The sequence below is a fragment of the Colias philodice genome, chromosome 7, assembly GCF_061535455.1.
Source record: "Colias philodice isolate Cphi_HAF_F1 chromosome 7, ilColPhil1 Martin Lab GWU primary, whole genome shotgun sequence".
Taxonomy (NCBI): domain Eukaryota; kingdom Metazoa; phylum Arthropoda; class Insecta; order Lepidoptera; family Pieridae; genus Colias; species Colias philodice.
The window spans coordinates 2,221,931-2,294,019 of record NC_143092.1 but is presented as its reverse complement, the minus strand read 5'-3'; the positions used below and the strand labels follow the sequence as shown (position 1 = coordinate 2,294,019).

At 32.7% G+C, this 72,089-nt stretch overlaps 4 protein-coding genes across 4 annotated transcripts in view; 3 read left to right on the top strand and 1 right to left on the bottom strand.

The window, feature by feature from the left end:
* Positions 1-1,038, top strand: part of LOC149486925 (odorant receptor 4-like) — a 5,433-nt gene extending 4,395 nt beyond the window's left edge. The window contains exons 6-8 of the mRNA XM_089697059.1: positions 1-5; positions 403-469; positions 905-1,038. The exon at positions 1-5 is cut by the window's left edge and continues 84 nt beyond it. Of these exons, the coding sequence (XP_089553185.1) occupies positions 1-5; positions 403-469; positions 905-964 (132 nt within the window). The 3' untranslated portion in view covers positions 965-1,038. The remainder of the gene's footprint in view (positions 6-402; positions 470-904) is intronic.
* Positions 1,039-12,915: 11,877 nt separating this feature from the next.
* LOC149486924 (uncharacterized) lies at positions 12,916-16,398 on the top strand. Its single transcript, XM_089697081.1, has 4 exons — positions 12,916-13,180; positions 13,300-13,407; positions 13,755-14,897; positions 15,132-16,398. Exons 1-4 carry the CDS (start codon positions 12,916-12,918, stop codon positions 16,022-16,024), a joined length of 2,409 nt encoding a protein of 802 aa, XP_089553207.1. The 3' UTR covers positions 16,025-16,398.
* A 5,231-nt stretch (positions 16,399-21,629) lies between these two features.
* LOC149486923 (uncharacterized) lies at positions 21,630-24,962 on the top strand. The gene is made up of 5 exons (XM_089697080.1): positions 21,630-21,696; positions 21,838-22,096; positions 22,212-22,319; positions 22,664-23,823; positions 24,055-24,962. The coding sequence occupies exons 2-5, from the start codon at positions 21,838-21,840 to the stop codon at positions 24,937-24,939; spliced, it is 2,412 nt and encodes an 803-aa protein (XP_089553206.1). The 5' UTR covers positions 21,630-21,696; the 3' UTR covers positions 24,940-24,962.
* A 6,076-nt stretch (positions 24,963-31,038) lies between these two features.
* LOC149486922 (uncharacterized) lies at positions 31,039-45,957 on the bottom strand. The gene is made up of 2 exons (XM_089697028.1): positions 45,861-45,957; positions 31,039-32,744 (listed from the first exon to the last, which is right to left on the bottom strand). Exon 2 carries the CDS (start codon positions 32,739-32,741, stop codon positions 31,401-31,403), a length of 1,341 nt encoding a protein of 446 aa, XP_089553154.1. The 5' UTR covers positions 32,742-32,744; positions 45,861-45,957; the 3' UTR covers positions 31,039-31,400.
* Between the last annotated feature and the right edge of the window lie 26,132 nt (positions 45,958-72,089).

The following is a 72,089-nucleotide window of genomic DNA, read 5'->3' as shown; positions in this document are numbered from 1 at the left end:
AAAAGGTAAGTTTTATAAAACATAATATAATATTTTATCACATTAGCATATTATGTAGAGTAAGTAGTAACGTAATATTATTCCTGAAATTATTTAAAAGTTAATTATTTTAAAACTATTGTTATAGTACACACTACACAGCTCTTCCTGCATTTTAACAAAATTAAAGAGTAATTTTATATATATACTTAATCGACAATTAATTAAAATGGATGCTGAAATTCAACACAGCTCTTGTTAATATATTTATTGGTATTTCGACTTTTAAATAAAATTTCATTGTAATATTATATTATAAACAACATAAATTCAATTATAACTAATGGAAAGCTCATAAAATAAACGTTTTAACATATTTTTCCATGAAATATAGGAATAATATTTCTTCTATATTACTTTCAGAGCTCAAAAACCGTGTTGTTTGACATCACTTAAGCATGCTCCTATAACCCTTCATACTTTCTCTAAGGTACGTTATATTTCAAGCAATGTATTATCTATATATTAATCGTCACAAACTTCAGATATACAGCATTCAATTTTTTTTTCTATATAATATAAGTGTGTGATAGTCTGTGGGACACTAATGTTGAGAATCTGATTACCACAGTATAATTTATTTCTTTAGATTTTTTTTTCATTATTACCTATACGTTAAACAGTGAAATAGACAATCAAATGAATGTTCAAATTGTTACTGGAATTTGGAAATATGAATAAACATGAGTGGTTTAGCATAAAACGTTTCTTATTGAGTAAGATTTCATACTGAGTGATTATAATTTTTTTCGTGTTTTATCCACGTTGTTTCATAAATAACGAAATGTTCTCATTTATAAAGCGTTTTATTCTTAATAATTAGTAATTAAACTGAAAATACTTATAAATTACGTTTAATTTTCAGGTAGTAAGTACAACGTGGTCGTATTTTTCGTTAATTACCAGCGTTTATGGCAAGGATTAAGTTACTTTCATACATAATGTACGTAAATTATGAAGCTTTATGGAATGTAGTAAATCTAAAAATAAAAGTATGAGAAATATGTATAATATCTTATTTCTAATATATTGAAATTTTATTCAATACGAAAAAACCCTCATAATATAAAAATATTAAAATTTTTGAAGCATATTATGAATTGTTTTGTTAAGAAATTAATGTAAACAGAAATCCTGATATTTAATAGTCAAACATTTTGATAACTCTACAAAATTTTATTAAACATATGCTAACTTTATTTAAAAAAATAGGCTCGAACTGAAATAATGTTACATTAAAGAGACGCGTTTCGCTCACATAATTATGTAAATGTATGATAATAAATACATTATGGAATCATGAAAATCACATTCAAATGAGGTCTTTTCAATGTTAGAAAAAAATACGGCATATTCAATGCCCAATCAAAAATAATGTATGTTTAATGAACATTTTGGGGTTCATTGAATTAATAATGTAGTTACGGTTTTCCTGTTGTAGGTATAAGGAGAGTTCTTTAACTCTTTTAAATTTTATGATTATTGTTTGAGAATTAACTGAAAATTTGCCTTAAGTTTGGTATTTATTCTTCCACGGATTAAACTGTTTTTACGCACTTTATCGAAGATGCGAAGAGAGAATTCATATTTTTGTGGTATCAATCAATTGTTGCTTCAATTACATTTAACTCAGATGGCGCAGGATAGAGTCAAATGGAGGCTCTTATTGTCGGAGGCCAAGACTCACTTAGGGTCCCTGCGCCACTCTAGTAAGTAAGTAAGTAAGTAAGCATTATTTAATGTGACTTCTTAACCGAATTATAGCCTCTACAGCTAATCTTGATTGACGAAAGACAAATTAATATGCACAAGAATGCGTGTAAAAACAATACCTTATTCCACACAGTCTAATACTACATAATTAAACCACAAATGGACAAGAATGTAACCGGAGTAAACGTGCAATTGTATATAAAATTTCAACAACCTTAACGTAATACTACCACTCCAATCTCAAACCATATTAATTAACTCTCAGCACCGAATCACGTCACATTCGCAGAAAATATAAACTAATAGTATGTTTCTCTCCAAACGTTAAACCATACTAAATATTCAAAACACGAGTACATTCACGATTTCAACTCTATCGTTTTGCACTTCCGTGAATTGAATTCAGCCAATCGAGACTTGCATCTCCTCTCACCAACTTTAAAACATGATTATGAATTTTTACTTCCAAAACCGTGTGATGTTTTCAATGGAGATTTTAGTGTATTGGATGGTTGGTGTAAATATTAATACGGAATGTATTTGTGACGTCAATACCCACGTTGTTTATGGTTTTGTTTGCGTTTTCTGAATTAGACAAATGTAGTTGAGCTTCGCTATATTTGTGTTTTATTCGTAGCTGAAATGGAACGCCCTTTCTAGGTGTAATAAATGTTATACGTTCAATTTATTGTGTTGGATAAAGTACTACGACAAAAAAAGTCCTACTCAGTCTATCTTTTAATAATAATGTTTCACTGCTTCGTTTATTTTAAATTTTAATCCATTTAATGTTAACCAAATTTATTGAAATAACATTACTTAATCGATATTCTTCATAGAAATTACCCAGCAGCACAGAGTCGTCTACGATAGATTTATCTACAAGAGCTTCTTAAGTCAACTGACAGTCAAATGTCAAAAAAAAACATTCACAAACAACCATTTCAGTGCAATTTTGTTCACATTTTAACTTCAAAAAATTCTCCACAACATACATCAAACTAAACTTTTGAACTACGAACTTGTGACTCAATAAAGTACAACATTTTCAATACTGATTACATAATAATGAAATTTGTTTCCAGAAACAGCATACCGTGGTCGGACCACAATTTAATTATCCCCAAATATATACAAAATACTTGTACATAAATAGGTACCGTACTCTGTGCCCTCAACGTAATAGGTATAAAGCTCTTATAAAAGATGTCTGCGTGAACCAAGTAACGCATTGATCTCACAAATTGATGTAGGTTTGCACAGAGCACTCAAATTGTATAGAGACTGTGAATATAATAAAATTGAATTATTTTCAAACGACTGACTGCTGAAAGGTATTTACTGAAATTTAATAAAAGCACATAATTACTCAATATAAGTTACTGATCTGTTAAAAAACGTTTTTGTCATCATAATTCATAAAGAAACATTAAATATTATTGTTTTAAGTTTGTTACACCTCAAAAAGCATTGAACGAGTTGGTATTTTTTTATCTAGACTTATTCGTAATGATACAGTTCGTTATAATTCTGTATAGCATAATTACGGAGAGATAGTTCAAATTTATTTATGGTTTAATTAATTTTATTATAAGCTCTCCTCTTATGATAGAATAGCTAATTTATTAGTACGTTGAGCTAACCGAACGGAATAGAGATTCATGATATCATACATTATTTGATCACATATAGGTATCATTATTTTCTTAAGCACATGAACTACAATTGGCTATAATAATTGTAAAAATATTATTGTAAAAAAAAAGAAAATTACCTGTTGTTCACTGCTCTGTACACGAAACATTATTCAAATATAGGACCAATAAACAGACGCCACTTCCACGTAGCGTTGGCAAAATCGAATGAGCTGTAATGATAAATGGTTACCTGGTTACGATCTCTCATTTGTGAGCCTCGTTGGTACACATCATGAGCTACTTCAACAACTACATATATAATATTACTAGCTGTCCCGGCAAACGTTGTTCTGCCTTAACACTTATAACTTAGGGGTATGAAAAATAGATGTTGACCGATTCTCAGATCTACCCAATAGGGACGTAAAATTTCATGAGAATCACTCCAGCCGTTTCGGAGGAGTACGGTAACTAACATTGTGACACGAGAATTATATATATATAATTCTCGTGTCATATATATATATATATATATATATATATATATATATATATATATATATATATATATATATATATATATATATATATATATATATAAGAGATGTTACGGATGGTACAAATGATCCGGCTCTATTGTATAGTTATGCTATATTTTGTTTATAATCCACCCTCTATTATAACTATGGAGTAGTTTTGTTTTGGTATGGATTTGATGATAAGTGTTTAAAATTATGTATATTGTGTCCTCAGATATAATACATATATCTAAAGTTTTCAAGATTTTTATATTGAAATAATACAGTTGTTGCTTTCAATTAAACTTAGTGGTTGTTGATATTTTTTCATGTATAGTAAGTATTTCTACTCAAAAATTTAAAAAGTGAAGTCCATACACTACATAAAACAGTTCTTTGTATCAACTCAAAAAAATATCTAGTAAACTTTTTCATACATTATTTAATAAATACATACTAGTTGTCACCAGTGACTTTCCGTATCTGCTCGTGAAAGCCATGTTAAAATCCATCCAGACGGAACACGGATAGACCAACGAAATTTTTAATAGTTGTTTTTGACAGCTCGCTATTAAACCTACACCCTTCCTACACCGTTTAAAATTGTCGTGCGAAAAAGCTGCTATATCGAAAATATCACACATTCATTTATTTATACCAAGATTTATACTGATTCTTGTATTCTTCTTTGTTTTAGACGAGTATAATACATTAATTAAATTAGAATTAAAGACTTTGAACGCGATTTATTCATTACAGGAGACGGGAGACGCGGCCACGCACGTAAAGTGTTCGAAACGGGTTAAATAATATAATGAAATTAAATCACGTTTAAAATCCGTTAAAGTTTTGAATTTCTATGAATTCTGTTAAATTTAATTTTAACAATCGTACAAAGAAAGTGTACCATAGAATTGCATATGTTATGTCATGTCTCCCTAGAGAATAAATTTAATAAAGTGACATATTCTTTAGTTCAATACTCTCTTCAGCATTCCAAGCTGGTTTAAGGCACATATCTAGGCGATGCACGTAAGACCTCCCATCTTGTGTGGAAGATAGATCGCCTTATTATTCTAGTAATTAAATATTCCACTGTATGCACGCTTTACTATGAATTCCATTACATAGATCTTAAAAATAAAATTGACTTATTTATGCTTATAACCATTGCCAATAACAACACAATGACAACTTTTGAATCAGGTTCGGTTTAATTTCATACATTTCTTTAGGTAGGTATATGAAATTATAGTTATACAAATCAATTAAGTCTTAAGTTACCCTATTTTGCTTATTTTCGCATTCAATTACTTTTTTCGTCTTAGTCTTTCAACTAGATTTTTAAACCCGTAGTAAATTTTGAAATTATAAATATCATTTTTCATTTCAACTTATTTTTGACAATTTCATATTATACTCTACGACCTACGTAGGTAATTACTGGACGCAAAGCTGTAGATGATCATTGTACAGGAACCCCATTTCCCACTATACACAAGAGACGCAGGAAAAACTAGGAGCAAACAACGGTAATTTAGGTCTTAGTTTGATACAAGGGATAACATATTACGTGACCCTCTCACGGTACAAATGTACGCTAATGGACTAAAAGCCTAGGTTCGTCAGTTCTACAAATGGACATTGTATGATGAATATGACGGACGCCAAAGTTTTAAGATTCTTTTTAAAACTGTTTTGGAACTGAAAAACTAGATTAAGTAGCCCTTAGTGTGTGAATTTGGATTCAACTTTTAATAGAGCATAAAAAAATAGAAAAATGAAATGGAGCATAAAGTATAATATAGAATATCGAACTTAGTTTGCAACTATTAAGTTACTTACTCCTTTAAAAACATATCAATGAAATTTTATTTTAATAAATTTTTCGAAGTATGTAGCAGCCTCGAGTATTTTGTGATAAGCCATCAACTTTTTTTTGAGTTAATAATATTTTATTTAAACGATGGTTTTTTACCATAATATAATGATTACAAAATGTAATATAATATCTTATATAATAAATACAAAATGTCGTTAATATTATAATATACATAATATAATGAACACATAATGAAGCATGAAGCATCGCTAGCAGACGGTCAACTCACCTGTCAGCCCCAGATATACGCATCTATAATCGAGCCAATTTAATAGGCAACATTTGACGTCTATCAATTTTATCTTCATAGGGTGGTAACCTGCTTATAAACATCGATTAAAGTGAATTAATCGATACGGGCTTGAAACATTTGTCAATCGAACTTGAAACACATGTCAATAATTTATGATGATTTTTATTCCCAAGTAATCAATGCATTCGATTCTAATTGTCAGATTTCGATTTTTAAAGTAACGTCTCTGGTATTTAAAAAGAAAAAAGGTTTATTGACACAAAATTGTAGCGACGTCAGTTTTTTAAATCAAAAATTGTTTACTATATTTAGAATGGTTTATCAGTAAAGTCAAATTCTAAAATTACTTGTATCGGTCATTATTATTATAAACTAGCGGTCCGCCCCGGCTTCGCCCGTGGTACATAATATTTACGTTTTCTCTACATAAAAACCATCCTCGTACTTCAAGGAATATAATAAAAAAAGAATGATCGAAATCGGTTCAGCCGTTCTCGAGTTATGCGCTTACCAACACATTTTGCGATTCATTTTTATATATAAGATATGTAATCGTAATTGAAAAAAGTTAAGCAAATGTGCAGTTCTAACAAAACGAAATATCATATTATTCTATGTCGTCGTTACTAGGTTACGTTGTTGAATTTTGTTGAACTGTCAAATGTTGCCTATTAAAATGGCTCTACTATAGCTAACTGATTTGTCGATGCATCGAACATATTAATTTATATTTTCCATTGTTATTGCATTATTAAGAGGTGAAAGGAGAATGAGTAGTTACATAATATTTCACTTTAGTACACTGTTTCCCGTAAGACAACAGGGTGTCCCGAATGTGGTGTATTATGCTCAATGGAACTTATGGAACCTATGTTTTGTATTTCAGATTAACTATGTCTAGAGGTCTAATATCTCACAGAGACTTTAGAGCCTAGAGGCCGATATATGTTCAACCAATGAGGTCAAAATATTGAACATAAATTACTTACAAAAAATACAACATGTTCACTTTATTCAACGGAAATACACTCGTCATCCGAGCTATAAATGTCGACGTGCTACAATTAAAACACAGTAACCATAAAATTGCCATAAATTTATTACTCCTGAGATTTATTGCCGAAAATTTACAACATAAAATTCAGGCGTAACGGCTTCTTTATGTGGATTTGTACAGAATGTCGTTTTCACTTCACAGGTCGCATTTCGACGAGCTATATAATACTAGCTGCGCTCCACGGTTTCACCCGCGTGGCTACGCTCTTGTTTGTCTTAGCGTGATGATATTTATTATAGCCTATAGCCTTTCTCGATGAATGGGCTATATAACACCGAAAAAAATTTTCTAATCGGAGCAGTAGTTCCTGAGATTAGCGCGTTCAAACAAACAAACAAACTCTTCAGCTTTATAATATTCGTACATATAGATTTAGTTAGTACAAAATGATTTGATTTTGTCTGAAACGCTTCCTGTCGAAGTGTTTGCGAAGATTAAACCCCGCCCAGTTCGTATAAACGTGTAGATTTATACTCAATTTACATTTGAATTTCATCTAGCTGGAAATAATGTAGGAGAGAAAATTATTCGTGTAATCGTGTTATTTTTCTTTAAAAGTTATTTTGAAAGCAGCAAATATTATGAGATGAATGAGATAATCTTTAATAACGAGAAGATAAGCGTATTATGGCACACGATCATAATAAATTCATGCGTAAATGCCTCCTTCCATATTGTTTAACATGCTCTTTATACAACAACGTACTCTCTGTATTTTTTGGTAAAACAGGCAACAATTTCGCATAATAACATACGTTGTTTAAAAACAAAATTATGAGTTCAGGTACCTAATGTGAAATCATGAACACAATCCTACTAATATTATAAATGCGAAAGTTTATGAGTATGTATGTATATATGTTACTCTTTAAAACACCGCTGAACCGAATTTCATGAAATTTGGAACACACATAGAGGGTAACTTTGAATAACACATTATTTTTATCCCGGAAAACTTACAGAAACGGGAACTGTGCGGGTTTTTCTTTGTAAACGCGGGCGAAGCTGGCGTGAGCTAGTAAACTATAATACTTGTTTTTAATTTGTTTACATAATACTAGCAATGCCCTGCGGTTTCACACGCATAGATAGCGATATCGTTACAGTGAAAAGTCTACTATAGGTCGGACTATAGGTTTAATTTTTAATCACATGAAAATCACCTTTACCCCGTCCCGCACTAAGGCCTTTTTTTTTTGTTTTAGTGGGGAAATCTTTCATAGATACCCACGGCCTCCGGGGGAGGGGCCGTGGGTTATGTCGGATTCCTACCGACCAAAACCCCACTGTGTTCCGTCAAGACGCATATTGGTAGAATTCCTCCGTGACCCCCGCACTACGGCCTGCTCGAACAGTATACCTACTATTTTCTGTAGATTGACACTTTTAAAAATTCGTTATATCTTTTGAATGGAATATCCAATTCTTTTCATTTAAAAAGTATTTTGCTGGTATTGAAACAGTCTATAATAAAACATCATTTAATGGGATAAGGATTAATATATGTGTATGGATAACATGGTTTGATTACTGTCGGCACTTCTATTTACTTTGAAAACGTAAAAAAGTTGTTGTAGTAACATAACTACTGAAGATGGACATATGGTATCGCGGACTTTCTTGTAGATATTGATCCATTCTATAATACCGTAGAACATTTTTTTGTTCTATCTTCAATAGATTCCGCAGCGCACGCGATGACAGAAGTTTTATTGAGGATTTTTTTACACCTTGGGTTACATTATTGCATTTTTGGTAAGGATCTCTAATTTTTTTGAAAATGCAATATAGCCTATGTTGCTCAGTAAAGATGCAGCTTTCTAATGGTGAAAGAATTTTTGAAATCGGTCCAGTAGTTTTTGCGTGAAAACCATACATACATACATACATACTTACATACATACTTACAAACTTTTCCTCTTTATAATATTAGTATAGATGAGTGGTGTCTATCAAACCTATTCTATTAATATATCTATTCCGATATCAGAAATCTTTAGACACAAAGCCCTATATCTTATCCTTACTAATATAACTTCATAAGACTTAGTGTTCTAATATGAAGCATGAAAACATAGCTCCTATCAGGTACATGCTACAGAATGGAGATTGTTATGGTGCACTATACTGTTGCCAAACATTTGCAGTGGAACCATTAACCTAACCGTTGGAGCTGCTCCAAATACCCACAGCCTTGCCGTATTTGAGAACATTAATAGTGTCTTTTAAGTATTGGGTGACAAAAAGACCGAACAATCATACTAAAACATAGGTAATATGCGTTAATATGAAACAATCATAATATACTTATTACTTGACTTATTTTGAGTTGTTTGGCTGGAAGACACCGCTTATGAATGAAGATGGCCTTTGTGATATTTGCTTAGTACAAGTTTTCTTATGTGTATTGGTGTCATAATGTTGTAACGATGGCATAACAAATTAATATTTCAATAAATAAAATATGATAACTGTTCAAACTATTTTTTTTTTTATTACCTTTTCGAATGTGATGCGTCTCACAGAATGACAATTAAGTATACTTGTAACCTTTCCCAAATAGCTTCAATTATCGTTAACGAAAACAAATTATTTTGTAAATAGCAATAGGAAAAAAATATAGAAATACGTAAGATAAGAATAAGTTAGTCAGTTAGTGAGGTAGAGTAAAATTGACTAAGAAGACTTCTATTTGATGTAAAGTGCAGAAGGTACATCCTATTCAACTGCTATCATAATACATACCATCAAACAGGAGGTGTACACTCGCTTTTTTATGTGCACTCTGATGTACAGTAAAATTGTAACTAATCTACTTCAGATTGTTATTAAAAAAGGAATAGAATAAGTATTGTAACACTTGACAGAAACCAAAACTAGAATTTCGACAAACTCACAAATATTATCATCAAAACTTTGAGACAGTTAACAGTTGGTACAGCGACTCTTGCTCGTTTATTTATTTCTACCCCCTCCTTGATACAAACCTGGTATTAACAAACCATAAATTTCAGAATTGAAGGTAATTAAATTACTTCTAAAGCCAAACTTAGTAACAAGTTATAGTGGTGAAGTTTGCAAGCTAATCATGTAAGCGTCTCCTCTGAAGTTGACGCTAGACATCTCGTTGTAATCAAAGTTTTGCTCCACACTGACATTCTGTTAGTCGCAATCATATTATAAAGTGATTATCAAATGTACCATAAAATGTTAGCGAATAAAGTGGAATCGTTTTTCCATTTTGTAAACTCGTAATCTTTTGAAACTTGTTAAAATCTCAATACAATAATAAAGGCGAAAGTTTGTAAGGATGTATGGATGTATGGATGTTTGTTACTCTTTCACGTAAAAACTACTGAACCGATTACAATGAAATTTAGCACACATATAGAGGGTAACTTGGATTAACACATAGGATAGTTTTTATCTCGGAAATCCCACGGGAACGTGAACTATGCGGGTTTTCCTTTGCAAACGCGGGCGAAGCCGCGGGCGGAAATCTAGTGTAGCATAAAATGTTAGCGAATAAATTGGAAACGTTTTTCCATTTTGTAAACTCGTAATCTTTTGAAACTTGTTAAAATATTGAAATAAAGCTGTATTTTGTTTAGGTTTAAGTTCGTGAGTTTTTAAACAGCTTTCCGTGTAATGTAGAGTTGAGTATAAACTTTACATTCATGGAACCTATATCTCAATTGCACGCCTCATAAGCGAAGCGTTGAGGTGGGTACTACTGTCACTTCGCGCAAAACATCTGATTTTTCAAACTTAAAATGTCTTTATGTATCATACATTGCACTTGTAAGATAATACATACACACACATATTAAGAAAAAACACTATTTTTAACGTTCATGATATTTTTGATGTCATTTTTGTTATTTAAACTAGTTAAAAAACAGTTTAAAAAAGTTCTGTCTTGGACGTCCGTGTGTCTGTATGTGCGGATCCTTTTTCTTGTTAACACGATAGCGACCGAAATATTTTACTAATCGAGTCTTTTTTTTTCTCTTACGCTTGAGTATGCTCAGGAATAGAACCCTTTCATTTTTCAGGGTCTGATTCGATGTGGTTTAATTGTTATTAAATAAACAAAAATAATAATTAATAAATATTTATTAAAAAAAAATTATGAGGCGTGCACTTTTGGATTTTCCAAATTATTTGATGTTTATTTTTGCTTTTTATATTTTTTCTAATATTCCCCTTTTTGTAAGTGGTGAAGGCTGCACTCCCTCGGTCACGTAAAAGATACAATCACTTTCCCTACTCAAAGACAAATCTTTATATTCATTTGTACCAATTATCGATCTAAATTTAGATAGAAACAGAATATTTTTGACATTTATAGCAAGGTATGTTCCCATGAGAATTTCATAAAAAGCTTTTACAATAGGTATTTAAATCACTAAAGAGACTAATTTTATATTAAAGTAGTAAAATTATTTATATAATTTAATCTAGTATTCAAATCAAAAAAATCAAAATCAAAAAAAAAAAAACACGCACTAAAATACTTTATACCACAGACTTATTGCATTATATGCTTAACTTCACTACATAGTATAAAACAAAGTCGCTTTCCCTGTCCCTATGTCCCTATGTCCCATTTGTACGCTTAAATCTTTGAAATTATAACGCAATGGATTTTGATGCGGTTTTTTTTAATAGATAGAGTGATTCAAGAGGAAGGTTTATATGTATAATAACATCCATTAAATAGCGGAGATGTGCTGTTATTTTTGAGGTTTCTGATGTGATGTTACATTTTTTCCGCTTACATTGCAAACGCAGGCTGAACCCTACGAGTTTTATCAAAATAGTGTACTAAGTATTATACCTACACATTGAAAAGGTCTACAGAAAAGTCCGCGATGGTATATGTCTATCTCTTATGGATATATTTACAATAACTTTTTTTGTCATTTACTAAAAAAAAATTGCAGATTTTCGGCGGTATGGCGACCATTTGGAATCGTCCGAAAAGTATGGCATGGCGATTTTCGTAAATGGCTGCACGACGATGGTTACCTGTGCAAAAGTTAGCCTGGTACAAATGGTTGAATTGTTTTTTTTAAATCAACACATTCGCGTCGGTATGGCGGGCTGTAAGTCACACCGGAAAAGTATGGCATGACACTACCGCCTACTTCTTTTTTATGGGCTATCGGTAAATTCTAAAATTTTTGTATTACAAATCGTTTGACTTTCGCTATTTTTCCGACGAGTTCGACTAACGCCCACGCGACTAAGCCGCCGGTACCAGCGTTCACACCATCATTTTTCTTTTTGTCATTGCGTACTAAGACCCCTGTAGAACCGCCATCCTGTTATAAATGACTCGAAATTTTGTGTCAATATCTCCTGGTCCAAAAACAGTTATCATCAAATAATATAAACAACAATCCTTGCTAATTCGCAAAACCGGCACGTGCTGATAACGTTTACAGTTTTAAAAAATAGTCTGACATATTGACGCAATCAGTCAAGGTCTTTCCTCCACCATTTGGCCACGTCATACAACTACGGGAATAAATTAATCGAATAGTTGATGAGCTTTAGTCAGAGTAGCGTCGCTCGACCTTCACGCACATTCGGTTGAAATGATAACATTTCGTTTTTATAAGTTTTTATTCACATTATAAAAGGTTAGGAAAATATTAACTGAAATATAGGTATGCTTATAGGTAAGTTAGTGATTCAGTGACAGTGATGTTTTTTAGTAATTAAGGTCCACTAGTTCGTGAAACAGCTTGAATTGATGCTGATAATATTGTTTGACTTGTTATTTACGGAAGCGTATTGTATTTTTTCAGATGCAACGTTCACGTAATGACAATGACGACGATGATGTTGACGATTTCTATGTTGTCCAATTCCTGGAATTGCCTTTTGAAGGCATTGATGTATACGTCTGCGTACCATACACCTGGATAAAAGTACCTAGAACGCCGCATAATTGGGGTGTAGTTGCCTACCCTAAAGATAATAATCCTGCCCTTACAAGAGAACGCGTTAAGAGAAAAGAGAGATGCTGTGATAACTGGAAATGTTATAGGGCTGTCATCAAATATCAGTCAAGTAAGTTGGAACTATTTTACTATTTCGTTCGTACGTTGTGTATGGTATCACCTAAGAACTTTCAAAGAGATTTAATTCTCAAACTATATTAATTACGGTAGAAAATATTTCAATTTCAGATATATACGAAATTGCAGAACAATGGATAGCGTCAAGAAGTAATCAACGACCTTTTATAGAACGAAATGCAGATAATTTAGTAGTCAGAGAAACAAGAAGAATTCCTGGTAATAATTAAATTGATTCATTAATCTATACTAATACAAGTCTATACTAATACTATAAAGCTGAAGAGTTTGTTTATTTGAACGCGCTAATGAACGCTCGGGAACTACTGGTCCGATTTGAAAAATTATTTCGGGGTTAGATAGCCCATTTATCGAGCAAGGCTAAAGGCTATCATCACGCTAAGACCAACAGGAACGGAGCACTGCGAGTAAAACCGCGGGGCACAGCTAGTCCAATATGTTTTTAATGATCTGAACGATTTCATTTCTGTTGAATACATTTCTAATCGATTATTACTTGTTTCAAATTTCCAGATTTTAAAGGCTTATATTTTATTTATTTATAGATAATATGCAACCAGCATCTTCGTCGTATACGAATTCCCGAAGTGCCGTTCAAGGTCACTCGTTGAATGATCAGCTATGGAAACCCTCACCAAGGATACCAATCAAGCGACCAGGACCACCAGAACTGTACAAACAACTTGATACGAAACATTTAAAACTGAATAAAGATGCTCAGTCTTCTAGCGCATCTGTTACTGACGCTTATACAGCGTCAGAACAACCGAACGGTATTCAAAACAACCAATCAAGGAAACTCGCTCAGACACGAACAGCTGCTGTTGTTTCCAACATTAAGTCGATACCTAAACGAAGTTTTCAAACTCAGCGTACTGCGCAAAACAAAGAGCCACTAATACCTGTAATAGACCTTGTCGACGAGCCTACAGAGGTTATCGAAATTGATAACTCACGAGGTATTGAATTATCCAATCAAAATAATAGCGCTAGCCACTGTCATCTTCCTAGCAAAACAGCGGATGCATCAATGCTAGTTGCAAAACCTTCAACTTCAGCCGAGCGGAGCTTTCAACCGAATCAGTGTAATAATCAAGAACCTACTTTAGAGAACAGAAGTTTGTTATCGAACTTCAATCCAAAGATAGAAAATGTCCAATCTCTAGCCCATACAAGTAAGGTCTCAAATAACACACATACTACCACTCATACGATAGCAAAGTTACTCGAAATGCCTGATCAACTACGCGATAACCTATTCCGGACAATTGAAAAAGCGCCACAAAACCCGTCGAATTTGACGAAACAAACCGGATCTTCATCAGTGCGATCATTACGATCATCTGAGAATTGCACAGTTGTCGAGATCACAACCGACACTCCAGAAAGTGGGCATTTACTGAAAATAAATGTGGAAAGTGCAAATAATTCTCCATTGGAATCACAAAACCTTCTAAGCTCAACATACATTCCATCTCCAGGACAAATTTCACAACCGAGAATGTCACAGCCAAATCAGCAAGACTCACAACGGCAACTGCATATACCGAAAATAGGAATCGCCGGCGTTGCGAATGAACTTCACAACGCAAGAAAAATGCCTACTCTTCAAGGGCTCCCAAAAAAACTGCAGCCATCTGTTGTACCGAATTTACTGAAATCAATTCGACAAACGTTATCAGCTACGAGCAAACAAAACCTTACAAATGAACAGCAACCACAAACAATACTGAATGAACAACCTACTGAACAAAGCAATAGATCGTTAACTTCGATCCAGCAAAATATCGCAAGCAATAAACATTTAGTGGCCACAGACCATCATATGCTTCAAAAAGACGAGTGCACGGTAGAAACTTTGGCACATTATGCTGAAACTTCGGATTCCGATTCACTTTCAGATGAAGGTCACGAGTCTACAGTTAGAGCACCTGTAGAGAGAACAAATGTCAGCAATTGTGTCTCTTTTGCAAGTAGATCTGCAGACAGTCCGACAGCTCCCCAAAACACTACTTCAATTAACCCTACTACTCATGTCAGATTGAAATTAGAGCAGCAAATATTAGAAAACTTTGCAATTCTCTTCTCTCAAATGGGCTCTGTTTTGCGTAATACTACTGATATGTACAACAACTTACGCAGCTCCATTTTCGAGACTGCTCAAACATATAAAAAGTTACTGAGTGCAGTTGAACTATTTAACTCAATACAAAATTCAACCGGCAACGAAACTTTTCCGATTAACTTGAGACCAGAAGTCCGAAAGTCTCCTGAAGAAATACGAACTGAAGCAACTGCAAGCACAAGTTCGAGAAGTCAAGATCAATATAGTAACGACGATGCTAACAAACCACCGGAAAATAAACACAAGTCGTGGCGTTTTGTTCTACCACCGGAATATGATCGTCATGACACAAGATGGACATTGAAGTATAGAACAAATGTACCAGGACTTGTAGAAGAACTTATGCCACAAAGTGGTGTTTATATTCATAACAGAGAACTCATTTACTGTCAGCGTGTATCAAAAGACTGCAAATCATTAGCTCAACGATTATTATCAGCAGTATTCAGCATAAAGGCGCTGAGTGTTTGTTCGACAATAATTGAAAAAGCGCAGGCTCCTGTTGGAACTGATGCAAGGCCAGAATTAGATGACCATGCGTGTGGGGTACTGCTAAATTACATTTTAGACTACGGACTCCAACGTGGTTGGACTATGGACCTGGGTCCTATTCTTAGTTCTATAGACGAAAGGATTTATACGATTCGGATCCTTTGGTTGAACCACAGACATCTGTGGGTTGAACGCTAACTGTTTACGATCTGTTGGTCATATGTTCCGTTCAGAGTTCATAATTTATTGATGCTATGAAAGTGAATTTAATGAATTTTGTAACTATATAGTGATTATTTCAATACGTATTAGTGGAAAGGCGTGAAAGTGAAAATTTGTCTAGTTTTTATCTCATTTATGTATTAGAAATAGCTGTAACTTTATTTTTCAAGTTATGTACATAATTGTTCTGCTAGTATCGTAAGTACTCTTTAAATGTTGAGAATATATAATTGATTTTATATAAGGATTTCTACCAAAGAATTTTAGAACTCATTAGGATATAAGTCTTACATTACTTTTATATTAGGTTCACCTCAATTAATAATGTAATCTCTACACTATTTTAAATAATAATTTATATGTACAATAAATGGAATTCACAAAAAATTACTTTCGTTTATTTTTGCCGACACTTTGGTATACAACACTTACTGCACATAATCAGAGAAATCGGAAACTTAGCACAATGATTCACAAGACGTTTGAAAAAGAACAATTTGTTGAAGTACAATTAAACAGTAATTTAATAATCGCCTCTGTATGTATAAAAAATTAATTTACGCGACATCAATTTTGTAAAGGTTTTGTTATTCTGGCGAAAGCGGGTTCGAATCCCGCCATGATATATATTATTAGTATGCATAATACGTTTAATTAATTCATAAAAAACAAAACTTAATTTAATATTTTATAAATATAACATTACGCTAATGCAACATGATTTTATTGTCTATGTTATTTAAAAAAATACTTATAATATTAGTTCTGCAATATTATAAAGGATTAGATATAAATAATAGATATGTAAAAATTTAGGCAAATATAAACGATGACATTGCATATTCATTTTCATAGAAAAAATAAGTAATTAACATTATGTATGTACAATAACTTTATGTAGTCAAATTTGCTAATTACTCGATCTAACTTTTATTTACGTAATGTAGTTACAAATATGTTAGGTAGATACAAAAACTATATTGAAATACAAAACTCTGTTCCTAAATTTTTAATTAGTCGTTATCCATAAAAAAAAAAATTTGCAACGAGATGACGTGCATCAAGTTGATTTATCAAGAGGTTGATTTAACAAACATTACCCTACTTTTTATATTTCTTCTAATATTCCCCTTTTTGCAAATGGTGAAGGCTGCAATCCCTGCGTCACGTAAAAGGTACAACCACTTTTCCTACTCAAAGACAAATCTTTATATTCATTTGTACCAAGTATCGATCTAAATTTAGATAGAAACACAATATTTTAGATACCAATTCATAGCAATTTATTTTTATTTTTATTAATTTGTATAACGAAAATCAAGGAACATTCCCATGAGACTTTGATAGAAAGCTTTTACAAGATTTAAATCACAAAATATATATAACTATTATATTGGGTATATTAAAGGAGTAAAATTATTTATATATTTTTATCTTTTATTGAAATATTATGTCCTATATATCAGGTTTTTATTAATACACTGGAGAATTTAGTAAATTGAAGAACTACGGAAAAAAACGAACTAAAATACTGTATCACACTTAGAGTATTGCATTAGAAGATTAAAAGTGAAGTCCCATGTCCCCTAGTGGGGTAAGGGGCAGATGCATCTGTTTCACTGATCGATTTTCTTTAGGGACAAGTAGGTGATCAGCCTTCTGTGTCCTACTAGACCGAGACATTCTTCTTCGTCTCCACCGGGAATCGAACCCAGGACCCAGGCTCTACGCTCATGCGTCAACCACTGTACCAAGGAGGCGGTCATTGCATTAGATGCTTAATTTATAATAATAAACCGAATAACACGAAATTTGATTTGAAGAAAAAACTACTGATAAATAATATTCCTCGTCAATATGAAATATTATTTCGGTGACATATTTTATGTGACAAAATAATATGTATCTATAACTTCCTGAAAACGAAAAAGTCCTACATCCCAAAAGTTTCACGTAAATTAGTTACAAGTTCAGAAATATTCCTTTTCATGGAAACGTGTTTTTCCTTCATGACTAGATATATTAATATTTTCTGATTCAGATGGCCATGTGCGAGTCAGACTAAACGTGAACTCCATTTAATTTTATTTTTCTTAAAAAATACATATTAAAATGAAAAGGGTATCTAATTACTTTTTGAAGTGAAAACTTCTTTAGCGGCGTTGGGTATAAAATCTTAAACTCGCGTCAGGACACGTGACTCTGATTGAAAAAGCGTAAGACGGATGGATATCGAACATGCTCAACGTTAATAATCAAGTTTTCACTTCTGCCGACACTCCCGGAGTGCAAGCCGTCCTTTTTGGGTAAGGAAATTCTTCAGTCTGGTAATCTACAGCATAATTTAGAACAAGAAAAGCGTTCTTACCGCTGCTTTAATATTAATATACAATAATCTTATATATAAAAATGAATCGCAAAATGTGTTGGTAAGCGCATAACTCGAGAACGGCTGAACCGATTTCGATAATTCTTTTTTTATTATATTCCTTGAAGTACGAGGATGGTTTTTATGTATAGAAAATGTAAATATGTACCACGGGCGAAGCCGGGGCGGACCGCTAGTTTAAAATAAATATAACTTAAAACGTAATAGATATATCACATAATATAACATCGTAACCTTTTCATCTCATTCTCTAATATGCAAATTCAAAGTCGGCGCAGTAAATGTTAATTGCGTTTATCAGAATTACGTATTTCAATTTATAACGTTTGGTAAGTAATGTATAATAATATTATTTTATGATAAAATTATATGTAACATAGCTCACAAAATGACTGAATATTCAGTTAATTTTGTGAGGATAATAACTAATGTACTAATAATACTAATTTATTTAATAACTCGCCGGCTCGTGCTTTGACGTTAAACAATATTGTTATTTAGCATTAGAACATCATGTTACTAATCGCAAATTTATTTATCATAAAATAATAAAACGCGCGCGGGGTCACGGAACGCCCGCTCGGCCCGTTCAAAGCACGGCGATAGGATAATACTAATATACTTTATCGAAATAGTCTCTGAATATTATGGACAAGATAATATTATGATAAATACTTAAACACATTATTACAAATTACACCAAGTCTTATAATGTGAATATAAAAATATAGAGCAAGCTTTTGAACTTGGGTACAAGTTGAAAGCTTGCTTAATTAGACTGCGTTCTTTGATTGTTCAATTTTAACAATTGCCAGTTGTCAACAACCGTGACGACAGACCACAGGCGCGTAAATAAACCGTGACGTCATAAATCAACTCGCACTCTTCACTGTGCAAAATAAGCCGGCTTATTTCACGGGTCATACAGACTATTGCGTGATAAAATGTGGTGATAATTCAGCGGGAGCATTGATCTAGCTCGATACTGAGGTATATAAAAATGAAGATTTAATTGAGGCCCTGGCCCTATAATAATCGGCAGTAATACAAATATAGGACTCAAGGATCACGTACATAGACAACGATGAAAGAATTTGGATTTGAAATCGGGCCAGTAATTCCTGAAATTAACGCGTACAAACGCAACAAACTCTTTAGATTTATATATTAATAGAAAACATTTTAAAGCATAGCAATTAATTTATACATAAGCTGCTTAAATATAGAAAATAATGACTGACTAGAGTTCTAAAGTAAAGAAATAAGAAAGTATAATAAATAACAATCTTTCGGTGACATCTTGCTGGTACAGAATGGCGGCGAAAAGCTGAAGACCGAGCCAAATGGCGTGCCTTAGGAGAGTCCAACAGTGGACGGAGAAAGGCTAAAGAGAGAGTGAGAGAGATCCACAAAACTGATAAGCAGAATGTATAAAATTAAAATATTAAATCAGAATTATAGTCCTCTTATTGCACGCCTCATAAGCGAAGCGTTGAGGTGGGTACTACTGTCACTTCGCGCAAAACATCTGATTTTTCAAACTTAAAATGTCTTTATGTATCATACATTGCACTTGTAAGATAATACATACACACACATATTAAGAAAAAACACTATTTTTAACGTTCATGATATTTTTGATGTCATTTTTGTTATTTAAACTAGTTAAAAAACAGTTTAAAAAAGTTCTGTCTTGGACGTCCGTGTGTCTGTATGTGCGGATCCTTTTTCTTGTTAACACGATAGCGACCGAAATACTTTACTAATCGAGTCTTTTTTTTTCTCTTACGCTTGAGTATGCTCAGGAATAGAACCCTTTCATTTTTCAGGGTCTGATTCGATGTGGTTTAATTGTTATTAAATAAACAAAAATAATAATTAATAAATATTTATTAAAAAAAAATTATGAGGCGTGCACTTTTGGATTTTCCAAATTATTCTTATTTATGCTCACGCTTACAAATTGATTGATATGTTTTTTGATTGATTGAGTTGATATATATAAGATGATACATAATAACAAATAGTTTAAATTTTAATCCCTAGCTACGAACTTCTTAATTTACGATTTAAACTTAATCAAAAAATTGACCAAAAATGTCTTTTCCATAATAAATAAAGTATTTTTCAGTTTGATAAAAGCTAATCGCAAAATACAAGGTCATGTGGGGACAGCGATAATTTTTATAATTATTAGAACTGTTATTGAAATACTTATTTTTTTTTCATGATATGTTTATCAAAACTTGTTCCAAGAAACATAAACTTGGTATGAAAAATTTAGAAAAAAATGTGTTTAAAATTTTCAACAAATCTGTAGGTATGTTTTTTTTTCTCTTTTATAAGTACAATAATGAATAATTAAATACTTCAATAAATACAATATACTAGCGGTCCGCCCCGGCTTCGCCCATGGTACCTACATGTTTAAACTATCCTAAGTCCATTGAGGACAAACATTGTGACACGAGATTTCTATATATTAAGAATTGTCATAATATCCATTTTTCATAATCAATTTCCAGCAGCTACTAAAAATCATCCTGATTTGTTCCTATTATCTATCTGTGACGAAGTAACTAGGTGTGCATCATCAATAATTGTATCTACTGAATAGAACTAACTGCTATTTACTTATTTTTTCCTTATTGATGAATTGGGATAACAAACTCTAGAAAAGTAAGAAATTATACTATTAGGTAAAACGATGTCCATCGGTTAATAAATAATATTTTTACGCGTGCAACCAACGCGTATCCTTATTTTACAGACCGGAGCAGGAAATAGTAGTGTTTTTGTTAGATTATTAACTAAAACAGAAGATTATTGACCTTAATTATATTTTTTATAGATTTTAATTTTTATTTCTTTAAGTTACATCAAATTACCTTTACAGAATTTAAACGTTTTAAAAAAAAACACGAAAAAAATTGATACAAAATTAATCCTAATGAATATAAACAAATTTAATTTATGCATTAAAATAAAACAATTATCATCGAATAATATAAACAACAACCTTTGCTAATTCGCAAAACCGGCACGTGCTGATAACGTTTACAGTTTTTAAGAATAGTCTGACATGTTGACGCAATCAGCCAAGGTCTTTCCTCCACCATTTGGCCACGTCATACAACTACGGGAATAAATTAATCGAATAGTTGATGAGCTTTAGTCAGAGTAGCGTCGCTCGACCTTCACGCACATTCGGTTGGAATGATAACATTTCGCTGTTACAATTTTTTATTCACATTAAAAGGTTAGGAAAATATGAAGTTAAAAATATATTAGTGATTCAGTGACGGTGAATTTTCTTAGTGACTAAGGAATTAACAGCGTGAATTGATGCTGATAATATTGTTCGACTTGTTATTTACGGAAACATTTTGTATTTTTTCAGATGCGACGTTCACGTAATGATGATAAGTTCAAATTCTATGTTGTTCAATTCCTGGAATTACCTTTTGAAGGTATTGATGATTACGTCTGCGTACCAAACACCTGGATAGAAAAAATAGTACGTGGAACGGAGAACGATAGGGCTGTAGTTGCCTACCCCAAAGAGAAAAATCCTGCCCTTATAAAAGAGCGTGTTAAGAGAAAAGAGAGATATTGTGATACTTGGAGATTTTATATGGCTGTCATCAAATATCAGTCAAGTAAGTTGGAACTATTACATTTGTCAGTTCATTGTGTATTGTATCACCGAATAAATTTTAAAGAGATTTAATTCTCAAACTATATTAATTACGGTAGAAAATATTTCAATTTCAGATACATACGAAATTGCAGAACAATGGATAGCGTCAAGAAGTAATCAACGACCTTTCATAGAAAGAAATGCAGATAATTTAGTAGTAAGAGAAACAAGAAGAATTCCTGGTAATAATTAAATTGATTCATTAATCTATACTAATATTAATCTATACTAATATTATTAAGCTGAAGAGTTTGTTTATTTGAACGTGCTAATCTCGGGAACTACTGGTCCGATTTGAAAAATTATTTCGGTGTTAGATAGCCCATTTATCGAGGAAGGCTATAGACTATATATCATCACGCTAAGAGGAATACGAGCGAAGCACTGCGAGTAAAACCGCGGGGCACAGCTAGTCAAATATATTTTATTGGTGTGAACGATTTTATTTTGTTGAATACATTTCTTATCGATTATTACATGTTTGATATTACTAGATTTTAAAGGATTATATTTTATTTATTTATAGATATGCAACCAGCATCTTCGTCGAATACGAATTCCCGAACGATGCTACGGAAACCTCTACCAAGGATATCAATCAAGCGACCAGGTCTACCAGAATTGTACAAACAACTTGATGCGAAACATTTAAAACTGAATAAAGATGCTCAGTCATCTAGCGCATCTGTTACTGACGCTTATACGGAGTCAGAACAACCGACCGGCATTCAATACAACCAATCAAGGAAACTCGCTCAGACACGAACAGCTGCTGTTGCTTCCAACATGAATTCGATAACTAAACAAAGAATTCAAACTCCGCGTACTGCGCAAAACAAGGAGCCACTAATACCTGTAATAGACCTTGACGACGAGCCTACAGAGGTTATCGAAATTGATAACTCACGAGGTATTGAATCATCCAATGAAAATAATAGCGCTAGCCACTGTCATCTTCCTAGCAAAACAGCGGATGCATCAATGCTAGTTGCGAAACCTTCAACTTCAACCGAGCGGACCTCTAAATCGAATCAGTATAATAATCAAGATCCTTCTTTAGAGAACAGAAGTTTGTTATTGAACTTCAATCCTATGATAGAAAATGTCCAATCTCTAGCCTATACTAGTGACGTCTCAAATAACACACAAACTACCACTCATACGGTAGTAAAGTTACTCGAAATGCCTGACCAACTACGCGATAACCTATTCCGGACAGAGGATTTGACGCAGACACAAAATGCGACCAATAAGAATGTACGTTTTAGCAATATTAAAAGAAAAATCGAAAAAGCGCCACAGAACCCGTCGAATTTGACGGAACAAACCGGATCTTCATCAGTGCAATCATTACGATCATCTGAGAATTGCACAGTTGTCGAGATCACAACTGACACTCCAGAAAGTGGGCATTTACTGAAAATAAATGTGGAAAGTGCAAATAATTCTCCATTGGAATCACAAAACCTTCTAAGCTCAACATACATTCCATCTCCAGGACAAATTTCACAACCGAGACTGTCACAGCCAAATCAGCAAGACTCACAACAGCAACTGCATATACAGAAAATAGGAGCCGGCGTTGCGAACAACGCAAGAAAAATGCCTGCTCTTCAAGGGCTCCCAAAAAAACTGCGGCCATCTGTTGTACCGAATTTACTGAAATCAATTCGACAAACGTTATCAGCTGCGAGCAAACAAAACCTTAGAAATGAACAGCACCCGCAAACAATACTGAATGATCAACATACTGAACAAAGCAAGAGATCCTTAACTTCGATCCAATAAAATATCGCAAGCGATAAACATTCAATGGCCACAGACCTTACGCTTCAAAAAGACGAGTGCACGGTAGAAACTTTGGCACATTATGCTGAAACTTCGGATTCCGATTCACTTTCAGATGAAGGTCACGAGTCTACCGATAGAGCACCTATGGAGAGAACAAAAGACAGCACTTGTATTTCTTTTGCAAGTAGATCTGCAGACAGTCCAACAGCTCCTCAAAACACAACTTCAATTAACCCTACTACTCATGTCAGATTGAAATTAGAGCAGCAAATGTTAGACAACTTTGCAATTCTCTTCAGTCAAATGGGCTCTGTTTTGCGTAATACTACTGATATGTACAACAACTTACGCAGTTCCATCCTCGAGACTGCTCAAACATATAAAAAGTTACTGAGTGCAGTTGAACTATTTAACTCAATACAAAATTCAACCGACAATGAAACTCTTCCGATTAACTTGAGATCAGAAGTCCGAAAGTCTCCTGAAGAAATACGAACTGAAGCAACAGCAAGCACAAGTTCGAGAAGTCAAGATCAACATAGTCACGACGATGCTAACAAACCACCGGAAAATAAACACAAGTCGTGGCATTTCGTTCTACCACCGGAATATGATCGTCATGACACAAGATGGACATTGCAGTATAGAACAAATTTACCAGGACTTGTAGAACTTTTGCCACAAAGTGGTGTTTTTATTAGTTACGGAGAACTCTTATACTGTCAGCGTGTATCAAAAGACTGCAAATCATTAGCTCGACGATTATTATCAGCAGTATTCAGCAGAAAGGCATTGAGTGTTTGTTCGACAATGACTGAAAAAGCGCAGGCTCCTGTTGAATCTGATGCAAGGCCAGAATTAGATGACCATGCGTGTGGGGTACTGCTAAATTACGTTTTAGACTACGGACTCCAACATGGTTGGAATATGGACCTGGGTCCTATTCTTAGTTCTATAGACGAAAGGATTTGTAAAATTCGGATCCATCACGGTATCGTGGTTGAACGCTAACTGTTTACGATCTGTTGGTCATATGATTTATATATATATATATATATATATATATATATATATATATATATATATATATATATATATATATTAAATTGATTTTCTATAAGGATTTATTTCTACCAAAGAATTTTAGAACTCATTAGGATATAAGTCTTACATTACTTTTATATTAGGTTCACCTCAATAAATAATGTAAACTCTACAATATTTTAAATAAATTCTCAAAAAATGACTCGTTTATTTTTGCCGTCACTTTGGTATACAACACACATTATCAGAGAAATCGGAAACTTAGTGCAATGATTCACAAGCCGTGTGAAAAAGAATAATTTGTTGCAGTAAATTAATAATAGCCTCTGTACATATACAAAATTCTTAAGCGACATCAATTTTGTAGTTTTTGTTATTTTGGCGAAAAAAAATCGATCGCGAGGCGGGACTCGAACCCACATCCTTTCACGCCAATCCTTTTTAATTTCTGTTCTTTATTAATTTATATTCATATGTTAACATATTTTTTTAAAAAACATAGACAATAAAATCATTTTGCATTAGCGTTCAAGAAGTGATTTGTTTGTTATTTCGAACGCAGGGTCTACTAGTCCGTTTTGAAAAATGTCTTCATAGCGTATAGACTACAAGCCCGCATAGGACAAAAATATGGGTCAAATGAACCACCAGGGGACATATCTAGAACGATAGCAGAGCAAAAAATAATAAGATTCATCACTATGCCGTCACTTGTAAGCTGTCCAACTGAGTGCAGATGAGAATTGAAAAGTACAGGTAGACTCGGTAAATTTTGGTCATATATTTTTGTACGGCATTCTTAACCATCGATAGATCCATTAAAAATAATAAGAAACCGCTCAGTGCCGTACAAAAATGGTGGTCCACCAAGTCGGAATTTTTATTTAATTTCCGAGAGTTACCGGGGGTAAATTTGGTCATTTGACCATGTACGGCATCTGTGTCATACTATTGCTATACTGCTTTTAATCCATTATTCCGCAACGCCGTACAAAAATCACGGGGACAAGGGGAAAAAATCGAGAGATGCAATCCCCTCTCTTTCCCCACTCCAGGGGGTCATTTGACTAAGTACGGCTTCGGTTCCAAAACATTATCTAGCACTCAAAAGTACTATTAAAAGCAATGCCGTCAAAAAATAATTGTTCTTTTAAATGTATACCAATAATCATCTTAATTTCATCGAATTCTTGATATAAAGAGCTGTAAGGTCATTTGACCCTGTACGGGAACTTTTTTTTTAACATGATATTGTAAAATTCAATTGTTGTATAGTATTGCCGTTCAAAAGAAACCGTTCTAAAAAAAGTTATAGAGAAATGCAAAACCAGAAATTTTGTTAAAGTTTAAACATCGTAGATTAATGAAATATAATAGTTTTCTACACTTTATCCGTTGTTTTAAATAGTATTAACATAGATAAATTAGGAAAAAACGATGCCGTACATTTTTGTGCAGACCACATCTTTTAGGCTGATGAAAGCGACGAAAGCTACAATTTTAAGAGTGCTTTATGGCCATTTGATACAGTACGGCATTAACATATTTTTACCCAACTACGGCAAAGCAAAAGGAGGGTTATGGTTGTTTACAGGTCATGTATGTATGTTCATCTATTCCCTCGTAACTTCTAAACTACTTATCAGAATTCGACAAATGACATATCATTAGAGGCGTCTGAATTGTTCACTGGATAACCAACGACCAGCTAGCTAAAGGCTATATGGGGTTTCACAAAATCTAATGTGGCGCCCTCTAGCGGACAAAACATACAGAGTAAAAAAATAAAGTTAAGATAAATATGCAGTGTTTGGTATCATTTGAAAGCGCTTTACTTGTACATTTTGAATATGTATATATTACTAGCATTTGCTTGTGACTTTACCTGTATTCATGGACTGATTGCATATAATTCACATCTTTTCGTTCATAGCTTTTTTATTAGTTCATCAATTTAACGGAGTCCATTCCACCTGACTCCGACTTTCCAAGGTGATAATTAACCACCTCGAGCTTCTTAATATTAATGTATATTTATATTTTATTATAAAAATATAAAGCAAACATTTCGTTATATGGATTTTTTTCTTTTTCAGATTTTTCCCCTTTGAACCAACGAAAATGTACGGCACATGAAAAAATATTATCTATGCATAAAATACTTTAAAAATAAATTTATTTCGTGTTGTGTCAAATGACCCCCTGGAGTGGGGAAAGAGAGGGGATTACAACTCTCGATTTTTTCCCCTTGTCCCCATGATTTTTGTACGGCGTTGCGGAATAATGGATTAAAAGCAGTATAGCAATAGTATGACACAGATGCCGTACATGGTCAAATGACCAAATTTACCCCCGGTAACTCTCGGAAATTAAATTAAAATTCCGACTTGGTGGACCAACATTTTTGTACGGCACTGAGCGGTTTCTTATTATTTTTAATGGATCTATCGATGGTTAAGAATGCCGTACAAAAATATATGACCAAAATTTACCGAGTCTACCTGTACTTTTCAATTCTCATCTGCACTCAGTTGGACAGCTTACAAGTGACGGCATAGTGATGAATCTTATTATTTTTTGCTCTGCTATCGTTCAAGATATGTCCCCTGGTGGTTCATTTGACCCATATTTTTGTCCTATGCGGGCTTGTAGTCTAGTAGGTATATAGCCCATTTATCGAGTGAGGCTATTATATTATATTGTCACGCTAAGACTAATGTAGTAATAGGGTAAAACCCCGGGCCACAGCTAGTGTTGAAAAAGAATGATGAACAAATCAGTATCGAAAAATTCAACCGAGTATCAAAATATCATCCCCTGTGACTGAGACTGTCTACTCGATTAATCTATATACAAATATGTAATATAAAAATGAAACCCGTTTTCCTTGCTCACGGAATCATGCGTGAACGATTTCGATAATTTTTTTTTTATTATATTCCTTGAAGTACGAGGATGGTTCTTATGTAGAGAAAACGTAAATACGAGGCGAAGCCGAGGCGGACCGCTAGTTAAATAATAAATAGTGGTCTCTGATTGGGTAAAAGACATCAGAGCGATATACACGATGACATTGCATATTCATTTTCATAGTTAGAAACGATAAATAAATAACATTATGTATGTACAATAACTTTATGTAGTCAAATTTGCTAATTACTCGATCTAACGAGTCAGATATTAGTCCAGTTATTGCACCGTTAATATGATGATTTAAAAAGCTGGTTCATACCAGAACGATTTCAAATTCAAATTCAAATTTTCAAATTCAAATTATTTTTATTTACGGAATGTAGTTACAAATATTATGTTTGGTAGATACGAAAACTATATTGAAATCCTACAAACTTCTGTTCCTAAATTTTTTATTAGTCGTTATCCAAAATAATATTAGCAACGAGATGACGTGCATCAAGTTAAGTGCTCCTTTGATTAATGAAGGAGCTACAACTTTGCTCCACTTTTCAGCTACTTTTTTCATTGCAAAAGTTTGCCCTTTAATTCAAACTTTGTTTCATACTTTGGAATTTAGATGTGTAATATTTAAATGTTTGGCTTGTTGAGGTTTTGCGGAAGACGTTAAAAGGTAATTATGTGCTTAGTCAAAGTAAAATTTTACGATAAGTATACGCAATACGTCGGATGCGTCGTACATTATATTTATTAGGATGTGTGTAAAATTTTAAATGGTTTTCGTTCGACGTTGATTCAACAAACATTACGATATCAGTAGGCTGACAGCATGAATGGATATGGTACAGTATGTTATTTATAATCTTTCTGAAACTCTACTACTACTTTGCGAAGGGAAAATTTTAATTTAATTTTAATAGGTTAGTATCGTATACTTCAGCATTTTTATGTACGACAACATTACTATACTAATCTTATATATAAAATTCTTGTGTCACAATGTTAGTCTGCATACTCCTCCGAAACGGGTGGACCGATTCTCATGAAATTTTCTGTGCATATCGGGTAAGTCTGAGAATCGGCCAACATCTATTTTTCATATGTACCACGGGCGAAACCGGGGCGGACCGCTAGTAATATATATAATAACACAATATTGTGTAGTTCGCAAGACTTATTATTGTATACTCTCTCCCAATATCTTGTTTTATTATCAACAGAATTACCTATTTAATTATGAGTGGCTATTAAAACATACTATCAGTGCAGGTACAAAATTTGTAAAAGCAATTTATCTAGACGATACCAATAACAGAACATTTCTTTAATTCTGTACATTTCCAAAATTAACTAAGGTTTTCTATACGCTTTACTGCGTAGTACTCGTAAACCATCCGCATTGTATATAATATTATTAGGCCATGCAGTGAAATCTATCATACTCATTCTGGCGACAGCTTTATTCGAGCCAGTAAATATGACTGCGCTTTATTTTCTTAAGTCCAAAAGCCGGGCACTACATTTGAGCGCTAACGTATCGAAATGACGGTAGAACCTTTGCGTCACCAGGGTCGTTACCATAATGTCTCATAGCAGTATTATTTCCAGTGTGGGAAAGTGATGGCGCTATACGACCTATATCGCGCTGTCATTTTTCCACACTGGAAATAATACTGCTTTAAGACATCATGGTACGGGGGCAGGGTTCACGCTCAAGCTACCCCGATATAGGTCACAGTTGACCCTGGCTGCATGCCAGGTGCTAACCCGAGATATAAAATTAGACCAGTAGGTGATTTAGTTGGCTTTATCAATGTGAACCGATCTAATTCCATACTTTATTCGAGTTCAGAGTTACAGCGCTTTTTGTTCGGCTGCTGTTTGGCGCATGTCCACGGCAATTCACTATATGGGTTCATGTAAGCGAGAATTGGAGATCTCAAATGTTTTTAGGCTTTAACATCGATAAGCATTTTATTGTTAGTATGAAAATGATACGTTAAGGTGAGAAATTTATAGAGTACTTTTTCAAAGCGTTCGACATACTGGACAAACATTATTTACATAGAATAAATTGCAAGTCGAACAACAACAGCATGTAAGCAATGGCTATTTGAAGTTTGGAGCCCTTCCTTTAATGATACAGAATTGGAAATAACTCAAATGACTTTGATGGATAAAAGAATAAAAGCAAGCAATTTGTTTACGAAACGTAATTTTAATTTTGTAATTTTTAGCTCTTACGTATTAGAACTACAATTTATATTATTTATTTATTTCATAACAAGTAATTAAGAGGTTTTACCCCAAAGCATTACATGTTTAGTTTTACACAAAATTTTAAAAATAGGATACAGTTTTCATTAAATTTACTATCGACTTAAGAATTTCAAAACATAGGATTTATATGTGTTTATGGACGTATTAAATAAATCTGTCTCGGGTACCAGGGCTTATGTATACTATACTATATATCTATTTCAAATGCGCCATTAAGAAGGTAAGATGAATGAAACTATTATAAGAAGTAACTTAGGCTCTTATTTTAGGAGAAAGTTATTTTAACAATTTTTAGGTCAAATGCGGCCAAAGTCGTGGGTGCTAGACGTCAATGTTTAATTATAATAAAACTCAATTTATTTAAGAAAAAAAATGAAAGATTCATTATCACAGGGGATTAAGACTGAGTAAAAAATACTATGATAATAACTGTAAATTGTAGAGTGTTGAATGTAAATTATATAAATTTTCAAAGCAATTTGATGATGAACGTCCTAAAATTATAGCACGACTAAAGGTCAAATGTTAATTCGACATTGATAGAATATTCATGAGTATTCATCTAAGTTTGTTAGTACACAGTTGGTCTATACTCTATTATGTCATTTAGCTTTACGTGAAATAATCTTTAGATTTGAATAGTGAAATTGAGCTGATGTAATAATGAGCTGTTGTTTTTATTTACAAGTTCAAGATAGTATTCTGTTTTTGTTATAATTGTTTTGTAACCAATATTTTAATTTTCACTTCTATTTTTTTACAGATTAAACGAATTTAATAATTAGGTATACACTATACATTCAAATAATAATTACCTTCGTGTTTTAAATTTAAACTAATTATTTAAATGTGTCTGATGCAAATGAAAACAAATACAGTTATAAAGAATTTATTACGCTGAGTACGTAAATAAAAACTGTACAAATGGTATATCACTAAGACGATATATCGCTGCACGCGATGCGACGATTTCGTTTCATTCACTTTCATTAACTCGCTTTGGTCGAGCAGTCGTGACCGGCTTGCTTACATTCCATCAAAGCATTTCACTCCCAATCACACCAACAAATCCTCTATTTACATTCTTATTTGAATACAAATATCTTATTAATTCAAATCTATTCCGACTGTACATTGCACCAATAATTAACATTATTAAACTCTATCAAAGTTTTAAATACACATTTAAAACCTTTACCCATTAGACTAGAATGTTACTCATCCCTCTTATACAATCACGGTACGTTGACAGGCAAAAACATTTGCGGGTCGCCCAGTTTTGGTTCAAATCGGATGTTTACTTTGCTATCACCGTCACCGACTTCCAAGAAGCTATTCCAATCTAGCATCCAATAGAAGCCATTTTTCTTTGGTGGTGGCAGTACAGAATCTCCTGGTTGTTCCGGTACGGGACCCCCAAATGAGTCCTCGAGATCTGAAATCGAAGCACCTGCATCTGTTTCTAATGATGCCGAATCGGACGCATCACTTTTACTGTCCGAAGCAACAGTTGTATTTTCTACAACAGTTGTACTTTCTGATGTTTCAGTTGCATTAGTCTGTCGTTTGCTTGGATCACTTTCCAATGATGCCCTATCTTGATCAATTGGATTTGGCCCAGAGTTAAGAGGAATAACTTTAACGGAATCGTAATCTATGGGTTCATAATTAAGTTGAGATACGGATTTTGGCTTTCTGAGGACTGGTAAATCTAATGGTAACACTTCCTCTTTTGATTCAGATGCTGATGTTTCTAATTCAAATGGATACTCCGGTCGAAGAGGTTCAAATAAGAAACTGGTTTGAGAATTTTTTGAGCTAGATGATGCTTTCAAATCAGAGGGTGAAATTAAATCATATGCTAGTAAAATATTTTCAGGTAATTGCACATTACCATCTATGATTTTAGCAGGAGGGAGAGGTTTAAACCCATCTAATGGTAATAGGAAATGATCTTTTTCCGGATTTCCTTTTAATCCGTGGGCATCCAGAAAGGCTTGTAACTCTGCGGGAAAGTCCATCATGGGCTTTCTAGCAACATTTGCATCGTTTATCAAGTTGCTCTTGAAATTATTTTGTATGGATTTCGCTGTTTTAACCGGTTTCGGAGTAACCTTCTCTTGTACAACTTCAACACGCGGTGGTCGTGTATATAACTCTTGTAAAGACGATCCATCTCTAGGCGTATATGGTAGAACTACAGTTAACGTTTGTCCGCTTGATTTTGTAGTGCTCTCCACTTTTTTAGGCGGCGTCGCTGTAGCTGAAACTAATTGCTCTTTATTTTCTTCCACCAAATTAAATTCTAGAGGTCGTGTAGCAGAATCAACTTCATTATCGTTTTCATTTTTATAAGGTATCGTTGTTTGTTTTATTTTAGGGGTGGTACTTGTCTTTGCGTCTTCTTCTCTTATATCATTGAGTAGTTGTAAAATCTCTTCTCTGCTTAACCTTGGCAGTAGGTCGTTAGATTTAAGTATGCTTTGCACTTGTTTCACTGTCTTTTCTACATCTATTGCAGCATGCACTATCGTTGCTAGTAATGTAGCTGCAACACAGCACCAGAACAGCTTCATTATCTGAAAAGAAAGGATAAAATATTATTTTTTGTTAACACGCAGTCACATAACATTTTAATAAATTGTGTTGTTTTTGTTTGTGAAATTTCAGAAAACTTTTGCTTTTGGGTAACGTAAAAATATTTTGCTACAAGTACAACATCGTGTAGTTTGAAATATACAAGAAATAATAAATATTAAACATTATTTTTTCAACTTGTTTTATAAGTAGGTTGTTGTATACACATAACACATACTATGTTTAGAGGCAGTGATGAAATAGTTCGACATGTCATAACCTCTTCGGGTTTATATTTAAGTCTACAGTTAAAACGACCCGTCCTTTCGGTTACTACAATGTAGTTGTAACCTTGTAGCATTTATGGTAGTTATTTACCAAGCACTCAGTCCGTACTTAAAATTTTGCAAGGAAAGAGGTTTATATTTATTAACTACCCTGGAAACAAATGGGAACGTTTGTAAATAGAGGGTTTCTTAAATTGTATTTATAAAATAACTCTATTTATTCTGTTATTTTTATTTGGTGCGGAAAACAAAGAATTGTAAAGTTTTAATTTTTCACGAAATAGTTTGGAGTACAAGTTTTGTTTATGTTATATTTGGTCAAACTAATTCCTAAAATTATTTTAAGGGCGCGTATAAAGTCAAATCACCAATCAACTTTTAGTTGATACGTGTAGTATTCAAGACCAAATATAAAAAATAAAATATATGTAAAACTTGATGATATTTTCGATTATATTGTCAGATCAAAAACATAAAATATTGAAATTGACTCGATAGAAAAAATTCACGAAGTTACCTCTAAATTTCACACTTTTACGTTTTTTACTGGACATGGTAATACTTATTATGATTTTTTTTTCATAAACAATTATATTAAAACATTTGCAAGATATTTGTCAGAGCATTTTGTGTAATTACTTTTAGTTTTGGTTTAATCACGATAAAACACTTTTGGCGCTTACTATATTTTTAATTACGCAAGAAATCATCTTCCATCGCACGTTCCGGGAGCTAAAAACATAATTCTATTTCATACATCAGACGCTATCGCTCCGTTGAGACGAGTAGACCACGCTAAAATTGCTGCGCCGTGTTTTATAATTACGCCGAATATTGATTTGTTGAAAATGGTAAACAACAAAATGAAAAGACTTAAGAAACGAGAACTAAAGAAGATTCAAATTGAAAAGATAACTAAATGTCGAAGGTAATAATGTATATAATGTATAATATAATAGTATTGTTATAATATTAATAAATAATAATTATAATATAAAAAGATAAGTCTTGATTTACCTATTTGAGAAAGTTTAGTTTCTGTAAAATAATTTCCGCGGGCTGAGTATTGACGCGATAGCAGCAGCAACTATAGATAGGTAAATAAAATTCATAGTGGTACCTAATTCTTACAGTCGCGGTGCAATCAATCAAGTCAAGAAAGATTTATATTATTATTATTACTATAGGCAGATCCTATGTTCGCTCCAGTAAATAATAATATAAATAATATGTAAACCGGTTGTGAATAGTACATATATATATATTATATTTACAATCTGTATTAGATAATCATACATAACATCTATACATAGGTATAACAAATTCGTACGAAAGTCAAAACTGTACTTACATTGAATAGGTATTTTTTTATAATATACATATGTATATGTATATATATAATATATTCATAATCTGTATTACATAGTAATATGTAGTACATATCTATACATAAATATAGTTTTTAGAATTTTTGTATGTCTGTCTGTATGTATGTCTGGGCTCTAATTTTGGTGCAGATATAGCTTGAGACCTGAGAAAGGTCATAGGATGAGTTTTATCCCGTAAATAAAAAAAAACTGTCTGTGTTTGTCTGTTTGTTTGTACACGCTAATCTCCGGAACTACTGGACGGATTTGAATGAAAGTTATTTTGTTGTGTAGGTACTATTATATTATCCGGGAAATATAAAATAATAATTTATTTTGAAAACTGAAACACCTGATGCAGAACCGCAACAGACCACCTAAACTATAGATTCATTTGAGAAAGTTTATACAGGCGAGTTTGGATATTATTATTTGTGTAAATTCTGTAAATTCGTTTCCGCGAGTTGAGTATTCATGCGACGATATTTATAGATACCTACATTCATAGTGGGTACCTACAATTTACAAAGACACTTTTTATACTTAGTTATGTAGGTACCTAATTCCTACGGTCACCTTGCAAATGCAATCAATCAAATTGACCCTGTTTGAAAGTAATTTACTAATTTCACAGAACAATTTTAAATTTGGAAAATGTGGACCCTCACTCTCAACCTGTGTCTACTGACTATTGCCACGCAGAAAAAAATACTCCAGAAAGGTACCTGCTAAAGTTACCAGCTCTCGATAAAATAATACGTAAATTTCGAAGAACTTTGTAATATTTTATAAAGGATAATTTTTATTTTTATTTTTAGAATAATTGCTGAGTCGAAAAATGTCGTACAATCTAATAGTCCATTGAATAAAAAGTTCTAGAGTGCGTGAGTTAGTAACGTAAGATGTTTCTTCGGAAACATGTCAAGAGTCCCTAGGTAATAAACATACTAAAACCCCGGGCCACTAGGAGGAGCCCCGGAGTGGGGGGAGGGGGAAAATGGGTCCATTTTTTCATTTTTCGCTTAAATCTCAAAAACGGTACATGTTAGAGAAAAACTTTCAAAGAAAAGTTGAAAGGCCATAAAATTATCTACAAGTTGTACCTGAATCATTTTTTCCTATATCCTACCGTTTCTGAGTTATACGCAGTAAAACATGATTTTGGCTCAAACAATTTCCACATCAATCGATCAAAAAATATTTCTTTCTTCCAAAAAACTCAAAAGTGCAACTTGTGACCGGTACTGATAGATTGCTCTTAATTAGGTCTATAATTGGTAAAATAAACACATTCCTCCATGGAAGCCTTTAGGAGGAATCGATTGTCAAAATATTATATTATGGTAGTTTGAGTTACTGAACTTGATCTTTTTATTTTTTTCTTCCAAAAAACTCATAAGTGCAACTTGTGACCGGTACAGATAGATTGCTCATAATTGGGTCTATCATTGATAAAAATACCAGATTCCACCATGGAGGCCTTTAGGAGGTATTGAATTTTATTAGGGTAGTTACGATACATGAACTTTTTAACTAACTACCCTAATAAAATTCAATTCCCCGTAAACGCCTCCATGGTGGAATCTGGTATTTTTATCAATGATAGACCTAATTATGAGCAATCTATCTGTACCGGTCACAAGTTGCACTTTTGAGCTTTTTGGAAGAAAAAAAATAAAAAGTTCATGTATCGTAACTACCCTGATAAAATTCAATTCCCCGTAAACGCCTCCGTGGTGGAATCTGGTATTTTTAGCAATGATAGACCTAATTATGAGCAATCTATCTGTACCGGTCACAAGTTGCACTTTTGAGTTTTTTGGAAGAAAAAAATAAAAAGATCAAGTTCAGTAACTCAAACTGCCCTAATATAATATTTTGACAATCGATTCCTCCTAAAGGCTTCCATGGAGGAATGTGTTTATTTTACCAATTATAGACCTAATTAAGAGCAATCTATCAGTACTGGTCACAAGTTGCACATTTGAGTTTTTTGGAAGAAAGAAATATTTTTTGATCGATTGATGTTGAAATTGTTTGAGCCAAAATCATGTTTTACTGCGTATAACTCAGAAACGGTAGGATATAGGAAAAAATGATTCAGGTACAACTTGTAGATAATTTTATGGCCTTTTAATTTTTCCTTGAAAGTTTTTCTCTAACATGTACCGTTTTTGAGATTTAAGCGAAAAATGAAAAAAATGGACCCATTTCCCCCCTCCCCCCACTCCGGGGCTCCTCCTAGTGGCCCGGGGTTTTAGTATGTTTATTACCTAGGGACTCTTGACATGTTTCCGAAGAAACATCTTACGTTACTAACTCACGCACTCTAGACCCCCCTTGGAGGGACTCATTCAATGGACTATAACCAAATTAATCAAAATAAAGTTCTGGAGGAATGTGTGTCGTCGACTGCGTATGTTTATTTAAAAATAGTATCTATACTCGCTATTTCGACAGACTTTTTTTACGGATTCGTGCTCTATACTGTTTCCCTAATATTGTTTTTTTTTTATATATTACATACAGACAGTTTTTTTATTGTTTTATAACATGTATAGATTATCATTAATAATTATAAACAAATAATAATAAAAAGACATATTACATAATTTGTGATGATTTCAACTTCACTGTTTTATACAATTATTTTAGACAACATACCTACTAACTACCGAAAATACGCGTTGAACGAGCGAAGAATATTGTGTATAATTTAGCGTGCGATGAACTTTACGTACGTTGGATGAGCCGGGTGTATGAGGGTATTGTGAGGGCGCGCGGCATGGCGCGTAATGGGCGGGGCTTAATCGTAGAATTATCTGGCTTTATACGCCCTCTTAAGTGCATTTGGGGGTAACTTCGATGTCTACGCCATCACTCTCCCACTGAAAAAAATACTGTTTTCCAAACATCATCCAGATCTTGAGTTACACATCTTTGTTATTGTAAGACTGACATATAACAGTATTGCGTCCCATTAGTAATAATGTTAAAACGTTTCTTTTGCTATGACAAACAAGACATCCTAATGAATATACATGCATGTTATATAACACACATACACATAGCACGTAATATGACATAGGGTCACACATGTGCGCGTTTGTTTTGCAATTCTATTTAGCAACGTTAGTTAATTGTATTTTAATTACAATTCGTCATTGTACATACTGAATGCACATAATTGTCTATAGTTAAATTACTGTATATTTATAGACGAAAAAATACACAAGAGATTGAAAAAAAAGGTCAGGGAATTATACTAAACGAAATTTGAAATTGTTTCGTCGGTTCAATGCTAGTTTTCCAGGATTTGTTTATAATTCTTAATTATTCGACAAATATAGTAAAAGCTTTTCAAGAAGCCGATATTTTGCAAAGCCACATTCTATGTTTTCTTGAAATTGTCAATAAATTCTTGTTGTTTCTTGGATGGCTAGAGCCATTGCTACAACATCCAAGAAACAACTCGGAAAATTAATATCAATTAATACTAACGTAATTGAAATGTTTGATCTTTTGGCAATTATTTATAAATATCGTGTGAAGATGCTATAAGTCATTTACAAACAAAATTCACGCAATATACGCTCATCTTGTTAAAATTCATCACGCGATGATGTAAAGGCCTTTCTCACTTGGATTTCAATAGTCTTTGACACCAATATTATTGCGATATTTCAATAACGAATCATGTTTTCCCACATCGTATGTTTATAACATCCTTATGAATTATTGATTTTGATTACACGAAATAATTTGACTGTTAGGACGTTGGATAACGATCAATACAACATACATTATCCGTATTCATCTATACTAAAAGCTGAAGAGTTTGTTTGTTTGAACGCGCTGATCTCGGGAACTAATAGTCTGATTTGAAAAATTCTTTCAGTGTTAGATAGCCCATTTATCGAGGAAATCTATAGGCTATAAATCATTTCGCTAAGACCAACAGGAGTGGAGCACTGCGGGTAAAACCGCGGAGCACAGCTAGTACCTGATAAAACATAGTCCAAATTTCTTACCATCTACTTAATATAAGTTTCTATAATAATAGAAACTTCTTAAATTGTTATAAAATTATAAATATTAAAGTAGATTAAATGATTTAAGAACTCAAACAGGAATTTAAATGTACGAAAGAAAGGACAACTCCACCTCGAAATCTCGACGTTTTACTATATCATTAAAACTTCAATTTGTCCTTTCAATGTTACATAATAAGCTCCACCTGTTGGTTTAATACTCTCGTAAGATTGCACTAAACTTAACTTTACACACACATTATAATTTTAAAAATTTGTTCTGCGGTTTGTCGTTTACAATATTACATTTTTAAGCGCAATGGAGAAAGTTCTGCAAAGAGATTAAATAATATGTTGAGTGTCGTACGAAGTGGTCTCGGTTAGAACATTTTAATCTTACGTTTATGCATATTTGTTGTGTTTAATACAGTCTTGTTATAGTTTATGAATAATGTATGGAAGAGCTAGGTTGTTGAAAAATCTCGAAGTGAACTAGAAGATCAATTCAAGTGGAAACTTATCTTATCTTATTACTACATCTATCGATCTGATTAAAACCAATGCGTCTATTTCACCCACTTGATATTGTCTGGATAGGTTTCTTTAAAAAAGGTTTTATATTATGTACCTACTTAAGTTGTAATGATAAATTGATGGTTAAATTTACGCCTCTCTTGTTTCGTGTGACCTTTACTGAGTTTTCTTGTACTACGTATTCTATTTTAATAAATGTCTGTTTTCTTGGAGTAAATTATACGTTTTGAAAATACTTAGCGTACCGTATTGTAAATTATACGTTACTTTCAAGAAATTTCTGATGTTCATCTACGATCACTGATAACAATGATCGTGACTAACTTTCTTAGTATTATTTTGTTGTATTTTCAAACTTATGAACATGGATAAATAAAGTACAAAATCTTTTAAATTGCTATTATATAACAATATAACATCGCAGACGCATCACATAAATCCACACATATAACTTCTCATATTATAATTTAAAAATTACTTGGTATTTTAACAATAGTTAAAAAGATTAATTCATGTATAAACTACATTATATACATTTCTAAGATTAAATCGAGTTTGAAGCATTTAAGAAAGATAGGGTAAAGACCCTGACTTCCTAGTGAAAAAGGTTGTGAAACCAGTCGTAAATTTATTCTAAAACGTTGCTGTTATGTGTATATCCTATGTTTTGTACTAAGTTCAAAGACTTCAGGAAGTCTCAGGAGTTTATACGATATGATTGAAAGCATTTAGTTTTAAATTCAATAACAGTTCATGAAAAATTGATTCGATTGTAGTTTATTTACCTATGCTTGGGAGTAGTGATAGTTTTCCATATCCATTCCATATTTCAAACTTATGTGTTAATAAGATGATAGATGATAAAAAACAGTTTATAAAGACAATGTTTACAGTCATATTGTTCCGATTTTCTGCGTAAATAATGTGCCTAATTACACTATTATATAAAACAATTGCAACAAACAAAAGTGGCAATAAACCTGTGAAACAAGAGAAGCGAAGGTTAATGACCTAATTAGCGTGTGATTATCTTCTTATATATAAAAATGAATCGCAACATGTGTTGGTAAGCGCATAACTCGAGAACGGCTGAACCGATTTCGATAATTATTTTTTTATTATATTCCTTGAAGTACGAGGATGGTTTTTATGTAGAGAAAACGTAAATATGTACCACGGGCGAAGCCGGGGCGGACCGCTAGTTCATAATAATAACGTATTTGTAATAAGTAGTATGTCTGTTTATTCTATTCACTAAAAATCAGCGCTGTTCGGGTGTTAGCCCACAGCATGGCTGAGTCTGTTCCGATTGCCTAATCTGTGTACTTTTTAAGTTAAGGTAAGTAGTTTTTGTTGGCAATAAAGCTTTTTTCTTTCTTTCTTTCTTTCAATTCTATTTACTCTTCACTATCATTAACCAAAGACAAAGGGTCGTTTATAGTCAACTGAAAGCGAAACATACGAAGGTTATGCAATATGCATGCAGAAGCTCCCACTTTTACGGAAGTACAAAATCAAAGAATTCTTTGACAATTCTATAGCAACATTTAGAGATGAACCGACAAACGATGTTACTAAGAATTTATTATAAGAAGTATTTATTTATATAAGGGCCGATTTTTCAATGCTTGGTTAAAACTTATCCGTCCAATAAAGTATTACACGATAATATTAAAATGTCACGTAAACTGCCAAATACGGGCAATTAGAATACGTTTTTAAAATGGTTTCATTTCTTCGTCATTCGTCAGTATATCAGTCATATCAGTCATACAATCATTATTCGACGAATAAGTTTTAACCAAGGATTGAAAAATCAGCCCTAAGTACTGTATGATATAAGTATTTTCTGCTTTACTGCTGCTGCTGCAAAATAAATAGTTAAAATCGGTCTTGACCTTTTAGGGAAGGACGACTTTGCTCAAAAAGACACGATTTTATGCATATAGAATTTGTATGATAAGACACACAACACAGAAAGATATAATATACTAGTAAAATATAATATAGAAAGATATAATATAGTAGTATGTAAATACCCCAGTATACCTCAATGTATTTGTGTGCATGTACCAGGTACCTATTTGCGTAATTGCATCTATCGTTTAACGGAAAATCCATTATACATCGAGTTCCTACTTATAGCCTGTAGTTCCTTATGATATTATATGCACACGCATGCATATAATTTACTGAACATATTTTAGTATCGGCAACCGTAGCATTATTTTATATGATTATTCATATTCTGTAAAATTTCGACAAAACATTAAGAGTGACTAAGATTAAGAAAAAATCTGCATCCTGCACAGATAAGTAGGTACATTTTGGTAAAGGTTATAGATACATTTTAATAAATAATGATTTAATTAATAATCATTTTTTAATTACAGAACAACACTTAATAGAACTCCTTGCTAACCTTAGGTACTGTACGTAGATAAATCAAAGCGTATAAAATAATATTTATTATCTTAATAATGTTTTAAATCTTGGTAATTATTAATATTTATCTAAGGTAGGATTTTGGGTATCAGGTAATTTAGGCGGATGTAGCTTAGCTGATGATTAGATGAGTATTTTGGTTTGACCTACTTTTACATATTATTGCATAGGTAGTTTATTTTTATACGTATTTTAATGTTATTTACAAAAACGTGTAAGTCTTTTAACCGTTTTTGGATAATTGATTGTAGTAATAATGAAGTTGTTTGCAGTTTATCAAACTCATTATTTCTTTTATTTTACGTCTAAATTACAAATTATTTATAATTCCTCATGATATTATGTTCTGACGGCAGGCATAATATTATATGGGCGTTAAGTTCCGACATGACATATTCTATCGTCATAATTTGTACGAGTATCTTTAAAACAATGTCTTCATAGACACAATAACCAGAAAAGGATATATTTTTTTACATACGACCATTGTTTATTGTCGTATCGAACCGGTCATTTACCCACATCACAATCGATTGTCACAAAACAGATTGAAAACGAAACCGAGAGACAATGTGATGTAAAAACATGTATATTTATACGTTAGTATTGAAAGTGAAAGGCTGTCCGCGCTTTTAGCTGAACATATCGTTTTTCACCATGTACATTGCTGGGAATACATGGGTTCATGGAAAATTGATTCGTATATGATCAGCAATGGATTGAATATGATATGAATATCCGTTTGCTGTTTTTGTTGATCTTAATTGAATACTTAGTGCCGCTACTGTTTTTACCCATGTTACGTCAGACTTGAATTAATTTGTCGAAGTAGATATTACATAATTATATTGAGTCTACATTTAATATATAACATGTTGAAGGTTTTTTGGTTTAAATACTTAGATATATTTTATATAGAGCTTTAAACTTATTATTCTAGTTTTATACGTTTTTTTTGAGTCAGGACGTGACGTGACGTGAACACTTCTTGGGTCCTGATTAAAAAAATAACCTTATCAAGAATTTATTCAAGGCGTATTGTAATGTTTCAAGTTGAATTTTATCCTAAAAGCTTTTATTTGCTAACATGAAGAAATATTAAAATGTTTAAATATTGAATGTCTTACGAAAGGATTCTTTTATTTATTTTATGTACTAAAAATATCGATAAAATTTAAATATAATAAGTAAATACATTGTATCGATCGAACTTTCGATTAACAAGATTAAACATACCTACTTGCGAGAAATTTTTATAACAGTACATTTATGTGTTCACACCGGTATTAATTAAAAATAATACTAATTATTTAATTGTACAATGTATTATGTACCAAGGCCTGCCAGTGACCTTTCACATGTTTTTGTATACCTTTCAATGGCCTGCTTATATAATAATTAGTTTTAATTGAAATTAAACGTATTCGGTAAAGTTATATTAGGAGTTTAGAAATATATTCAGATATTCATAAGATTAAGGTAATACCTGTTTAATAGCTTTTAATTTTCTTAAATTTTTCTTTGTCACTTTCGACCCATAAATTTAATTTTAATAGTATGGCAAGTTTGTGTGGCTACTACCTACCTATATTTTGTTGAGATATAAAAACTAGTTTAACGAACAAAAAATATAGCGTAGATTACGGTTTATCTGTTTATAAATTACTAGACTTCCGCACGCGGCTTCGCCCGCATTTTCAAAGGAAAACCCGCATAGATCCCGTTCCCGTGGGATTTCCGGGATAAAACCTATCCTATGTGTTAATCCAAGTTACCCTCTATATGTGTGCAAAATTTCATTGTAATCGGTTCAGTAGTTTTTACGTGAAAGAGTAACAAACATCCATACATCCATACATCCATACATCCATACAAACTTTCGCCTTTAAAATAGTATTAAGATTAAGATCTACTGGTCGATTTTGATTATAAGCAATATTAAATTTTTTGCATGATTGATTAAATATTTATTTATTCAATCGCAGAATGGTTTGATCTATTTTAAAATTAAAATATTTTAGACTGGAACAGTTTTTCTTTGATAATTTATTATGTACTCAATAATTAAGCTCTCTACATTTTTTCTAAAAATAACTAATGTAAGAATAGATTCATCATAAGGTCACTTAGCGTACGTGGTAAAATGTTACTGGTCTTTAGATAAGAATTAAATCATAAAATTTAATGTGACCTGTTAGAGTTTTTACAATAAGACAAGGCTGAAAGCCTCAAAGTTTCCATTAGAAATTCAATACAGAAAACCTACACACGAACCTACTACATAAGCAATACATAATTGATTCGTATGTATACAACACTGTTACAGCACACACACTAACAAACACTAATTTAACAAAATGTCAGACAGGCCTTCAGTCCGAATCGTCTTTACGCCACATCTTTACCAATAGGTTCGCAATTGGCAACAAAATGTTACAATCGAATGGCCAAAAAACACGAGCAAAGGTGAAAAGTATAATTAAGGGAAATTAAAATTACATTAGAAGCGAAATTGCCAATTAGGATGGAGGGCCTTTGTTATTGAAATCATTTCAATTAGCCCACAGGTAGGCATAAAGCGACTTAATTTGAATTTCTTCAAATACCCGCGTTTATCTTTTGAGGGCACTCGAAGTGATTTGTGATTTGCTACTTTTGATTGTTGCTTCAAAAAAGGTTGTAAATTTGACACGTTTATTTTTTACTAATAATTGTCCATTGTCGTAATAAACTTTGTACAATATAGATTCTAGCTACATTAGTTTAGGCACGTATCCTTTATATAGTTTGGTTATATTTATATAATTTTTAATAATAAAGGTCAATATGACACATCGCATCGAAAAATAGCTTTTGACTAATCATGGGATTTTATTTACAGATAATCGTATTATACCTTCGAGCGAAAAGAAAAATAGGTGTGTGAAAAGAATAAAAACATAATTTTCAATAAAAAAGAGCGCTACATAATTAGCAGACTTTTTAAACAATTTAGTGTCCATAATATACTAAATCGCTGTGAGCGCGGTTGAGGCATAACCTTCATAAGGCTGGTTAATCCTCTGCAGTAGAACGGTAATATGCTGATCATTATATCAAACTGCTGTTATAATTAAACTGAATACTCGTGATATGTTAGAGCCTTTTTATATATATTTTTTCGAAGAATAATTTAGAGTAAAAATGCGTGGGTTAAGCAGAAAGATTTCTTTGCTTTCCGTTCTCATGGCTTATGCCAAAATATTTAACTTATGCAGTTAAAAGAATATCTACTAGTATAATATCCATAAAGAATTAATTTTTGTTGTTAAGTAAGAAACACTGCAACAAATAATTAACGTGAAGTTTAGTATTTTCTGTAAAATTTATAATTATAGTTTTTATTATAGTGCTTAAGGGAAATGCAAATGGGAATTAAAAGGTAATTAGTGATTTGAAGGTTTTTGCATACAATTAATATAATTTTCTAAACATTTATTACTCGTATAGGTATCTACCTTACGTTATTTATAGCTAGTGTGATATATATATTATATTTGTATCAAATTAAAATATATTTTTTTGTACTTATGGATTTTGATACAACCTATTTAAGGTATTTCTACTATCAGTAGGCTTATGTGACATAGACCAAACGAAAGAGGAAGTTTTTATCAGTATAGATGGCCAGAAAACAAAAAATGGCCATTTTTGCACTTACGAGGTATACCAAACACCACAGATATATATGTATTGATCAAGATTTATTTATTTATTTATTTATTTATTTATAATCTTTATTGCATACAACACAAATACAAATTTCACACACACAGATAGGACATTAGATGCAAAGGGCGGCTTTATTGCTTCAAGCAATTTCAAGATTCTAGGTTAAGGTAATATACAAGTTGCCCTTTGTACATAAAATGTAACCACAGATGATATATTTTAATTTCAAAAGAGAGATAATTAATTTTTAATCACCAATGCGCAATTAATACCAATATAATGGAAATAATGAAGTCTTTTATCTTTTGGGGATTAATTGGTATTTATATGGCTTTTAATTTCAGAGAAAAGATTTAATTAACAAGCACAAATTTATTTTATTTGACTTATGGAGTCAAGTGAGAAGGTTTTCTTTGCAAAAATGTGAAGGTGCTTACTGTAATTAAGGATTATGATTATGTTAAAATTATTCGCAATACAAATGTTTTTAAACCGTAAAAAAATATTGTAATTTCATTCTGGAATTGTTAATGAAAACAAAAAATCAATTTTTGATACCTAATAAATGATGCGCAGTAATTTAGACTGTTTTCTTGTGACCTAATTTTTCATAATTTTTGGTAGCACATAAATTAGAAATTAAAAATTTCACACAAATCCATATAAACATGCGCAGGCGCACAAAAATAACTTAAAACAAAACACAACACAAAACACAATATTTCTTTGCAAATAAAACCTACCGTTGCTTGGAACAATCCACCTCACTTCACCACGATATTGCAACTGGCCACCACTCTCGACACGCTCGTTACCACATAAGTGACAGTCACTACCAAATGGCTATGAATATTATATGATAATAATTGAAGACTGTTTTTGGGATACATTTTCCCTATGTGGGTCATATAGGTACTTTTGCCAAGGAAAATAGCCCTGTGTCTAGACATAGAGCTATTTTTCCTGTGTAGATATGATAATATGTATGCAATATGCATGTCTATTATTTTAATGTTTTAACATCTGTGGTGACTCTCCTAAAGGTGAAGAATAGTATGACAACTATTAAGTAAATATTAGCATTCAACGTAATTATTTTATTTTTGAAGTGAAACTTCTTAAGGCGCATTGAGAGTAAAATTTCAAGGTTCCGTCATAGCAATGCCGTTGCGTCTTGGAGCAAAGTGACGATTTTGGTATCTTTGAATCTTGCTAAAGAAGTTTCACTTCTGACACGTGTGCTCGGCACGCACGCTATTTTTTATTAATTTAATGAGGGTTCGATTACATTCAGATGTAACCGTAGGTAAAGCACAATTTTCTCAATATTGTATAATATTATTTTCTTTTATGTTTTAGTGCAATAAATTACACATTCGTTTAGATTTTGTTCACTGCGATTGGCCTTCCAGACTGCAGATTTACGACTGCAGCACTATTTTAAGGTTTTAAACTTTCAACGTGATTCGATTCAAACAGAAACAGAAGCGATATTTATATTATATCATCACATTTCTCTGAGAAACTTTATTTCGTTCCTAATAAACCTTTACCTAAAAATCCTTCACGTTTCATTTTTAGCTTATTACCGTCTCCATCAAATTCTTTCCATTTTTTATGAATAATTCGATCAAATAAGGAAACAAATTACGGGTGATTTGTGTAATATCACAAAGCACTTCCAATACATACTCTATGGTAATAATGAGAGATTTCCTCATATCTTTACAATCTATTGAATATTGAAGTACTTAAATACATTATTAGGAATCAATATGCTCGTTAGTGGTTGATTTTGTATCAAATCCGACAAATGTAAGGATTAATAAGGTCAAGGGTTTCTATGTTTTGGTAATATGATGCGTGCGGGCAATCGTACAAATTGCCCATATTCATTGCCTATTGAATTGTGATGATTATGTTTCGGATATTTTTTGATGGATATAGAATACATATAACTTTGATTATCACAATATACAGATTGTTTTGTTGCCTTATTATTATAAACTAACTGTTCCCCGCGGTTTCACCCGCATTGCTCAACTCCTGTTGGTCTTAGCGTGATGATATAATTATAGCCTATAGCCTTCCTCGATAAATGGGCTATCTAACACCGAAATAATTTTTCAAATCGGACCAGTAGTTCCTGAGATTAGCGCGTTCAAACAAACAATCAAACAAATTGTTCAGCTTTATAATATTAGTATAGATAATAACTAAGGGGGTAGTGACTAACGATTAGGTGGTACATTTGTCATTTTGCTTACTCTACCATATAAAAAGTACTCGAATAAAAAATCGAGACAGAAAATTCTTACATCAATAGAGAGATAATTATTAATTAATAATGTAGGATATTTTTAGGGTTCCGTAGCCAAAATGGCAAAAACGGAACCCTTATAGTTTCGTCATGTCCGTCTGTCCGTCTGTCCGTCTGTCCGTCTGTCACAGCCGATTTACTCGGAAACTATAAGTACTACAGTGATGAAATTTGATGGGAATATGTGTTGTATGAACCGCTACAAAAATATGACACTAAATAGTAAAAAAAAGAATTGGGGGTGGGGCCCCCCATACATGTAACTGAGGGATGAAATTTTTTTTTTCGATGTACATACCCGTGTGGGGTATCAATGGAAAGGTCTTTTAAAATGATATAAAGTTTTCTAAAAAACATTTTTCTTAAAGTGAACGGTTTTTGAGATATCAGCTCTCAAAGTCGTAAAAAGTATGTCCCCCCCCTCTATTTTTATAACTACGGGGTATAAAATTCTAAAAAAAATAGAGGTGATGCATGCTAATTAACTCTTTCAACGATTTTTGGTTTGATCAAAGTATCTCTTATAGTTTTTGAGATAGGTTGATTTAACTGTAATTTATTATATTTGCTGCTACGGAACCCTTTGTGCGCGAGCCCGACTCGCACTTGGCCGGTTTTATTTATTTTTGTTTGTATCTTAGTTAGAACTACATAGCTCATTCATAGAGTCTATTATACTATGTAGAGCCTCTATATATCTACTTAAAAAAAACCCCTTATATCCACATACCCTTAGGCTTGCAATTATTTTCCAATTTACTATCGTGGTTAGCTGTATATATATTTTACTTACATATTATACTAACGACCCAGACACTAGAATAATGTTCAGCACAAACTATTAAAATAGCAATCGAATTGTTGGGTGTTCATTTTCAACGAGTATTAAACGTTTACAAATTATGTTAAAGATAATTAAATTGCGATTTGTAGATTATACGCTTTCTGTATAGTGCTCAAAATATTGAAATAAATACTATAATAAATAACTAGAATAAACCTTTTTAACCCGTTAAAACTCCCTACATTATTATAAACTGTTTAAACATTGTGATTCACTATAAGCAGTGAAAGTCACCAATGTCAGTCTCGAGGAAGTTACGTAACCTTATGTAACTTAACCTCTGGCTTGCGTAATGTTCCGGATTGGTGTCATTACACTAATTTTATTGTTTATTATAATTTTTGGATGTGGGACAGGTTTAAATGTTTTTTTAGTTATATGATAAGTCGATCAATTTTTGGGGGTCGTCGACGTCAAGCTGGCTGAAGGATAGTCATAATGTAAATTTAAAACTCAATAAAAAGGGTTATATTAATTTGTATACTTAATATTACTTTCAAATATTAATTGATGCCTTTCGTCTGAGACTTCAGTTGCATACACTGGACGTTATCTCGTACAGCTACCGCTCTACAATATAAAAGTGCCAATCTTTATAATATATACGAGGGGCATGCCAAAAAAAACTAGATACTCGAAAACCATAATATTTATTATTTGTTACTTATATCTATCTTTTCAAAGTATTCACCCCGAGCATGTATACACTTTTCCATGCGTTTAAACCACTTGGAAAACACCTCTGACCACTCTTTTCCAGATACCTCGGAAATTTCGAAATTATAGGCAGCCAATGCATCTTCCTTGCTCTCAAATCTATTTCCTTTCAAATTTTCTTTAATTTTGGGAAACAAGTAAAAATCACAAGGTGCCAAGTCAGGAGAGTATGGCGGGTGAGGCAGGATAGACACATTTTTTGAATTAAAAAAATCAAGTGTTCTGGCGGACGTGTGCGCCGAGGCGTTGTCGTGGTGCCAAAGAAGGTGCCGGATTCCTGACTTCGGTCGCTTGTCACACCAAGCTGACAATACTGAGGGGGCACAAATTGACACATACCACTCAGAATTAACTGTTTTTTGATCCTCTAGCACTACAGTAGCGATATGACCGGTCTTACAAAAAAACGAGGCAATCATTTGTTTTTGCGTGCTGCGTGCACGACGACATTTCGTTGGTGTTGGTTCATTATCGAAGCACCATACAGTCGATTGTCGTTTTGTTTCGGGATCGTAGTTATACAGCCATGTTTCGTCACCTGTAAGTATATCGTATACGTTTTTCTTCTCGCCTCCGTCGAATTTCTCTATCATAAATCGGCACCAATCTACCCGGCGGTATTTCTGCTCATCGGTCAGTTTGTGCGGCACCCATCTTGAACAACGCTTACGGAGAGAAAGGTGATCATGAATAATGGTTTGCAACGCTGCTGATCCAATACCCAGTTCTCGCTCAAGCTCTACATATGTAATTCGTCGGTTTTCGCGAATAAATTTTTCAGTTGCTTGAATATTTTCTTTAGTGACTGCGGTTGGCGGCCGACCTGTCCTCGCTTCATCTTCAAAGCTTCCCCGTCCTCTTTTGAATTCAGCAAACCAATTAAAAACTGTTGCTCGTGAACAAGCAGATTCACCAAAAGTAGTAACCAAAAGTTTAAAACATTCTTGCGGCTTTAAACCTTTTTTTATAATCATAATAAATCATAGCGCGAAAATCTCGTCGATTGAGTTCCATTGTTGCAAGCAAATTCCCGCCAGATTGTCACAAAAATAAGCCTTTATGAGCAAAAAATATTTGAATTCAAATATGTTCCATATTTAAATTTGACACTAAATAACTAGTGTTTACGATGGTGTATAACTTGCCAGTATCAAATTATTAAGTAAAGAGCATCTAACAACTTTTGGCATGACCCTCGTAACATCCTTCCAAGATTTGATTTACGTATAGTCTAAAACTCATCAAAATCGGTTCAGTCATATTCAAAAGTTCACATGAATGCACCTGTATTATGCGTATTATGTATTAAAACATTAAAGAAAAAATTAGTTGTCTGTAAAGTCGGTTTACTGACGATAGTTGAACGTGACAACGTTCGATTGTGCTTCTTTGTCGCTCGTTCCGCGCTCTCGCTTGCACTTCAAGCCTTACATGGAACGCCTCAGAGCGAGGTAACGCCGCATGAGTCATGTTTTTTTCGTGCGTGCAGCCGGCTCTATCGAATTATAAGACGTTGTCACGTCAAAAAGATTGTAACGTTAGATCGCTGCCTTTTTACATAACTTTAAATACGAATGCTCTACACCCATGCAATGGTGCTTTATACATTATATTATTTAATACTTCTATAGAGTTTTTTACACTTCTTCACAAATCCCATACATACACAAATCTTGAATTAACGCACTCCTGTTCCAGCTAGTTATCAATTCGAAACACGCAGGCTGTCGTGTAACGTCCAGGCACGTGGTCGATTACCTTAATAGGTCCCTTCCCTCATGTACTGTATTGTTCTCAATATAACTATTGCATTATTGTATTGGCTGATGAACATGTTGGATAAATCTAGTAATGAAGTAATGGAGTGTTTTAAAGAAGTCCGTGGGTCTATATCTCCATCGTCATTTGACTGAGTTTAGAAATGAATTCAATTCAAATTATTTATTTGCGTTGAATGTGGTACAATATGGTACAGTATGATTTACAGATTTTATTACATATTTAATTTTTCCAGCACAAATGAAGGTGAATATTGTGTGCTTTGTCATTAATTGATGGCGTCCGCCTCGCCCATGGTAAAATTGACAAATTTTCAACGAAGGTAACGTAATTTACTGATGCTGGGTATTTTTGGTAAGTATTCATTATTTCCAGGATATATCGCAATGCCAACAAAGTAGACAATCTTTAAAATATTGCTATATTTCGTTTCACAAAGCGAGAATGAGTTCAAAGACTTCAGTATAAAAAGTGTTGGAAAAATTCATGTTTATTAGTAATAACGGGCATCGATTGCTACGGTTTTTCATGGAAAAAATACTACCACACACATCTATATAACAGCTTAAACATCTATTCATCACACGAAATACCTACCCAATTAGCACATAAATTAATTGACCAAAACACCCCTGATACATTGACCTCGCCGCCACCAATAATGAGAAAGTAATAGAACAAATTGATGGTTTCCAGCATAAAAACCTTTGAAAGCACTTGGACATCACTTAAGTTGTTACAAGTTAAATCCCTTGCCTCAGTCAGGTACCCTCGATACTGCTTTAATGGATAAAATTTTTAAGTACCCATCGAAATCATGTCGAACAAGATGCAAACTCCTTTGAAGCCTGAAGCCCTTCGATTACAACTTTGTAAAATCGAATTAGGTGTATGGAAATGTAACTTTTATTACAATGCAATAGAGCTCATGAAATGAAAGTGTTGGGGCTAGATAATTTATTAAAAAGAACTGCTAATTTATTAATGAGTGATTGAGAGGTGGACTGGTGTAGACAAGAATTAAAATTTTATTTCTATTTCAGCGTTGAAAGATATCTGCTCATTTCTCTTAGATATTTATTTAATCGAAATGAGCAATAATATTATACCATTTAATATAAAGTAATATAACGTGATAATCAAGGGTAGTAATAACATTATTCTATAAAAAAGAAGAGATCATTTTACATTAGAAAAATCTCCAAAATATGAATTCAATAGTTGTCTACATCTTCCTTCATCTTTATTTTTATACAAGTCAACTACTGGATACTATATTATAAGATACTTTTATACTTACTCTATTTTTGGATACTATACCTATTATTGGAAAATTGTTATATAATCCTAATAATACGACAATATCGGCTATATTAGGATATCATAATTTCTTATATTTATCACACTAATAAATCGGGTACAATATGACAATAAATTATCAGCAGAAATAACTGTAATTACCTTTAATTAAGTATAGGAGTTTCCTACTGTGTTAAGAAAGTATCTAATGATATTTTTATAATAAAGAAAGAATAATATGAATAAGAATCTATCCATGCTTTCACTCATAAATTATGTATATATATATTTATTTACAGATGAATACTCTTATATGATACTAGCGGTCCGCCCCGGCTTCGCCGGTGGTACATATGAAAAATAGATGTTGGCCGATTCTCAGACTTACCCGATATGCACAGAAAATTTCATGAGAATCGGTCCACCCGTTTCGGAGGAGTATGCAGACTAACATTGTGACACGAGAATTTTATAGATAAGATAATATAAGTAGTATAAAACATAATATATATAATAATTTATAAATATATAATCTATGTATGTGTTTTGTACAAAACATTTATTTTACAAACCACAGGATTACCATTAATCTTTAAATTTGATATATACAATATTTAATATTATATAGGTACGCTTACGTTTTCCTACTTTTATAAAACATTTCTACATATTTCTGGGATATTTGTCTGTGTCTAATGTCTTCAAAGGATATTTTTATACTTGACATCTTAATATCGTGTAGTCTAAAAGTACTTCAGTTTGATTTGATATTCCCTTACACGCGACCGCAAGAGGTCCTTATAAACAAAGCCTCCTTTAGTTAGAGATTGCTGTTTTATTACTACGTTGAAGTATAGTTTCAGGTAATAAATCTTGATTGAAATTTATGGCATCACAATTTAATAAAACTTTGTGGGTTGTATTCGTTAAGGTTTGTTTTTCTTGTTCTTAGATTGAAATAAAATAAGTTACTATTGACATTGATAAGTTACATAGTTTGATATTTATAATGATTTAAATGGAGCTCATAGACCGACTCTTAGACTTTCCAATTTATACGATGAGTCCCTGTAGAGTCTGGAGATATCTTGCCTTTCCATATTTTAAGATATTATCATTAATTCGTTTTGATAACATCATGAAGACTGTAGAAGACGTTGTAGATCTGGTGGGATGCGTGTCTCATACCATATTTACACCATACCTGAAACCATAATAAAAATAAGTTGTCCACATACCTGATTATGCAGAAAATAATTTATCTACGCATTAAAGTGCATATAAATTACTTTACAGTTATTTTTAAACAAATATTTATCACATTACCTGTATAAACTTAAGATCACCATTATTATAGTGGCGCTGGACGACACTCGTGTTTTGTTTCCGAAGATCTTTGAATAATGAGAAACTTTCCCTTTGAGTACAATGCGGCAAAGTCGTTTATTCTCGTATTGTATGCACTTTTCAGTCAGGCGCTGCAAATTGTAACTAAATAAATTGTAATTATCAGTATGGTAGCCGCTCACCGCTTCACACGGGCTGACCGGTGATAAAAAAAGCATTGCATATGTTACTTAAAATTTAAAAATGAATTAAAACGTTTGTATAGCAAAATATCTGCGTTCAGCTTTCAAATGGTTATATACTTATTACACTGGGGTAGATCCCTTTAAAAATAATAGAAAGTGCAAAAAAATCGCAGTCGGATGAAACCCATTAGAAAAGGAGGGGAATATGATGAAAATTAAAGGAAAAATAAATTACGGTCAATCCGAGTTCGGGAAGAGGGAGGGGGGAGCTTTTAAGAGAAAAAAATGGTTTCTCTCGATTTCCGACAAAACTACAAGTCCTACGGAAAAAAGTTCAATGGCAAAGTTGTAGGTAATAAAAAGATCTACAACTTTTGTTTTGACAATTTTTTCGAATAACCTCAAAATTTAGGTGAAAATTTCAAAAAACCAAGTTTTTGGTTTTTTATTTTTATCTACTTCAAAATTTATTTTTTTTCTACGACATTTGGTGGAAACTTGCTTTATTATGTCCCAAATACACTGTAATTTATTTGATTGAAAATATTTATTTTTTCGCCTTATTTTGAATTAATACCAAAAAAACAACCCAATTTTCAATCGAAAAGTCACCCGTCAAAATCTTTTTTAAAAAAATTGGGGAGCCTTTTATTCATTGAAATCTCTACTTTCATATGGTGTAAAAAAAATAAACATTACCATAGTAAATGTTCTCAGGAAATGCATACAAACCGTGTGAAAATGAGCTTTTACTTAATCAGGCACACTTCTCAAACTACCTGAAATGTTTTTATCGACATCATTTTGCTTTTGAATATGCTGTAAAATATTATACTTAGAACAGATAATTTTTTTTCTTTTGAAATATTACCGAAAAGCCGATACAAGAGAAGATATAGAGTTCGAGAAGTGTGCCTGATTTAGTAAAAGCTAATTATCACACTGTTTGTATGCATTTCCTGAGAACATTTACTATGGTAATGTTTATTTTTTTTACACCATATGAAAGTAGAGATTTCAATGAATAAAAGGCTCCCCAATTTTTTTAAAAAAGCTGATATTTTGACGGGTGACTTTTCGATTGAAAATTGGGTTGTTTTTTTGGTATTAATTCAAAATAAGGCGAAAAAATAAATATTTTCAATCAAATAAATTACAGTGTATTTGGGACATAATAAAGCAAGTTTCCACCAAATGTCGTAGAAAAAAAATAAATTTTGAAGTAGATAAAAATAAAAAACCAAAAACTTGGTTTTTTGAAATTTTCACCTAAATTTTGAGGTTATTCGAAAAAATTGTCAAAACAAAAGTTGTAGATCTTTTTATTACCTACAACTTTGCCATTGAACTTTTTTCCGTAGGACTTGTAGTTTTGTCGGAAATCGAGAGAAACCATTTTTTTCTCTTAAAAGCTCCCCCCTCTCTCTTCCCGAACTCGGATTGACCGTAATTTATTTTTCCTTTAATTTTCATCATATTCCCCTCCTTTTCTAATGGGTTTCATCCGACTGCGATTTTTTTTTGTTTCAAAAATTATCTACTCTAGTCTATATAGATAGTTCTTTTGAATCAGACAATACGTTTTTGAATGAATTCGTTGTAAACAAACTATAAAATGCTTTGTGATAATAATGTTAATACTTGGTATTAGGTAATACGGTGCTGCTTATTCAGATGAAGGAAGTGATAATAAGCGCACTCAAACTCAAACATTTTCATACAAAATAAACACCAACAATACAGACAGACCGGAGTTTCTAGGAAAAGAAAATATGGAATGATATTTGCTTGTAGAAAGGAGACTCCACGTAATTATGCTAAGAAATATAAGTTAATAAAAGCTACAGATATTTTGGGTATCATTTAGTAGTTCTAATAATACTTGTTCAATTGGCCACGTGTAAACGTCCTTAACGAGAATAGAACATTCGGGAAGGCAAAGAAACAAAAAAAGTTAACTAAAATTATAGAAAATTATCAACTGCATATTTCTTGAAATGCATTCTTTTTTATCATTCATTCAGCCGAAAAACCTGCCAGGAGCTTTCATCATTTAATACCATTATCAGAAACAATATAATACACAATACGTAATTAAGTCATAAAATTATCAGATTCCCGAATAAAGGGGATTATTAAATGTATAATAAATTGACCCCGAAACAGGGCTTTGATATCCCGGTTAATGAAAGAGGACCTAATTGGCCGACAGTATGTAATTAAATGTCTGTTTAATTCTCCCAACTAAAGGAGACGGTAATTTCCGTGACGTAAAACCAATATGAATAAATTTCTGGCGAATTTAATGCTTAGGGCGCTTGTGCACTACAAGGAATTTTACTGACCGGCATTCCGATTTTTTACGGTCCGGTACGGCACGCTATTAATCTAAATGCTAGCTTGTCCACTATACGTAATTTTACTGTCCGACATTTCACTTTTCCCTATTCCGGATGGTTTTTTGTGTCTACAAGTCGCTGTACATATAATTGTTTTCGAATGCCCACTTGCTTGGATTTTACTCTTTTTACAGCATATGCCAATTGAAAGTAAGCTCTTGTTTTACTTCCTTTTAGCTGGCAATGTGATTTGAAAAGTCGGTATTGTTATTTTTATATACATTGACCTATAATTATTATCTAAGTAAGTGTTGGTAAGTTAAATTTCAAGTGGGAATAGCTTTAGCTCCTCGTCACCGATTAAAATAAATAAGTGAAACACGCATTTTAAATCTCTTACGGAACTTTACTTTTTATAGAATAATATATCTTACGAAGTAATATAATATTTCATCTTCTATATTTTTAAAGTGAAACTTTTATTACATCGTCTCAAACTTTTTGGTCTGTGTAGCGCATGTCGCGTGTATCGCGGCTGCCGAGTAGGTATACCTACTCGGCAGCCGACCGTCACGCGACATGCGCTACACAAAGCAGTGTTCGGAACCGTTCGAACAGTTTCACTTTTACCGTGGTTTCATAAAACCACACAACATTTATTTTTTACTCGTTTCTTGTAAAATGCAAAAAAAATATGATAGCATTCTACCGCCAAACTTCCTTGAACTGTACCGCACTGATCCGAGTAAAGACGGACAGGTGCACAAGCAATTCATCGGTTTTTTCATGCCACACCGGACCGTAAAAAATCGGAATGCCGGACAGTAAAATTCCTTGTGTCTGGGCGACTTTAATTTACCCACAATTGGCGTGACGGGCATGTTATGGGTTTGCGTTGTCATATTTATGAAATAAATTACGTTTGAGCAAATTATACATGGGTTTACATCTATAACGTTCTAGTTGCCAAAATACCTTGGTGCCTTTTTATAAATCTGTAAACATCTGTAGTTAAAACGGTCTTTAAGAAAAATAACCTTTTATAACCGTTAGTTAATTCACGGATAACATGATGATTCATCAGACTGTCACCTTTACGAAACAAACTCACACGTACCAATATCAAACATACCTTTTCACAGCATCGATTAAAAGATTCAAGTTGAATGCAAATCCAAGCAAGCGTGGCCATTCAGCATTCACTATCGAATTTGTCCAACCCCGCATCCATTGTGCCACTGAATCGAAAACAAGTTGAACCATTGCGAATTCTGATCGTCTGATTACTGCCCACAGGGACGGCTGTTAATAGACGGGGGCCCGGCTTGGCTTCTCTGATTGAATATAAGGCTTCATATGTAAGACGTAATGAGCGTGTTCTATTTACGATACGTTTGCGATTTTATTAATATCGAATATGTGATTTTCTGGGTTCGTGGAAAATTAATTTGGATGGAAGTTCAATAGGTGACAGCAGATTATTAACCCGCCATTGGTGACGTGAATTTGACTTACAGCGTTGGTGACCCCGGTCTCACGCACCGGGGTTTTTGACTACGAGTTTATCTGTAATTTACGGTTCATGCTACTTTTCATTGGGATAGATATAAAATTTGATCTTTTATTGTCAATAAAACATAGGTATTTAATAAATCAAATCTCTTTTATTAGCATAAGACAACATCTTTGAAATAACTAAAATTGTCAAGTATTTTAACAACTTTTTTTAAAACTCAAAAATAAAGCATCAATCTTAATTATTTAACAGTAAAATTAGGCTTAGTCAGTCTTATGACACTGAAAACATAAAATGAAGTAACATAAATGGTAATACTTCGACCAAAAAAAAAATATATACAATACTAAAATCACTCATCTTCTACAGCCAAACAACTAGAGCAAGTTATTGGTACTACGTGCGATCTGGTTCGAAATTATCTGGTTCGAAGTCACTTCCAGATTCACTTTCCGATGACGTATGTAATCTGTCCTCATCAGATACTGCTTCTTGCAAAAGAGCCTCGAGACGACACTGATTACTTTCGTAAGACATGCTGAAACAGTGTTCACAATTTGAACAAAAAACACGGAATTTCTTGTAAAATATCGATCAAATCTAGCAAAACGCTTACTAATAATAGAATTATATGATTAAACTATAAATTACAACAATAGCTTTATCAAAATAAGTAAAATAAAAAAAATACACAATAACCATTTTACTTACTTAGTTGGTGACGCCGGTCTCACGCACCGGGTTTTGGCCAAAACTCAGTAACGTGCGCCCGCGTCGCTGTCGTGGGGTAGGGGTAGGGTAGGGGGCGCGAAATTAGGCAGCTACTCGAAACCACAGTGCAATTCGATAAACGGTGACAAAAATATTTGGGTTTCTTTAACTGCCCGGTCTCACAGACATATGAGGTCACCAATGGCGGGTTAAATAAATATTACATTTTATGAGAAATACACATCAAATATTATATAAGAAAAAACTAGCTTACCACCCGCGGTTTCACCCGTGTAGTCAAAGAAAATCTCGCATAGATTCCGTTCCAGTAGGATTTTCCGGATAAAAACTATACTATGTCCTTTATCAAGTCTTATCTGTCTTCAAAATTTCATGGAAATGGGTTCAGTGGTTTATGCATGAAAAAGAGACAGACATAGAGTTACTTTCGCATTTGCAGTATTAGTAATAAGAAATAAAAATATCTTTAGCCATTTTAATAACTTTAAATAAATAACTGTGAAAACGAAAATAGATTGCCAAATATATTGGCGACATATTGCCAATACTTGTCCATATATTTTATTCCCAGTAAAAATTTCGGTAAGTAGGTATCTTTATTGGAACCAAGCGGTGACCTATTATGTCAACGCTATGAAAATGTGTCAACTGTCACATTAATTAACGTCTTTTGGCGATTATATTATCATTTTCAGTAATCAGTATGTCAAATGAGGACCAAGCTAACAAATATCAATGAAACAATAAGTACACATAATAAGTCTCGTCTTGTGTTTTGTTATTGTTATCTCCAATTCAGAGGTGATTAAAGGGAAATTATTAGCCTTTGTTTCTATTGTTCGTCAGAACAGAGACGAAACGAAATATTCACTTAATATATAAATTGTTATTTTTGGGAATCTTGTTAAATATCGATATTCAGTAAAATGTAATAGGTATAATACAGATTTCAACAGTTTTGTCATCAGGCGTCTGTGAATTGATTTAGAATTTTGCAACTGGTAAATATATCAAGAAAACGAAATAAAAAATACAGCCATATGAATTCCAATAGGCTGTGTGAAACTAGTAAATATATCAAGAAAACGAAATAAAAAATACGTGTGGCACTCGGGGACTGCCGCGGTAAAGCTATTGCATGCTATGCCTTCAAGCCACACCTTCGCGCCCGTCGGAGTGGGGAGCGTGAGGTTTTTCGTTACTAAATTTCTGGATTCGGTCCCCGCGCTCAAGGCCCGCGATAGAAGCTATGCAATAGCTTAAAAATACAGCCATATGAATTCCAATAGGCTGTGTGAAACTATCATAATAATATTATATTATGTACAATACCCAATGGTATTTTATGATCAAATGAACAAAATATCAACTAACGATTAAATACTAAAAACTTCGGGGCCCAATATATCCCACGTCAAGTACAGCCCAGCCCTTCCCGAGTATTGGATTTATTTCGCATGTTTATGCATGTTTTACGTCTCGCTTGTCCACAGGACAAGTGAAATGGAATATTTATTTTGTATTTACAAAATGTCGCATGTACAATCAGCAGATTACTTAATGCCCGTCAACATGATTATCTCCGCTCGATTCAGTTGGAAATGGAAAAACGATACAGCTTTTGTATTATCAAAATTGCGATTCGCTTTATTAATTTCAAGATAACAAAAGGAAATAATTATGTGGCAGTTATTGATATTGCTAAATGTAAATGAAAACGTGATGTTCTGTTATTATTTCACATACATATAATTTTCATGACATGGCTGATGGCTCTATGTGACTATAGGGAACCGATAGCCTACAAACTAAACAAGCATATTTGAATAAATTAGGATTGCCTCTTGTTGAAATTGGACCTTCTCCTTCTAAAGGCTTTCACCTGTGTTCTACAGTATTAATTTACATTAAAACGAATAATTGTTAATTTACATAAAGATCGATAGACGATAGACGATCGTGTACAATATGTACTTCAATATCCATTTAAATATAAAAAATCTGAAAGAGACCTCCTTAATGATGTATCGGAAAAAATATTAACTAAAATTCTATGTACTTTATGCGTTGCCGTGTAAAGCCACGGGTCGAATATATGTATGATAAAATATGAATCTTTTGGGTATCATGCATTCATAAATAGCATTCGAAACACACATAATAATTATTAGCGTCAAGCGAATTCAAATAATCTTTGACATTCTGCATGAAAAATATCTTCATGAGAGCACAATGTAACAAACATTAGGTAATTGGAACATTCCCGAAATAGTACTTGATTAGGCAGGTGTTAGCACAGATCGCAGTGCAAAATTATTCCAAATTTAGGCGTAATGTTTTGTTGCGTAGTAATAATTGGGTGCAGAGGCGGATTCGATTTGAAATTCATTGTTTCGTAGACGTGACGCAGTTTATTCGACGGTCTATTGCAATAACTGCATTGTTAATACACCTGTATTGCTATGACTAACTATTATACAAATGATATATATTAATACACGAATATGGAGGTATGAATGAAATGCTATTGAAATTGTAACAATATCTACGTTCAATTATTAATTTATTAGGTACTTATTACGTATTACTTGAACATTTAATAATTCCTTTGCCTATTTTACGTATATGAGGATAGGTACTGGGGTATAAAATCTGCATTGGAAAGGACACAGAAGGTTGATAACCAATTTGATTATTGAACATTGTAATAAAATCGTGTCAACATTTTGCTTCAATTGGGCTTATAGACTTGACAATGTAGTGTAAAATTATAGCACAAGGAAATCAAATACACATACAAAGCAAATACTGGACAATAGGGGTCAAAATCGCCTGCACCTCAGACGATGTTGATGCTATTTGCTTGAGCAAACAGACCGCGTCTTTGTCACCTTTCAGAAAGTTTCGGCTTTATTTTTTGTAGCTGTTGTTGCAATTTTTATACTAACTCTTCATTCAATTTGGTTACACATAAAGACGTTAAAGTAAGTTTATTCCCCTTAGTTACATTTGAAGAAGTTATTGTCATCTTCGTATGAAATAAGGAATTACAGGCATAGCAAAGATTGTGTTATAATATTAGAATATTTTGTATTTTCTTCAAATTATACTTTCGCAGTTATAACATAAGTTCTATCTTTATAAATTCATTAACATAGGTACCTTTAGTAAATTTGAATTAAAATTATCCTACGGCTACTTAAAAACAATAATAATCGCCCCTCATTATGTAACTGTTTCGAGTTTTAATTAAATATCACAAGAGAAATGGCCGCTACTGAATTCGGGTCACGTTTAAAATATTCCACGGCTCCCTCGAGACAAACTACGACAGATGACATATCAAATAATATTATAGCAGAGCGGTTAAAAGTTTGTAAAATATCCTAAAGACGCGTCCCGGCTACTACCGAACTGTCCTAACTTTAAGTTTGCACCACCTGGGATGGGTAGGGTTGTCAATTGAGAATTTTATTTGACATTTTGTTATAGGTATACACAGTTTTTCAGAGTCAGTGTGAGCTGAAAGTTTCTAGGTTAAGTCTCGATGGAGGTTACAAATGAAATATGTCGTAGACTGGACGGACACATGCGTTGGATAGATGTTTGCTTGTAAAGAAAAATCAGTGAAACACATCTTAAGTTTATTTTCAGAAACAAGACCGATACGCGTTTCATTGATTTTCTTATCGCAAATTTAGATGATCTTTCTATACGGTTTGATGGCATATGAATACATTACTACTTGTTAAGAGTGTTCAATTTCTAAAAGAAGATAATATCGAGATTATATTTTTATAACAAAATAGTTAAATACTGAAAGATTTTTCAAATAATTCTACATGCTTAATACATTTATCTACACAACTCGACTCCACAAGCATGTTAATAAACTATAAAAATCTCTCGTGGCTCAAAACAAATAGTAATTTGTAGTTGAACTAAGATTCATGCAACGTACGAATAACGTTTTACGCGTTATACTACATAACCAAATACACAAAGGTAATACAAATATTTCGTTATATGAATCTCATGATATTGCCACGTGCATAATCGAGTTTAGTGTGGCGTGTGATTGGCGGGTGTCATTACCGTACGCCGAATTGTTTGCTGAACAATAATGTCCTAAGTTTTATGTAAACAGATTAAACGCGTGTTTTAACGGTACAATTTTGGTAATAGCCGGTTAATTGGTTACCATTTGGGAGAAATAGTTCCTCTTACGAGTCACTATACTGTGTAGTGTTAAAATAAGCACGATTTTAATTATTTTCTGTTTATGTATCTGACATAAAAGTAAAGGAGAAAAAATTTGCCTTTATTATTCTGTCCAATTGTTTTTATATTGTCGGTGTCAAAACTAATTTAACTATTAAATTAAAAGAATCAACATCATTAACGATTCGTCTTTCTCTAAAATGTTATTATAATAATTAGCCAGGTCCACACAGAGCGAAGCAGCCTCGCGAATTAAATTAATAATTAATTGTAATTAGTATTAGTATTGTAGTAATTGCTGCACGAAGCAGTTCGTTCTATGATCTATTGAGAAAATCAAGCCTTTTAAACATACCCTGTAGCTAAAGATATAAAACAATTAAAGGTGTAAGCGTTAATTATACACCCTTATACAAATAAGGAATTCCTATTTAAGGATAAGGGCTTAATTCTACTTTATTAAGGAAACCTTTGATACCATTCTGAAAATTTCTCCAAGTATATTAAGCCTTACTTTACCCAGGGTTATGTTGTCAGGATAATCAACTCTATTCATGATACAAGGTTCACAATATGTTTGGATAAATGTTCAAATATTAAATAAACCTAAAACATATTAGAGACAGCCCTTGGGCATAACAAAGCGGTACCAGGAAGATAGCGAACGACTTATTAAGGCTGCAAAAGGTTGAGTTAGTCTGCGTTGAATTTGTTCACATCTGTTTGTTTGTTTTATTGCTGCGTGAATTATGAATTTTCTTTGCATTTTAACTAAGTTTTGCCACGGATTCAGTAGAGAGTAGATACTTACGATATCAGGTAATTAAGACCATATAATATTATGTGTTTACATCAACGCATTGAATAGGAAGGTAGGTAAGCGATATTTTGTAGTGTAACCTAAAATACTCTTTTCGAGTATTTTTGATAACGAATAAATGAAGCCCTGTTTAAAATAAATAATACTGCAGTACTTTCAAAGATACAAAACGTTAAAATTCGGTTTATAAATAACATTCACAACATTGACTTGTTATTGGAACTAAATATTTAATTGAAAATGTTATCCTTTAGAAATTTCTTTGAAGAACTACCTATATAAATGATGGATGATTGATATTTATTTAGATGCTTATAATTTCTAAGTATTAATTAGTTGGCCATTCATCAAAGCAATTTGTAAAAAGGAAGAAAAGGTTAGGAGTATCTAATTTTCTGAATACACAATTTGCTATCAAAGAAAATACTATGATTGCCATCGAATTTCTTTTAGATTCGTAAAAATTAGAAAAGCCTTACACCAAAAAGTCAAGTTGAGAGTCAAAGTGTTTTTATTGTTGTTCAATGCCAGTTCGGAGCTCGGATTGTATTGAATTGAAAGCTTTGAAAAACTGATTCAAAAGGCTAAAAATAAAAAGATATTTAGAGACCTTTTTCATGTATTGGACGCATTTACGGTCTGTGAGTGTACAATCGAATTTATTCATGGTTCATTTCGCAATTAGGCATGCGTTGTATATGTTGTATGGATTTTCTTTTAAGCTTCGAGTTTTAAATTATTTCAAGCGTGTTTTTAATTGAGTACATTTTCGCATATTATGTTTATGATGAGAATACAAAAACAATCAACTTCAATTTTAGTACCTATTCCATGTTATTTAATACATAGTTAGAGCTAGTGATTAAATACAAAAATAAATTGTATTTGGCTTTAGTAATGCAGTATGTGTTCTAACTAAGAATTAAAATTGGGTCTAGTAAATTAAAGTAGGTAGTCTTATTTTGTAATCATTTTCACAAAATACACCCATTAATAGCATAACAATTATAACAAATTAGTATATTTTGTGACATACTTGTGCTATAGCTGAAAACAGTAAGGGCGGCCGTACACGGACGGCTTCAAGCAGTTGAGACCGACGGTCATACGTCGACATAATATATAAAAAGTATATCTATGTCATACGTCGACATAATATATAAAAAGTTATACAAAGATCACAAAACTAGATCGTACTTATATATTATGTTATAGAGGTTTCTTTAGAATTAAAGCCCTTTCTTTTCCCACAATTGACATTTGATTTTTGTTGCTTGATTATTATTATTAAAGAATATATCCTGATAGGTATACAGATACTGATTGACCTTATTCCAGTTAATTACCGGAAAACAAATTACTCTCAATTGTGACGAATATTATACGTACAAAGCCACAATCTTCGACCTATTTCTCCACTTAGGGAACTTCTTTAATGGACCCTCAACACAATGGGCAACGTTGGACGAGTAGAGGCATCACGATAATAATCTAGAGAGCCTAAATATTATCTATGATTGGCCGCCATTGTAGATGTTTATTCATAATCACCGTGATGGCGACAAACATCGATGATCATTTGTTGGGCCAACGCTGCCCATGATTGTGAAGAGGGTCCATAAAAGTTTGGGAGATAATTCAAGAGTGGTTAAGCACGGGTTGGCATCTGTTAACCCGCATCTGTTAACATGTCGAACTTTTTGGTTCTTGGACATGTCAGCTTCCAAACGATGTTATCCTACGCTGATTAGAAACGTGGTGGATTGAATAATTATTATACGTATGGATGTTTGTTTAGGGAATGCAATCCCGACTCGAGATTGCAAATTCGGGATCCCGCGGGATTAGAAATATCAATCCCGCGGGATCCCGGAATTTTCGGGATCCCGTCTAATTTAAAAAAAATGTTGAGTTCAGATGACTGGAAAAGCTAATAACTGCTTGTTTGTGATTTGTAAGGTTAACTCAAATAACATGATACTCAAAAGAAAATAAAAACCTTTATTCTTTAATCTTACCAACTAAATAATAATCAGGTTTTAAAGAAATTAACGAAGATAAATTAGGTAATCAAAACAATAAGCTTATTTCAAGGAAATTAGGAAAAAAAGTGATTTTGAAAATGTTAAATGACTCCTTAAAAAACAAAGGGTATTAATAGTTTCATCTGCTAAACGGCATCTAATGTCCGTTGCAATGTACCCCGCTGCTGAGAATGCCCTCTCCGACTCAACGCTGGTTGGCAACAGCGTGGCGATTCGCCACTGGCGAAGCAATTATACAGGGTGTAATCGTTAAGTGTGCACAGGCGATTATTCCATAACTATTGCAGATTTCAAAAAACTTTAAACTGATATCGAAAGCCCTTTACCTAACGAGTAAAACGACATTATTAACTTTTTATAAATAAAACGAGAAATATCCAAAAATGTCACTTGAAACGCTCCCATATATTTAGTATGAAATATGACTATTTCATACATTTAATATGAAAGGTTTTGCTTTTTTATTTGATTTTGTGCTTTAATTACTTCGCTAATTTTAATGAAAGTTCATTCAGAAAATGTAAATAGAGCTTGATGTGGAATACAATGGTATTCCATATCGAGGATGCCATTTCGAACATTTGCTTTGAATACAACATGTATGGGAAATCAAATGTATGGGAGCGTTTCATGTAACATTTTTGGATATTTCTCGCTTTACTTTAAAAAAGTTCTTATTGTCATTTTACTCATTAGGTATAGTACTTTCAATATCAGTTTAAAGTTTTTTGATATCTATAGTAGTTATGGAATAATCGCCTGTGCACACTTAACGATTACACCCTGTATGCAAACTGCAAAAATCGCCCCCTTGTTCCTCCACACTCAAACAAATCCATTTCTTTTTTAATGGTAGATTCTAATTTGTCTAAGCTCGTGGACGTGGATATACGTGCAAACGGACTTTTAGAAGCCGCTTGCGCCCCGAGTGGTTGTGTGTTGCGTCGCTGACCACTGCCACCCAATCCCGTCAATCTCGAACGGGATCTCGTCATATAATGCGTCGGGATTGATCCCGAAAAATTACACGAGATCTCGCGAGATCGGGATCCCGCGGGATCGGGATTGCATTCCCTATGTTTGTTACACTTTCAAGTAAAAAACTACTGGACGGATTTGGATGAAACATTAGAATAACACATAGCTATAAATAATAGATTTGGTTCGCGGCTTCGTCCACAGGTGAAACCGTGTGGCATAGCGTGTTTAATAATGTAAAACTATTTTCCATTACATTTTTACGTGTTCAGAATCTCCTATATTTTATTGAAGTCGGAGAGCATTCTACGTATCTCAATAAAGTAACACATATTAATAAATGATTTTGGTTCATTAATTAGTATACCTGAAGTAAACTCCTTCAAATTTGCGAAGTAAAGCTTTTCAAGCAAACATTGGTACGCAAAATAGAGGATTACTCATCATATTTAACAAAGTGTAGCTTTATTAAAACATTTTTATACAATCCGATAACGATACGATATTGAAATCGGATGACGGGAATTTAAATTTAGATACAATGATTTCAACATTGATTTGGTTCATTTTCTGCTAGAATAAGTTAAAGAGCTGAGTAATTCAAATAATATCGTCAACTAGTGTTTCAATAGCAGCAATGAAATTCAATTAAAATACCAATTTATTGTAATGTTCAAAAATAATCGTTGTACAAGTTAAAAATTTAACCCTACTACTAAATCGTCAATTTTCTCATAAAAAACCTGTGAAAATAGAAATGTTGTGACATACATAAAACACTATGATGCCCTCTGTACGTTTGCACCGTACAACATCAATGAACTTTAAACACGACATAATATCGTAATGTATAAAACTACTTCGATACTGTCATTAAATTTTCTTCCCGCGGCATTTTGCACGCGTATTTGTTATTGGATACCTGAATATATTACTGTGTAGTTTGTACGGTATTCCTGTTACTCGCTGAAATTGAATCCACCTATTGTGATAGTGAAATTAAATTTCAAATGGGCTTTGCTCTTTCTTCATAGGATGCGTCATGTTTACAAGGGATATACAGTTTGTAAACTCTGTACTCTGTAAACTCGGATTTAACTATTGAAATTTTAAAAAGAAGTACATAAATAAGAATATATTTCATAATAAAACCCAATAAATTATCATTATATGAATATAATGTACATACACTGAAGTGTACAATAATAACTATAATTCTATGCCAAATTTACACACAACATAACCTTTATCTTACCACTATTCAAATTCTAAAACATATAGATCTTATAATACTGATTCACATGAAAATGTTCACTTCGTTTCATTTCATTATTGCGTCCAGCCACATTGTTTGTGGATTAATATAAGTAGATACTAGATATTGCTCAGAGGCAATACGTTTCAACAATATAAAGGATGAAAATACAAGCAAAACGTCGATTTTCACAGCTGGTTGCTTCACGAAAGCTCAGATCCAAAGGCGGGCTAACTAACTTTGACTGCGTTTGAACATGTCTTGTAAACAATGTTTCCTGGATTCCATTTAATTATAACATCATTTTGTTTGTTTTATCGCTTCCGTTAAAGTGTAATTTGAATCTATGATGTGAAAGTGGTATATGTGAAGATTGCCAAAATTAAATGAACGAAATTGAACCGTGTTGAGATGTGATAAAGCTGAATATTGGATTCTGAATCACGGTTAAATTATGCTTACGTTTTAATTTATAGGTTAATTGTATAATATGTAATACGTACCTTTACGTTCAAGTGTTATGGAAAGAAAAGCATTAGCCATTTTCTTTAATCAATTTCTATTGACATTACTCATAAGACAAAAATGTAATTCCGTTTTAAATTAATACACTCTAAAATATTATGTAAATAATTTTATTTATATTCATCTTACTAATGGTATGGAATCTAATTCATGCTTGCTAAATTATATCTAAAAATGTCAAGTCAAGAATAATAATTTATTTATTCGAAAAAAGTCGATTAAATCCCAAAATACCATTTAAGAAAAATTTTGCCCTTCATAAGTTATACTAAATTATAAGTTGACCTATAACAACATAATTTGTCCGTAAGACGTAGGGTATTCCCGTGGGCCTAACCTAGTTCCCGCTGACAGCTTTAGTACTTGCTAGTGTTCTAGCATAAAATATCATTGTCTATGTTCCAAGGTACCTGTGAATCTTAATGGAATTAATCGCAATGGTCGGAGCATGCCCCTGAATTCTACATTTTTGGTATTTTGAACTGTTTTAGTGTAAAAAGAGAGAGAGTAGAGAACATAAATAACAGGCTAGTGATATTTTTCACACAATCATTATACAAAAATTAATTACAAGATGCTTTTTATTTAAACAATCTAATACTAAAAAATCATATCGCTTCTGGCTTTTGTCGTCGGCTGCCAATTTGTTCCGGGAAGATACTTGTGTAATGTTATTTGTCTCTTTATAAGTGTTTAAAAAATGTATGTACACGCATAAGTTCTAAAAGGTTGCATGAAATTGGAAAACTATTTTTTGTGTTCGTTATTGCCAGAGCAATGTTTGCAGAAAACATCAACCCGACCGTAGCAAGGAAACGCTGCTATAAAAATACTTCTCATAAAAGAGTGTGGTTTCCGATGTGTATACGTTTATATTAACTTAAAAAAAAATATTTTTAGTATCATAATATTATATCAATGCAACAGGTAAATAATATGTTATAAAGTTTCTGTCGTATCACTACATAGTATAAAACAAAGTCGCTTTTTCTGTCCCTATGTCCCTATCTATGCTTAAATCTTTAAAAGTACGCAACGGATTTTGATGCAGTTTTTTGTAATAGATAGAGTGATTCAAGAGGAAGGTTTTAGTATATAATTTATTAGGTTTTAGACAAAGCGGGCGAAGCCGCGGGCGGAAAGCTAGTATTAAATAAAAAGATTCCGACCAAAATATGTTACGAAGTCAACAGAACTTTTGGGACATAATCTCATGTCAATTTACATGCTAGATTATTTCAAAAGACATAGTATATTCATATAATGTAAGAGATAGCATTCGGCTTGCCTACTCGAAATGCTGGCAGCGCGCGGGATTATTATAATCCGATAATGCTATGAACAAGACTACCTCGAGAAGGTATCCGCATTATAAGGAGCTTGCTACGTATTATTTATTTTATATAAATGTATTATAACTTCGATTTAATGCATATGGTCTCTGGTGAAAAACGTCTCTCTCTGTGTGACTATTTATTTATCTATTTATTGTGCCCAACTATTGAATCTTTTAATTAATTTCATATACATCAAATATGTTATGTTATGGATTTACTCTATTTTATTTGAGTACAAAAATGGCCTGTTATCCTGGCCACCTGAAAAGGATAAATAAAATACAAAAAATGATTGTAAAACAAGTTTGTGTTTGATTATATTTGTGTTTACAGGATGCTTTGTAGTTTGAGGTAGATGTTCGGTTGACAAACTTATCTACATAATATTACTTAGTGGTCTTGTCTTGTAGGTTGTTGTTAATAATATAATGTATCCACTGTGAGAGATTCCATGGTGAATTGGATTAAAAAGGATTATTAAGATTTTGAATATGAAAGCTTCAATGTGGAGTACAATAAAATTACGTTTTTGTAGCGCTTGAAAAAATAAAGTACCTATCTTACATAATTTTTTATGAAAATGCTTATGAGGATCAATAGTTTAATGTTTTTACACTTTCTCTAAAAATATTGATCGTATTTGAATAAAATGAGGCAAAGAGATAGATTATAGTCGACATTACCCCTCCGCCTACATCTTCTCAGGGTTTACGAGAAGGGAGCCTCGGGCTCAACTAAGTTATATTATATCTATATTTAGTTTTGGTACAACGAATAAAATATATTTATATTTATTCTATAAATGTAAAGGTTATCTGTAAGAGACTTAATACTGATTAATCCCTCCATTTTTTTTTTAAATCCATGACTGGATGTATGTATGCTTAGATTTTGATTATTTGATTTGTGTATAGATTTCGATGCAGTTTTATTAAATATATAGAGTGATTCAAGAGGAAGGTTCGAGTATATCATTTTATGAGGTTTTAGACAAAGCGTGCGAAGCGATTGTGGCTAATTGTGGAAAACAAGTACGAAATCCATATTAATATTATAAATGCGAAAGTAACTCTGTCTGTCTGTCTGTTACTCAATCACGCCTAAACTACTGAACCAATTTGCATGAAATTTAGTATGGAGATATTTTGATACCCGAGAAAGGACATAGGCTACTTTTTATCTCGGGAAAATGACGCAATCCCGGAAATCCCACGGGAACGGAAACTATGCGGGTTTTTCTTTGACTGCGCGGGCGAAGCCGCGGGCGGAAACCTAGTAAGGCATAAATGAAATAATTGATTTGTTATTTGCATCAACATTCTTCAAAATCAATTCCTGTAAATGCAAGCACAAATAGTTATACGATTAATGGTTATACTGACCGAACGGAACTGTTAAGTAGATAGTCAATACGGAGGTATGCTTACACAAACATACGTGTGTTTACACTCAACTTGTAGCATATACCCGGCAAACAGACTGCTTATGAAGATTATAGGTCGGCTAACGTAATGTGAATAAGTGATTCCTGTTATTAATGATTATTAGCATATTTGAAAATTAAAACTATAATACCAACGCAGCGCGGTGTTAGCCTTTAAAAAAAATAGAACGGGCTTCATTCAATAATTTTATTATGATACAATTATTTATATCCTATAAAAATATAGTACTATAAAATTCTTATGGTTACGTAAAGCTGGATAGATGCTGGATAAATTTATAGATAAATTAAAAACATAATTTTTTACTGTCCAATTCATTTTTATTGTAATCACTTATCACAATACCAAATACTCTCATAAAATTTTACAACATTAGATGAAGGCAAGCTTCAGCATCCCCGAAACCAAAACCAGTTACAGTAAGGTATATAATTTCCTAATTAATTCTGCGCCGGCACGCACGATTCCTTACATAGAGCAAAAAGATCTTAATTAATTTTCAGAGTTCCGCAATGAAGTAACTCGAGAGACGACTCTGAAGGTAATTAATCTTTGTGACGAATACCTACACTATTTCTGTGACTTGGGACCGTCTTTATCTTAGTTTTTGTCTATCATCTATGGGTTCATATTAATACGTCCATTTATTATAAGACTGTTCTAATTCGGGGTAATATTCGAGAAGATTCCACTTTTTGTTTCAATGTATCAACTGTATGCAAGAGTTTGTGCGTTAAATGCTAAAAGTAAATAAATGTTAGATTTTATATTTTACAGTCTATCGCAGTTTCTAATTTTTTATGAATACATAAAACTGGCGATAAATTATATACAAAGTCTTTTCTGATAAACAATAATTATAAATTTTATATTCAATCAATAATTAATATCGTTCTAAACTATAATATATTTCTGTGAAGTTCTTGAACTTTGTTTCGTAATTAATTTTCTTAAGTCTGAGCAAATTAATGTCTACCTACCAACAGTTTTGATAGAAATTGTTTCCAAGAAGTATTAAGAAAATCTGATTCTATATTGTAAACAATCAAGGTTCATTTTCTGCGACCTTTAAAAATATATTCTTTATAAAACGGTTCCAATAAGATGTTTTTCAAAGCTTATTATGAGAGCAACATTATTTTTCATCCCAGACCTTCCTCAACAGGGTTATAAATAGAGCGTTGTTTTTTCCAACACGAGGCTGTGAAATTATTTCAATGGTTCTTTTATAAGCTAACTAGCTTTTTGTCTAAAACCTAATCTTAATC

Excerpts from the sequence above, each read along its gene's own strand:
- LOC149486922 (XM_089697028.1), bottom strand. The coding sequence starts at position 32,741 with ATGAAGCTGTTCTGGTGCTGTGTTGCAGCTACATTACTAGCAACGATA.
- LOC149486923 (XM_089697080.1), top strand. The coding sequence starts at position 21,838 with ATGCGACGTTCACGTAATGATGATAAGTTCAAATTCTATGTTGTTCAA. Across the intron at positions 22,097-22,211 it reads TGTCATCAAATATCAGTCAA|ATACATACGAAATTGCAGAA; the intron begins GTAAGTTGGAAC and ends TTTCAATTTCAG. Across the intron at positions 22,320-22,663 it reads AGAAACAAGAAGAATTCCTG|ATATGCAACCAGCATCTTCG; the intron begins GTAATAATTAAA and ends ATTTATTTATAG.
- LOC149486924 (XM_089697081.1), top strand. The coding sequence starts at position 12,916 with ATGCAACGTTCACGTAATGACAATGACGACGATGATGTTGACGATTTC. Across the intron at positions 13,181-13,299 it reads TGTCATCAAATATCAGTCAA|ATATATACGAAATTGCAGAA; the intron begins GTAAGTTGGAAC and ends TTTCAATTTCAG. Across the intron at positions 13,408-13,754 it reads AGAAACAAGAAGAATTCCTG|ATAATATGCAACCAGCATCT; the intron begins GTAATAATTAAA and ends ATTTATTTATAG.